At 64.4% G+C, this 62,626-nt stretch overlaps 2 protein-coding genes across 2 annotated transcripts; both read left to right on the top strand.

Annotated features, from left to right (window-relative positions):
* The first annotated feature begins 5,816 nt into the window (after positions 1-5,816).
* CTSD (cathepsin D) lies at positions 5,817-13,103 on the top strand. The gene is made up of 9 exons (XM_090292726.1): positions 5,817-5,895; positions 7,666-7,825; positions 9,425-9,548; positions 9,860-9,978; positions 11,057-11,283; positions 11,947-12,069; positions 12,345-12,489; positions 12,569-12,667; positions 12,745-13,103. Exons 1-9 carry the CDS (start codon positions 5,828-5,830, stop codon positions 12,910-12,912), a joined length of 1,233 nt encoding a protein of 410 aa, XP_090148852.1. The 5' UTR covers positions 5,817-5,827; the 3' UTR covers positions 12,913-13,103.
* A 1,911-nt stretch (positions 13,104-15,014) lies between these two features.
* IFITM10 (interferon induced transmembrane protein 10) lies at positions 15,015-29,173 on the top strand. Its single transcript, XM_090291684.1, has 4 exons — positions 15,015-15,143; positions 16,582-16,899; positions 17,738-18,190; positions 28,581-29,173. The coding sequence occupies exons 1-4, from the start codon at positions 15,015-15,017 to the stop codon at positions 28,728-28,730; spliced, it is 1,050 nt and encodes a 349-aa protein (XP_090147810.1). The 3' UTR covers positions 28,731-29,173.
* Positions 29,174-62,626: the final 33,453 nt, after the last annotated feature.

Here is a 62,626-nt window from a genome sequence, read left to right as displayed (position 1 = left end):
GGAGTGGCCAGTTCTGGTGGCCACGAGGTACCTTCAGCCGAGCCAGGTCCCTGCTCTTCACAGCGCCCAGAGTCCACACACCCTGGGCCAGCTGAGTCAGGCACCCCGACCCTGCCCCCCACCTGTGCCCATCACCCCTCCCCCTCCCCCCACCTGTGCCCGTCACCCCTCCCCCTGCCCCCACCTGTGCCCGTCACCCCTCCCCCTGCCCCCACCTGTGCCCGTCACCCCTCCCCCTGCCCTAACTGTGCCCATCACCCCTCCCCCTGCCCTAACTGTGCCTGTCACCCCTCCCCCTGCCCCCACCTGTGCCCGTCACCTCCCCCTGCCCCGTCCACCTGTGCCCGTCACCCCTCCCCCTGCCCCGTCCACCTGTGCCCGTCACCCCTCCCCCTGCCCCCACCTGTGCCTGTCACCCCTCCCCCTGCCCCCACCTGTGCCCGTCACCCCTCCCCCTGCCCCCCACCTGTGCCCGTCACCCCTCCCCCTGCCCTAACTGTGCCAGCCACTCACGTCGCCCACCCTCCCCCACAGCTCAGGCCCCTGTCCAAGGCAGCTGACCCAAAGCTAATTTCCTCAATGACCCCCTGCACAGCCCTTGCAGAACTAATAGCGTCTGGGTCTGCCGTGAGGGCCCCGGGGAGCTGCACCCCCACTTCCTCCTGAGGGCCTCCGAGTGGGGTGACTCAGGCCCCAGGGAGGGCTGAGAATGAGGACAGCCCAGCAGGCGTGACTCAGCACCTCAGCTGCTCCCCTGCCCACCTCCTGGGAGGACAGGACCGGGTCAGAAACCACTTCCTGCCTGGCACCCAGCGCAGCCCCCACCCCTGGCCTGCCCCAAAGCCCCGCCCCCTGGGCACCCTTCCTTCCCCTCCTTCCCCTGGGGACATTGGGAAACCTCAGGATCAGAGCTTGAGCAGAAGGGCGTGGGCAGCACACTGTCCGGCCCTCCTTCGCACTGGGGGGTGCTGGGGGGTCCGGGGGCCAGGGCACAGAAGAGACACCTGTCAGCTGGGACCCCATCCCTCTCCGCTCCGTCACCCAGGGGGCAGAGGCGGGGGGTGGGGGGGCCACAGCCCCGGCGGCACCCGTTCGCGGGCTTCGCTGTGGTGTGTGTTCCTCCCCTCGGCCACGTGGCCTCCCGTGTGAATTTGCCACAAAGGATAAGTCGCTCTACAGTCTTGGGGACGAAGCTTCTCCAGGCTTCGGGCGCCTTCCGGCGGGGCTGCTGTCAACCTTGCCACAAGCACATTCGGGCACGCAGCCGGGTGACCAGGGCCATTTCCACCACGCGTGCCCCTCCCGGAGGTGCCCAGCTCCTGTGCGCCAGCCCGCCTGCTCCCCGGCCAGACCCGCTGCCTCGGAGGTTCCCAGCAGGCGTGTGGGGCGTGACCAGTCCGGACCCGCACTTTCCCGAGGACCAAGGAAGAGAAACCCTCCGCCTGCCTATGTCGGCACACAGGCTTCCTTCTGCATGGAAGCGTCTGCCTAATCATTTGCCCGTTTTTGTTTTTTTGTTTTTTCTTTTTCTTTTGGGCTAGTTTTTATCGGTTTGTGGTTCTTTTTATGTTTCAGAAACTGCTTGCTTGTCAGATACACGCGATGACTGTTCTCTGCCTTGTGGTTTGCCTTTTCACCTCCCCCGCGTGTGTTCCCGAGGACCAGGAGCGATTAATACGGCAGCACAGTCTAACACATCACTTTTCCCCATGAGAGACCGGTGCTCCTCTCCCCCATTAACAGACTTCACTTTTTAGGACAGTTTTGCCCGTACAGAGAAGTTGGCAGATGAGACAGAGGTCCCTCGATCCTCTCTCTCTCCCCCCCTCCCTTACACACAAACACACACACAGTCTCCTGTGTGTGGCCCATTTGCTATCATCGATGAGCCACGGTGGATACATTGTTATTAACCAAAATGCTCACTGCGCCTTGAGTGGTATCTTCTGTGGGTTTTGGGAAATCTATAATGTCACTTGTCCGTCATTCCAGTCTCAGGCAGAGCAGTTTCCATTGCCCTAAAATCCTCGGGGCTCCCCCCGGTCACCCCGGCTCCGCCCACCCTGCAACCCCTGATCTCTTCACTGTCTGCTGAGCTTTCCCTTTCCCAGAGTGTCACAGAGCGGGACTCCCACGATGTGCGGCTTTTTCAGGGGAGCTCCTTTCCCCCGGTGATGTGCTCTTAAGTTTCTTCTGTGTCTTTTCACGATCTGGCGGCTCATTTCTCCTGGTCACTAAATAACTGGACTCTGTCTGGATGGGCCCCTGTATCCATCCATCACCTATTGGACCCAACCCACGTGTGGGTTTCGTGTGGATATGTTTCCAGCTCCTCTGGGTAAATACCGTGGAGCCCAGTGGCCAATCCTACGGCAGGAGGGTGCTCAGTTTTATAAGAAACCACTGAGCTGTCTTCCGAAGTGGCTGCCCTGGCCAAACTCCCAGCAGCCGTGGGTGAGCTCCTGCTGCTCCCCATCCTCCCAGGACCGGTGTCGTCACCGTGTTGGATTTCAGCCACTCTGATGGGCGTGTGGCAGTGTCTCACTGTTGCTTTAATGTGCACTTCCCAGATGACACAACTGCCTTTCACGTGCCTGTTCCCCTGAGCTCTTTGCGGGTGACAGGTCTGTTGAGATCCTTGCCCGTCTTTCTGTTGCGTTGTTCACGGCCTTACAGTTGAGTTTTCAAAACCCTTTGCACAATCCGACCCCAGTTCCCTACCAGGTGCGCGCTGGCCAGTGGGTGGCTCGTCTCTTCAGTCTCTGAACGGGGCCTTTCTTTTTGACGGTCACCCTGGTCTCTGCCTGCCTCCGGTTTAAACCACAAGCCCCCGCTGACTCCAGATCAGGAAGACGGTCTCCTTTGTCTTTTCTCCCCTCCAGGGCTCACCACGGGCAAGTCTTTCTCTCACCCACCTGGGACTGAGGTGCGCTGCGAGGGAAGACCAGACGCTGCCACCCAAATGCACCCTTGCTGAGGGCCCCACCCCACCGCTTAGCATGAGACTCCTCCGTCCCACCTCCCTCACCCTCTTGCTTGTCTGGGCTACTGGATCTTTCTACAGCCCTTCTCTTAAACTGGGGTGCCCTCCTCAAGGTCAAATGTCTAAACCCAGGGGTCAGCACTCCCTGGTGCGGCTTCCGTCACGGGGGTTCCCGGGGACCCTCTCTCCTGGTCCCTGGTCCCAGCAGCTCCTGCCCCATCTCCTGTGCGGTCCCTCCCCTGCCCCCCCCCCCACAACTCCTCAGGTTAGGAGGCCCCAGGGCCCCTTCTTGCCTCTGTCTCAGCCCTCACTCAGGTCTAGGATAATCCCTTAAATGCTGTTGAGGGTGAGGATGCTCAAGCTCCCGTCTCAGCTTGGATCTGTCCCCTCAACTCCCAACTCCAACCGCTGCTGTCACTCCAGGGCCGCTGTGCGTTCCCTGGGTGTTCTCACGGGGACACGTCCAAACCGGGATTCCAGCCTTGCTCCGGGGCCCCTCCTCTGCATGCATCATGGCCAATGATACACCGTCGTTCCGCCTAGTTTGGACAGACCCTTCGTGCGTGTGGACCCCCCATCGCACACCGTTTGTCCCAGCCATCAGCAAACCCTGATGGCCCTGCCTCAAAAACAGGTCCCAAGAGTGACTGTTCACTGGCTCATTGCCTGGCCAGCCCTGGCCACCCTCGCCTCCTAGCCCCGCTCCCATTCCCCCCAGCATCCAGCACCCAGTGACACTGCCCAGGCTCCTCCAGCTCATCCCTCTCAGGGACAAACCAGGGCCCTCCTCTCTGACCTCTGACCTCATCCCTTCCCCCTTCTGCCTGTGCCCTGCTCAGCTGACCGTCCCCCACCAGGCAGCCCCATCACATGAGGCTTCTCCGTTGCAACACCCTCCTTCCTGTCACTCTGTGCCCCTCCACTGCCCCGGGTTCCCTCTGCCTGAGTCCCTGTCTCCTTCCAGAAGTCTATGTGGTGTCACCCGGCCTGGACGTGAATGCCACGAGGGAGGGACTCCCTCCTGGGTGGGTCCCGTGATGTCCCAGCACCCAGGGCACGTGGTGGGTGCTGCACAATTAACTGTGGGAGCGGTGACCTGCCGGGCATCTGAGGAGGGGGCAGGAGGAATGGCTTCTCACCCCTCACCCCCAACTCCCTGGGCAGCCTCTCCCCACCTGGGCCATGGCTTCCCCCCGGACTCCCTAACCCTGGCCCGAACCCAGAGACCAGGAGCTGTGCCCTGGCCTCGCACCTGCCCAGCTGACTTGGGGGTCCTGTCCCCACCAGGCCTGCCTGTGGCCCAAGGGGCACCTCTTTCTGGCCCTGCCCCACATTTGGCAGGGCACAGGGCACAGGGGACAGGGGACAGGGTTCTCTGACCAATCATGCCACAAATAGCTCTGATGGGGTCGATGACTGGGAGCCGTTTGGCCTGGAAAGACCAGGGAGCCCCTAGGTGCCTGACTGAAGCCACAGGGGTACTTGGGGGTCACAGGGTCTGGGCCAGAGAGGCTGTGTGCTAAGAGGAGAGGGCCTCTTGCGGGTGCTGGACAGCAGAGGTCAGCCCAGCCTGGGCCCCAGCCCCTGAATCAAGTCCCAAGGTGCTGCCCACCACAGAGGGACCCCTGAGCTCGTGGGTCGGTACCTCTGGGACCCCGAGCACCCCTTTGTGCCCCCCCCACCTGACTGCTGAGCACCCACCACGTGCCAGGCAATGCTCTGGGTGCCGGGGACCCCGGGAACAACAGGGGAAGACGGTCCCGCTCCGCACTGTGGGAACCGGCAGGCAGCCTCCTCCCGGGGTGGGGCCTCCGCACCCTACGGCCCCCAGCCAGCCCCCCTTCTCAGCCGCTGCCCCAGGGGAGAGGTCAAGGATCTCAGCCTGCCGGGCACCAGCCCCCACGCCCTCCCCGCCCCTCCTGAAGGCCTCTGGGACAGTGGGCACTGTCTCGCACATTCCTCCACTGAATTTCTTTGTGGACGTGACCTTCTCCAAAATGACCTGTTCCAACTCTGTTCGTCCTTAAGGCTAAGGCCTGCCCCTCCTCTGGCTGGGCCGGGGGCCGAGGGACGCAGCTGGTGCTCTCCTCGGACAGTGAACTCAGCCCCAGACACCAAACGCCCAACGGGGCAGGAAGGGGAGACCGGGGGTCCTGGCCGCTGCGGGGCTGAGCGCTGGCGGCGGCGGGCCAGGGCCAGGCCAGGGGCTGCTCTGGGAGGTGGGAAGTGAGGAGCGGGGTGGGGGTGGGAATAAATCGGGGGGCGTGGGCACTCGGGGAGGGAGGCCGAAGGGCTGGAGCTTTCCGGTACCTGACGGTACCCGGAGACCCCGGGGCAAAGGAGGGCTGGGATGCACAAGGGCGCCCGGCGGAGGGCGCAGTGCGGGGAGGCGGAGCGGGGCGCCCTGGGAGGAGTGGGGGCTGCGGAGCCCCATCCATGCACACCCCGGGGCCTGGGGCTGGAAGGAGCCGTGACTCCGGGTCTCGCCCGGCTGCAGGCGTCCGGGCTCCAGGTCCCCGACCCTTCGGCTCAGGCCGGAGTGCCGCCTGTGTCTGCCCGGGGCCCGATCGCCCAGGCCGGGACCCGGCAGGTGCGGGCGCGGGGGCGCGTCCAGGCGCCGGCAGAGCCGGGAGAGCTCGCAGCAGGCAGGGGGCGTGGCCGGCGTGGCTCCGCCCAGGCCCCGCCCCGCGCACGCCGGCCGCGGCGCACGTGACCTGCCCGAGTGCAAACAAGACGGTCAGCTGACCCGGCCCCCGGCGCCGTCGTCCCGGCTATAAGCGCGCGACCTCTGGGTGCTCCGCTCTGACCCGGCCGCCCGGTGCCGAGCCTGCCGCCGCCGCCGCCATGCAGCCCCCCCGCCTGCTGCTGCTCCTGCTCGGCCTCCTGGCCGCGCCCGCCGCCGCGCTGATCAGGTGAGGGGCGCCGGAGCCCCGCGCCGCCAGCGACCTCCCCGCGTCCCCGCGCCGCCCGCCCGGCCTGGGACCCTGCGCAGCCTCGGCGCAGGGTTCGCCCAAGAACGCCCAGCCGGAGACCCCTGCCTCCATCCCCGTGGGGTAGGGGGCGCGGGGCTGTGACCGCGGGCCGCCCCGCCTCGCCGGGACAGGTGGGGCGGGCGCTGGCTCCGGGGGTCGCCGAGCCTGGGCAGCCGTTTCCCCGGGTGCGGCCCCACTGTGCCCTCTCTGAACTGGGCGGGCCCCTCCCCTGGCTCCCCTGTGGGGCCTTATCACAGGCCCCGGGCTGGGAGACTCGGCGCCCCCGGCCCCTCCGCCTGGGGGCCCGGATGCCCGAGGGACAGGCAGGGAGTTAGGCCGAGGAGAGGGTCGGGCGACCCGCTGAGGCCGGCTGGCCTCACGCCTGCGCCCCTGCACCAGGCGAGGCCACCGGCGGCCGGGCCTGGACGAGGGCTGTGCCCTGCTGTGCCAGACAGGCTGAGCAGCCCCCCACCGCCTGCTCCCGCCCTGCAGGGCCTCCTGCGGGCCCACCCTTCCCTGGCTCTGCCCCCACCCGCCCCTAGGGTCCCTTTGTGTCAGGCCTGGGCCCACCTCTGCTGCTGGCCTTTTGCCCGTGGGCAGGTGGGTGAGATCATAGGCTGGGGAGCTGGCCGGGGGCCCAGTGGGGCTGAGCCTTGCCCAAGGGCTGCTCTGCGTGGGCTGTGACCTGGGGTGAGTAGCCCCAACTGGAGCAGGCCTGATCCTGCCTCAGCCCCATGCACAGACCTCCCCCCACGGATGGAGAGTAGAGGGGAGTGAGCCTGCAGCTCCCTGGGCTGGGCTGGGCAGGGCAGGTCAGGGGGGCTGAGCCAGAGCCCCCAACACCACCCAGGCCCCGGAGACTGATGGCTGCTGCTCCCTTGATTCCTGGGGACATGTCCCTCCCCCACAGGCGGGACCTCAGGCTCTCCCAGCCTCGCAGCCCATAGAGGCTGGAGTCCCATCCTCCTGGCCCTCACCTAGAACTCCTGAATCCCCCCTAGCCCCTGCCCCAGGCCCGGAGCCTCCTCTTCCAGTGGTTCACCTGCTCAGGTGTGCCCTGCTGCCCCGCCTTCTGCACCAGGACGGCAGGGAGAAAGTTCAGACTAGGGAGCCAGGGACCCCCACACTCACTCTCCAGGGGGCCCCCGTGCTGGGGGTCCCAGCGGGGCACCATGGGGGCACATGTGGCAGCAGGCGGGCTGCAAGCACAGACGCCCCTCACAGGGACAGTCCTAGCCCTCGGGGTCTGTATCTTGGGGAAGACAGAGTGACAGGTCAGGTGATGGAAGGAGACAGGGCGTTGCGAAGGGCAACTGAGGATGGTCAAGGAGGTCTTCTCAGAGAGGGTGACGATGAAGTCATCTGATGCCCGGAGGTGGCCACCTGGGGAGGACAGGAAGGGGATGGGGACCAAAGGTCTATGTGGGGTCATGGCCGTAGGGCCAGGTAGATGGGGCTCGGAAGTCTTTGGGCAGGGATGACAGGTGGCCACTGACGCCTAATAGACGCCACCAGCCACTGGCACAGAAGAGACCAGAGTGGGGACTGAAGACGGGGGGGGAGTGGTCTTTGAAGCCCCTGGTGGCTGAGGAGGGGGAGGAGCAGACGCCCTCCGCCCCCAGCTGAGCTGCTTGGGTGTAGGAGCAGAGGGTCCAGGAGAGGGTAGAGGCGAGTCCCGCCCTCAGGAGCCCTGACCCCCTCTCTTGACAGAATCCCACTGCACAAGTTCACGTCCATCCGCCGGACCATGTCAGAGGCAGCGGGCCCTGTGGAGCACCTGATCGCCAAGGGCCCCATTTCAAAATACACCCAGGGGGAGCCCGCTCTGGTCGGAAGCCCCGTCCCTGAGATGCTCAAGAACTACATGGATGTGAGTGTGGGGGCAGGGCCCGGCTCACCACAAACACTGGGGTAGTGGGAGTCCCGGGGGACGGGCCAGCACTGTGGTGAACCGCTCTTGTTTCAGCTGCCGGCAGTTTTGAGTGGGCACCTGCACTCTGGGGGCGAGGCTTCTGGCCACGCCCCCTCTGGGCTCTCACCCCCTCTGGGCTCTCACCCCCTCTGGGCTCTCGCCCCCTCTGGGGGTCTGCGCTGCTGGCAAGGCCTTGGCACCTCCACGGCACCTACCCCTGGAGGCTACTGACTGGCTCAGGGCTGGGCTGGGCTCTCATTGAGACCAGGCTGTGGGGAGTGGGGACAGAGTCACCCGCTACAGATGAGGGGCCTGGGCCCAGGGCCACTGGCTGGGCGTGGAGGAGTGGGAACCAGATGCAGGCCTCCCTCTCCAGAGAGGGTGGGGCCCTGGGGTCGTGGAGATTGGGTATCTGGGCCTGCCTGCTGGGGTGTCAGTAACTGCCTTGGACCTTCTTGGGTGTCTGCCCATCCTACTGGGAGGCCTGGGGCCACCTGTGACCTGGCCCGATCCTTTGGAATAGAGGCTCCGAGGTGGAGAGTTCTGGAAGCCGCACAGCAAGCTGGGGCCAGGTCAGCCTACTCCCAACTGTGGGCACATCCGCTCTGGGCCCCTCCCCTGAGTCTTAGGGAGCCACCCTCTCGCTGCCTCCAGCCTCTGGCTCCCCTGGGGTTGGGACAGGTAGCCGTGCCTTCTGTCCTGGCTGGCTGGAGCCTCTCGGGCATGTGACCGGGCCGGTGGAGGCGCCGGCTGACCAGTACCCAATTGTCCTCCCTTCCCACACGCGCGCGCCTGCTGAGTCATTCTCCATCCCCCGACTCTGGATGCTTCTGCTGGGTCGTGACTCAGCAGCTGCTGGTGCCCCCTGGAGCCAAGTGGCCAGAGAGGTGCCCTAGAGGGACAGGTGCCAGACCCCTGTGGCAACCAGTGTCCCAGGCTTCTTCCCCAGGGACAGGGATGCCCAGGCAGGCAGGGCCCCGTTGACCCCACACTCAACAACGTCCATACTCTCTGACCTATGAGAAGGCTGAGGATGAGGCCTGCCTTGGAGTCTCAGAGGGATGCAGGCCCCCACGCACACTGCAGTACCCCAAGCTGCCCCTGCTCCCTGTGCGTCCAGATGGGGACCAAGGCCCAGGGCGGTGACGGCAGAGGTTGGGCTGTTGGGGACTGTGAGCTTGCAGGGTGCACCTTCTCCCTCAGCCACCAGAGCCCCTCTACCTGGGAGCCCTCCAGGCTTGGCCCCGAGGGGCAGGGACAGGGTGGGAACTGAGGCCCCAGATTAAGGTCTTGCCCCCCATCCTGGGAGACTCTCCTCTTCGGGGCCCCGGAGCCCTGACTGCAGACTCCCTTCCACCTGAGCCTCAGGTGGCCAGGAGAGCCTGTCCGGACTGGACCACTGGCTTCGTGTTTCAAGTGGGTGGGGGGGCAGGGTGTCTACTCTCACCCTGGTCAGGCAGGGGTGGGGCTGTACCCAGGGTCTGGGTGTCGCAGGGGGGTAGACAGCCTCACCACAGGTCTGGACCCTCCTGGGTTCCCTCCCTCCGGCCCCCCCAGGCGCAGTACTATGGGGAGATCGGCATTGGGACCCCCCCGCAGTGCTTCACGGTCGTCTTTGACACGGGCTCCTCCAACCTCTGGGTGCCCTCGATCCACTGCAAGCTGCTGGACTTCGCCTGCTGTGAGTCCCGGGGCCCTGGGGGGTGCACATGCTCCCCGAGGCGCTGGGACGTGGCTGTGGGCTGGCCTCGGGGGGGGGGAGGGCAGCCGCGGGCCTGCCTGGCACCTGGGCAGCGTGCCGCCCTGCGGTCCGGTGAGCCTGTCCACGCCAGCCGGTTTCTCACCAGCCCGGACTGGGGCGAGGACAGAGCATGCCCCGGGCCGGTCGCCCGCAGGGCGGATACCTAGGCTGGGGTGCGGGCTCCCTGTCCCGGCCCAGGGTGGGGCTGAGTGCCAGAGGCCGTGGCGGCCAGCTGACGGGCCCGCCCACAGGGATTCACCACAAGTACAACAGCGGCAAGTCCAGCACGTACGTGAAGAACGGCACGACCTTCGACATCCACTATGGCTCCGGCAGCCTGTCCGGGTACCTGAGCCAGGACACCGTGTCGGTGAGCTGGGCGCCTGTCCTGGTGGGGGTGCTCCCGCCGCGGTGACGGGGAGGGCGGGGGCCTGGCCGGCAGGCCCGGCAGACAGCCAGGAGGCCTGGGACGGGACGCTGGGGCGGGTGCTGCTGATAGGATGAGGGTCTCCACACCCAGGTGGCCACTGGGGCTCGGCCGCCAGGTGCGGCCTGGGACTGGGACCTGCTGAGGGATGACCGGGGGCCTCTGCCCGGGCCCCCAGCCGGTGGGCTGTGGGAGGCCAGTCCTGTGAGGGACGTCCCTGCCGCTGGGGAGGCGTGGGGGTCCCCGCGGGCAGCTGGCAGAGGGATATCTACGGAGGGCGCTGCAGTGGGTTGGGGGGCAAGAGAAGGGAGGGGGCTGTAGGGGCCCGGCCGGCAGAAACGAGTCTTCGGGGCGGGGTACAGGACGTGCTCCCCCCTCGAGGACTGTCCTGGGTGTAGAGCTGGCTCAGGGCCTGGCCTGGGAGTCCTGGGGGGACGAGGAGCCAAGAGAGATGGTCCCCTCCCAGCCCCAGCCCCTGGGGTCCCAGGCAGGCAGTCGCTGGCAGTCCGACCCTCGTCCCAGACATGGGGGGGCCTGCACCTGCGCACGAGGACCCATGGGCACCATTCATGGCGCTCTGTGGGCCGTGTCTGTGCTGGGTGCCCCCAGTTCTCTCCGGGTCTAGAGCAGGATGTGGCCCAACACACTCCCCTCCTCCAGTGTCACGCGCACGGAGCCGTTGTCCCCACATCCTGCTCTCCGCCTGCAGCCACAGCCGGGCTCGGGGAGGGGCCTCGTGGCCTTGACTCTGCTGGCGGGCCAGGTCGTGGGGTCCCGGCCTCCTGGGCCAGCCCAGGGCAGAAGCTGCCCAGCTGTGGGGAGGCACTTGGGGTGGAGAAGGAGCATTGCTGGGGCCTAGCTGGGTGCTCCCCTTCATCCCTGCTGAAGCAGGTCTGCCAGAGTGTAGGTCCCGGCCCCCAGCCCCTGGGGTCCTACGTGCCAGGTGATGGGCAGCGGCTGGGCTGGCACGGCCTTCCTGGGGCCCAGGGCTGGGCTCACTGGTCCCCCCCACGGCCCACAGGTGCCCTGTAATGCAGCGACGTCGGACCTGGGCCGCGTCAAGGTGGAGAAGCAGACCTTCGGGGAGGCCACCAAGCAGCCAGGCATCACCTTCATCGCGGCCAAGTTTGATGGCATCCTGGGCATGGCCTACCCCCGCATCTCGGTCAACAACGTGGTGCCTGTCTTCGATAACCTGATGGAGCAGAAGCTGGTGGACAAGAACATCTTCTCCTTCTACCTGAACAGGTGGGCGGGCCGGGCCCACGCCACCTCCGGTATAGCCTGGGGAGACGGGCTGGGCTACAGTCAGCGGTCCCGGTCCTGCCTGCAGGCCGTGGGCCCCCACCCCTGCCGTCGGGCTGGAGGCAGGTGCAGCGACCCCTAGAGGGGCCTCTGTCTCCCCAGGGGACATGCTCGGGCTGGGCATCCAGAGTCTTGGTCACTGGGTCTTGCTTCTGTGAGAACCAGAGCCAGCTGTGGTGATGGGCAGATGTGGCCCCTGAGTTGCTGACAGCCCAGGGGGTGCAAGGCCATGAGTCTAGAGCCAGGAACAAGCTGGCTCAACTCTCGGGGTTGCCTGGTGCACCTCCTCCTGGAAGTCCTCCTTGGTTCCACTCCTTGGGCTCCTAGCATTCTCTCCCTTGTGGCCACTGGCCTGACTCTGGTTGTCCTAGGCCAGTAGACCGGGAGGCACTGAGGCCCAGGCACAGTGTCTTGGCTGGACATGGGGCTTGGCCCACTACCCACACAGGGTGTGGAGTCTGAGCCCCTCTCATCTCTGTGGGCCCAGGAAGGCCACTGCTCTGGCAGGCCCTCTGACCTCCTGGCCCCAGCCTGTCCCTGTCCCAGCAGGTCCTCGGGCTGGGCCCTAGGCAGGCAGGGGCTGACTTGCCCACTCTTCTCCCCCAGGGACCCCAGCGCGCAGCCAGGGGGCGAGCTGATGCTGGGTGGCACCGACGCCAAGTACTATAAGGGCCCCCTCGCCTACCTGAACGTCACCCGCAAGGCCTACTGGCAGGTCCACATGGATCAGTGAGTGCTGGGCTGGGGCCCTCTGCCAGCCATGCGGCCCACAGCCCCTCGGGCTCTGGCTGGGGTTGGGAGGGGGTGGTGGCAGCGGGACGGGCCTGGACCCTGAGCCCCACGGTCCTGGGTGCCTCGTCACCTCCCGGTGCCCTCTCGGCTACACAGTGGCTGCGGGTCCCGGCACCTGAGTCCCCCCCCCGGCCAGTCCTGGCGAGAGGAAGGGGAAGTGTCCTGCAGGACACAGTGGGGGGCCTAGGGGCTCACAGCGCTCCCCCCCGCAGGGTGGCTGTGGGCAGTGGCCTGACCCTGTGCAAGGAGGGCTGTGAGGCCATCGTGGACACGGGCACCTCCCTCCTCGTGGGCCCCGTGGAGGAGGTCCGCGAGCTGCAGAAGGCCATTGGGGCCGTGCCACTCATCCAGGGAGAGGTGCGCGGGCCGGGCGGGCAGGCGGCGGGTGCAGGGGCCCCAGGCTGCTGTCCCCCGCTCACTGCCCCCTCTCCCTCAGTACATGATCCCCTGCGAGAAGGTGTCCAGCCTGCCCGAGGTCACCATGCAGCTGGGGGGCAAAGACTACAAGCTCAGCGCAGAGGACTACACACTCAAGGTGAGGGGTGGACCGGGGGGACGGAGGTGGGGGCCTGGGCGCTGGCCAGCCAGCCGGTGACACTCCGCTGGTCCCAGGTGTCCCAGGGCGGGAAGACCATCTGCCTCAGCGGCTTCATGGGCATGGACATCCCCCCCCCCGCGGGGCCACTCTGGATCCTGGGCGACGTCTTCATTGGCCGCTACTACACGGTGTTCGACCGCGACGAGAACCGCGTGGGCCTGGCTGAGGCCGCCAGGCTGTAGCTGCCTGCCCGCGGCAGGACAGGAGCGTCTGGGAGAGGACGTGCCGCCCACCTCCCCACCGGCCCCGCGCACACTCGCACTCCCACCCGCCCGCTCACGGCCTGACGGGTGCTGCCGCTCCGTGGTTTCTCCTTCCCTGGTTTCAATACGCCACCTGTCTGCCTGTGTGTCTGTCTGTCTGTCTGTCTGATGGAGGGTTGGGCCGGGCCTCCAGCGGGCTCAGGGTCCTTGCACACTCACCGGGAAGACCCAGCTCGGCCTGATGGCTGTTGGCTCTGCACCCCAGGCCCCCCAGCCTTGGGGCTGGCTGCCGCTCCGCCCCGGGCTGCCTTCTGGTTCGTCCTCCGCCCGGCCTGGGGCCCAGACCTGGGCACTGCGGCCCCGCCCACCCGTCTGTCTGTCTCGGGCCGGCCAGCTAGGGCCGGTGGAGGCCTGAGGACCACAGGAAGGAGCCAGCCTGGTGAGGCCTGTGGCTCTTCCTGGGTCTTGACCCCACCTGGGAGGGCATGGACTGGCCTGAGGTGGGGTGGGAGGGGAGGGCTGCTGGGAGGACCCCCCTCTGAGGCTGCCCCCCCTCTCAGTGGCCGGGAGCCAAAGTTGATATGGAAATAAAGTTGTTGGGGCCTCGTTCTCTGTGTTGCATGTTCTGTGCTTGGTGGGGAGGGTGGTTCTAAATCCCATGTGGGGAAGGAGCTGAGGGAGGCTGGCCTTGGGGGGCTTCAGGGGGGTGGGACCCTGGAGGTGCCCTGGGCCTGGGACCCTGGAGGCTTGAGCTGGCTGCCCTGCCTCAGGGAGCGGGGGCTGGCTGTCCCTCTGCCTGGAACAGTGACCAGCAGCCTGTGGACTGGGCGGAGGCTGCAGGGTCCCCACCCCCACACAGGCTCTGGTGAGGCACAGCACTCAGGTGGGTGCCGGGCAGTCCTGGAGGGCGTCCCTGCCCCCAGAGGAGACCCAGCAGCAGGGCCTGGGGTTCCCCAGGACCCGCACACCCTGCCTGTGGCTGGGAGGGGAGCTTCTGCCGGGCGGGCGGCGAGTGGGCAGCCTGCCTCCTGTCTGGCTTCCTTGCTACCAGTTCAGAGTTGGGGCCGCAGGGTTCAGGGACTGAGTCAGGACTCTTCAGGCCACCTTGTCCCCAGCACATGGCTCACGGCCTTGGCTGTGGGGGCAGGGGGGCAGGAGCCTTTTCCCAGGGCAGCTGTCCAGCCGGAGGTTCTGAGGGGTGGGGAGGACTGAGGCCCCTGGAGGGGGGCAGCACCCCCTCTGGGCTCAGCATGTGGGACCAGCTGCAGGGCTGTGTCACTAGCCCGGCCCCAGGGGGCTGGGGTGGTGGCACACGGAGCTGAGCCTTGGTGGCCACCCTCTCTGAAGGGCATTCCCCCGGGAAGGCGAGGAGGCTGGCGAGCGCATGCCCAGGGTTCTCTGCGCCTGAAACATGAGCGGGGCGGGCGGACTGCAGGGCCTGGCAGGGTTTCTGGGCGACAGTGTCATCCCAGCCGTGGTGCTGTGCCCTGAGAGGCCCAGGGGACAGCCCCTCCGCTCCCGGCCGGGCTGCCCGGCTGGCATGGCCCAGGGCCACGCGCCTGGAGGGCCGCAGCTGTCAGCTCGTGCGTGGGGCCTCTGGGCTTGGAGCCTCAGTCAGGGCTCCCCGAGGGCACCCATCCCTCCTCGGGGCACAGGGACAGGCACAGCCAGACCCCTTGACACTGGGTTACTGTGGCGCGCCCCTGGCCCCGTCCAGGCCACACGGTCATTGGTGCTCCTGGACAGAGCCCCGGGCCCTGCGGCCTGGCCTCAGCGGCAGCTCCCTGACCCCACCCTCAGCCTGAGTGTCTCTAGACTGTAGGTAATGACAGGGCGCAACTCACTGCGCACCTGCCCGATGCCTGCAGGAGCCCGGCGCAGCGCTGGCCGGGCCTGGGCTGCTCGGCACCAACCCAGCAGCCCAGGGGTGGGGGTGGGCGTGGGGGTGGCCTTTCCTGCCCCCCCCCCCATTTGGAGGACCCCCAGCCTCAGGCTGAGCTCGGGAACCAACCCAGGTCCAGCCCCTTCCCTCACCCACCCAGGGTGGCAGCGGGGGGCGGGGGCAGGGGCCTGACCCCACCATGACCTGCAGCCGGCCCCTGGGGGCCCCTTGTCTGCTGCCTGGGGACCTGGCAGGTGCCTGTGCAGACCAGGCCCGACTGCTGGCCCCTGCAGCCCCCCGGGAGGCAGCCCAGGCACAGCCTGTGCAGGTGCCTGTGCTGGGGGTGGGGGGGGAAGTACCTTGCTGGGACGCCCAGTTCAGAGGCCAGGAGACCCTGTTGGGGGTGGGGGGGCACCGAGGTCAGGCTCAGCCTCAGGAGAGGGGTCCCCAGACCCTTGGGAAGGGCGCAGTGGGTGTTAGGTGAAGGAGAATTGGGCTCTGGACGCCCAGCAGACCCCAACGTCCCTGTCGGAGGCCCTGGGCGAGGGATCCCAGGGGGCGTGACCAGCGGGGGCGGGGCTTGTGCTCGGGAAGCCCTCCCACTCGCAGGTTTTATCCACGAGGTTTAAGAATGACTGTGTGCCCTGGGTCCCTGCCCAGCACGGAAGAGGCTGTGCCAGGGGTGGAGGGAGGGAGGACTGGGCAGGTGGGACCTGTCCCGGGATAGGGGGCACGGAGACGTCCTGAAAGAGAAGGGGGTCGGGAGAGGACTGGGCAGAGGCAGGCAGGACTCTGGGGAGAGCGGGGGTCCCTGGGAAGGACCTAGACACAGAGCAGCGAGGGCCTCTGGGCTGACGGGGGCGTGGAGGGAGAGCACAGGAAGCCACCGTTGTGCTTCAGGGTGGCATGTGCGGGGTGTGAAGGGTCTGGGTTCCGTGGGGGCCTGGGGACAGGAAGAGGACCCAGCTCAGAGGGGTGCCTCCGTGGTCAGGGGGCAGGAGTGCTCCCCAGTGGGGCCACTGGGACTTCAGGCATGAGGGGTGGGCGGTCAGCTGGGGACAGGGAGAGGGAGAATAAGCGTGATGGGGTGGACGGAGACCCTGAGCTGTGACAGGCGAGTGACGTGTGGGGACCGAGCACCTGCGGGGCGGAGGCCCACAGAGGTGCAGGCTGGGGAAAGTGTCATGGGGCCCTGTGGGCAGAGGGACCAAACCGCGAGGGGTCACGGGCTCCGGGCTCCGAGACAGGACTTCGTGAGGGAACTGGGTTAGCAAGTGTGGGGTCCAGGGCGCCAGGACGGCGTGTGGGGTCAGATTTGGGGACGGGAGAAGCAGGAGCTCCCAAGGGCGGGCACAGGAAGACGGGGCGTGTGGGGGCCTCGGCAGAGGCTCAGCCGAAGCCTGTTCTTGGTGGGCTCAGGAGGCCAGTGCGGGGCGGGGGAGACAGGGCTGTGCAGGGGGGCACCCAAGGGGGGGCTTGGTGAAACCCACCCTGCCCAGAGAGGGACTGCAGTCGGGGGTGGCGGAGGGTCGGATTCAAGAAGGACATGGACCCGGCGAGGGGGCCCGATGGGTGGCAGGCGCGCGCGGGCCGGGAGGAAGGGGGTCTTCGGGGAGACAGCTGGGAGGGCCCCGGGAGGGGTCGAGTCGCACAGCGGTTGGGGCTCAGCAAGGGGGAGGGGGCAGGGGGCAGGCAGGGGTCCCGGGAGACGGGGTGGTGCACGCACGGCGTAGGGCTCTGTGGGGGCGCCATCCACAACCCCTGAGGGTCGGGCTTCCGGCCCGCGCCGTGGCCCCCACCCTGTCTGCGGGAGGAGGCGGGGAGGTGACCGCGCCCGCCTTGGCCGCGGTGAGTCAGGCTCTGGCTGCAGCCGCGCGGCCGGGCTGGCGCTGCGGAGCGAGCGCAGGCAGCGGGGAGTCAGCGCCGCCAGCCCCGCGCCCTCCCCGCCCCCCGCTCCACGCTCTCCCCGCACCGAGGCTGGGACATTGGGACGCGGAGCAGCCAGACACACAGCGGCCCGCGGGACGGCGGAAGGACGCGCCGACAGAGCGCCGGGGTCGGTCCCGCCGGCCCAGGAGTCGCCCGTAAGTGACTGCGCCCACCGTCCGGCATCTGCGGCGACTGGGGCTCGGCTGGGGACCGCGGGGCTTCGGCCGCAGACCCCTCAGGGTGGCGCGGGGCGCGGGCGCGGGCGCCTCGGTGCCTCCTTGGAGAAGTGTTCGTTTCGCACAGTGTCGTTGTGCGTCTGTTCGTGGCCCTGGGTGGGTGGCTCGCTGCGAGTGCGCGCGCCTGGGGTCCCGGCGCCGCTTTGGGCCGGGCTGGCTGCGGGGATGTCGTTGCGCGCGAGTTTGGAGCCTCCGCAGCCTCCGTGTGCTGCGTCCTTGTGTGTCCATACTGCATGTCACAGTGCGGAGCTGTTTACCTGGTGGCATCTCTGAGCGCACGGGGTGCGCCCCGGGGCTGGAGAGCCGGGTGGGGTGGTGGCTCTCTGGCCGATGTGTCAGCGCTATAGGGCTGCAGGTGTCCAGACAGCTCTGCCGGCTCTGCCAGAGCGCGGCTGGGGCACTGTCACTGTGGGCTTTGTGCCCTGTGTGTGCCGGGGGCCTGGGGTGCTGGCCTGCTCTGTTTAGTGCCGTGGCGCGTCAGTCGGGGCCTTGTTGGGTGCGTGGGGGGTGCTGCCCTTGTGTGTCAGTGGGTGAATGTTTGCGCGCAGATGGCGAAGCGATGAAAAGCCCCCAATGTTTGTGCCAAGGCTGCTGTGAAGGGCTGTGGCGTGCCAGCGACCGGGGGTGGCGGCGGAGGCAGGTGGCAAGCTGGCAGCTGGCCGCCTCCGTGGGGGTCTCCGTCTTCTTCGGGGCTGCAGGGGGGCTGCTGTGGGGAGCCAGGGTGGACCCAGCTCCTTCTCCTCTCACCTCCCTCCAGGCCCAGGGCCCCGGCCAGTGCCCAGCCCCGCTGGGAGCCCCGGCCGGCACCACGGACGGCGCGCAGGAAGCCCGCGTGCCCCTGGACGGGGCCTTCTGGATCCCCAGGCCCCCGGCAGGGTCGCCCAAGGGCTGCTTCGCCTGCGTGTCCAAGCCCCCGGCCCTGCAGGCGCCCGCGGGGCCCGCCCCCGAGCCCTCGGCCTCGCCCCCCATGGCGCCCACTCTGTTCCCCGTGGAGTCCAAGAGCAGCAAGACGGACAGCGTGCGGGCCACCGGCGCCCCCGCGGGCTGCAAGCACCTTGCGGAGAAGAAGACGATGACCAACCCCGCGACGGTCGTGGAGGTGTGCCCCGACACCAGCGAGGTGAACGACTACTATCTGTGGTCCATCTTCAACTTCGTCTACCTCAACTTCTGCTGCCTGGGCTTCATCGCTTTGGCCTACTCCCTCAAAGTGAGCGGCGGGGCTGGGGGGCGGGGGGCGGGGCCGGCGGACCCTCTCAGCGCCGCCCGCCCCCAGAAGCCCTGGTGTGGCAGGTGCGGCGGAGGGGCGGGGGCATGGAGGGAGCAGACCACAGGGAAGGGTGTGGAGCGCCCGGGACTGCCCTCCCTGTGCTGAGCTGGGCAGCCTCGGGTGTCTCGATGGGGCCCAGGGTCCTCAGGGCCAGGTTCTCTGCATCACTGGCTTCGTCGGTGGGGTGGGGACTCAGGGCTCAGGTCCTGTCCTCTCGGGGCTGGGGGGTGGGGACTAGACCTGGACGTGGCTGCCCCTGGGCACGTGGGGACGGCACTGTGTGCAGGGAAGAGGCCTTGGAGTCCCTCCCCCGCGGACAGGAGCCGGGTGAGGTCAAGGACGGCTGGCAACCTGGTCCAAGCCCCTCACCGGGGAATCTGATACCAGGCAGGCACTGGGGGCGGAAGGGCTGTGACCTCCAGGAGCCCCTCGCTGCCATGAGAGGAGCTGGCCAGGAGCAGAAGGACAGCACACAGGCAGCACGCCCTCCCCCTCCCAAGGGTGGGGGCTGCTCACTCACACCTGGGGTTGAGGGACTTGCATACGTGAGTGTGTAGGGACAGAGAGACCAGGGCCGCTGGAGCTACCAGCAGGAAGAGGGGTCTCTGCCCCACCCCCCACACCCCTGTCACTAAAGAAGGGCTTGGCTCACATCTAGTGAGCTCATTCCTCTTCCCAGATTTGGTGTCCAAGGTCAGGTGCATTGCATTGATGGCAGCTGCCCAGAGAGGCGGGGACAGCAGGGGGGAGGCACAGATCAGGGGCTGCAGGGCAAGGAGGTGCCAGGCCAGAGAGGCTGGGCAGGGTGGAGGGGCTCGGACATCACCCTCTGTGCACTTCTGAGCCCGCCTGCCCTTGCAGCCCACACCCTGGCCTCCGGGTGCATCTTCGGAGTCACCATCACTGACCGCCGTCCGTTCTGTGTTCAGACCTGTGAGTCTAGCCTTGGACTTTACCACCTGTGAGCGGTGCTGTGCGAGTGCGAGTGCGTGTGTGTGTGAATGCATGAACAAGTGCATGCACATACGTGTGTGCATGTGTGTGCGCACGGTGTGTAAGCATGGCTGTGTGTGTGCAGGTAGGTGTGAGTATGGCAGTGTGTGCATGTATGTGTTGTATGTGAGCGTGTGTGTATGTACACTGATGTGTGAGTGAGCCGGTGTGTGTGCGTGTGAGTGTAACTGCATGTATGTGAGCATTGTGCACTGTGGTGCAGGTGTGACTGTGCAAATGTACACCTGCACGCACAACTGTGTGAGTGCCCCATTTGAGAGTGTGCCTGTGTGTCTCGGTGTGTGCACGCATGTAGGGGGGGTGTGCGCTGAGTGCGTATGGGTGTATATGTGTGTAGCTGCACGTGTGGTGTGAATGAATGGTGTGCACGTGTGTATTTGTGTAGCTGCCTTTGTGGTGTGTGAGTGCATATAGGCGTGCATGCACATGTGTGTAGCTGCATGTGGTGTGCACATGCATGCGTGTAGTTGCATGTATGGTGTGTGTGGCTGCACGTGCACATGTGTGTTTGCGTCTGCAGAGGTGGCAAAGGGAAGGGTCCCTGGGAGCTGGGGGCAGAGACGCCCGGGCCAACCTCAGCCCCGCGCCCACGGCTGCCCTCCCGTCGTGCCCTGCCCTCATCCCATGGCCACGGCTCCGGCGGCGCGGGCTCCGTCCGGAAGCATTGCTTCCTCCCCTCGGCCGGCCGTGGGCAGCCAGCTGGCACGGGGCAGGCCCATCTGCTGCAGGCCGTAGGCAGGTAGGTCACGGACTTCTGAGTGGCGCCAGCTTTGTGCAGGGTGGGCAGTGGGCAGAGGGAGCTCCGACGCCTGCACTCGGCCGCTCCCCTGTGCTCCTCCAGGGCGGCAGCGACGGTGGAGAGGCTTAGGGCTAACCTGGGAGGGGCGTGCCGGGCTGGCTGCCGCCGCCCTGGGCAGAGGGGAGGGCAGGACTGGCCGGCTCCGGCTCTCACACCCGCGAGCTCACCCATCTGTCCGCCCAGCTGCACGGCCCCTGGCCCGCTGCACCTGCAGCCGTCGCAGCCAGCCAGGGCGCGTCCAAGGGCACCTGGCAGACGTGGGGCAGGAGGCCTTGGCTGATGTCCCAGCCTGGTCCCGTAAGAGCAGCACGCTCCCACGATAGCACGGCTTATTTTCGCCGAGCCCATCTCTTCACTGTCCACAAATCAAATCAGAAGCAAACAGCACGTAAGCACATGGGGGCTGGGCAGAGGCTGCCATTCAGTGGGTGTGAAGTAATAAGCGCATGTCCCTGCCTGCCCCCGTCTGCTTGTCCACCCTCCACGCCGCTCACGGCCCATCCACGCTCGCCGCCAGCACAGTTCACTGCAGGCTGGGGTCCAGGGACAGCAGAGCAGAACATGGGATCCCCACTCAGGCAGCCTTCGTGAGTGGTCACAGTGACCCCTGCCCCCATTGTCACTGGAGGAAGATCGGACTGCCTATCTTGGCATTCAAGGCCTCCGAGATCCTCTTCCGCCCCACCCGGCCTCGCACGTGCCCCGGCCCCAGCCATTCCGCGAGCACACCTCAGTGTCCCCACGCTGCCCCACCAGCCTGAGAGAGAGCCCGGGCCTTTCTTCTGCAAACGCTCCACTGGCTCCCTTTGGCCGAGCCCCGACCCCAGCCAAGGCTGCCCACCCTCCAGACCCATCGCTTCTCCTGCGGCCGCCTGCGTCTGGGCGGGGCTGACCGATGCCTGGGTCAAGGAATGCTGGGCAGGCGGGCGGATGGACAGGGGACAGGTGGCAGATGCAGTGAGTGCCCAGCGGTTCAGAAACAGGGCCCGGGCGTGAGGCAGGGGTCAGGGGCAGGTGCTTCCCGGAGGAGGCAGCGTTGTCTCTGAGCCCCGAAGGGTGGTGAGGGGACAGGTGCTCCAGGTGGAGAAAACGGAATCCACGATGCAAGGGGGGGCTCTGTGGGGAGAGCATGGGCGTCCTGGAAGGGCAGACGAAGCCGCGCGGGGAGGGTGGGGACCGCCGTGCAAGGGCTTGCGTTCTGTCACCCGGAGACGCAGGAGGGCGGGGGGTCCGGGCCCTCAAATCTGAAGCCGGCGTGGGGGAGGATGGGCGAAGGCTGGAGGCAGAGGAGCGGGGCCAGTGCGGTGGCCCAGGCACGAGAGCGTGTGGCCCCGCGCGGGGGTGGTGGCTGGGGAGGAGGGGCAGGTGTCACGAGGACAAGCAGCAGCTCAGTGTGGGCCCAGGGGGCTGTGAGGCTTCCCAGTGACAGCACGGTCAGAAGGGCCACATTGGGGGCAAGGAGGCTGGGTCAGGTTTTGTGCACACTTAGTTGCCCGTTCCCTCCATTCAGAAAACCAATGTCACCCGTCTGTCCGTCCATCTGCCCGTCTGTCCACCCACCCACTATCCGTGATCCATCACCCATCATCCAGTCGCCCTCCACCTCCTGTTGGTGCGCCCACCACCCACTGTCCACCCACCGTCCATTTGTGTTTTCACGTGTCTGTCCCGCTTCCTCCCCTTCGCCCTGACCCGCCCCGCCCCCCAGCCTAGGTACCGCTCCCCTGACCGTGTGTCTAAGCTCACTGCCTCGGCCCTTGCCCCGCTTTGCTTACCGGCCCCGCCTGCCAGCGCCCGCCAGCCGCCCTCCCGTCCGACACAGTCCACCTGCTCGCCCTCCGCGCCGCCGGCCACGCCTGCTCTGCGCTTCGCTCTGGCTAACGCCCACGTCCCCGTCACCCCCACCGCTGTTCACGCTCCTCCTGCCTCGTGGGCTCCCGTTGGCCCCTCAACCCCCGTAACCCATTCCCGTAAATGTCCACTCGGCTCCTCCTCTTCCCCTCCCTCCTCATCCATCCGTGTGTCCGACTACTCAGGCACCCCATCCACTCATCAGCATCTTTGTGTTCTCTCCTCTCTTATTTCCTTCCCTCCTTCCACTGCACATGCCGATTCATCTATTTACCCATTTGCCCGTCCATCTGCCCATCCGTACGTCCGTCTGTACGTCTGTCTGTCCATCCATCTGCCCATCCATCCGTCCGTCTGTCCGCCCATTCGTCCATCCATCCATCCATCCATCCGCCCATCCGTCCGTCCATCCACCCGCCCATCTGTCCGTCCGTCCATCTGTACATCCATCCGTCCGTCCGTCCATTCGTCCGCCCATCCGTCCGTCTGTCCGCCCATTCGTCCATCCATCCATCCATCTGCCCATCCGTCCGTCCATCCACCCGCCCATCTGTCCATCTGTCCATCCATCCATCCATCCGCCCATCCGTCCGTCCATCCACCCGCCCATCTGTCCGTCCGTCCATCTGTACATCCATCCGTCCGTCCGTCCATTCGTCCTCCCATCCGTCCGTCTGTCTGCCCATTCGTCCATCCATCCATCCATCTGCCCATCCGTCCGTCCATCCACCCACCCATCTGTCCGTCTGTCCATCTGTACATGCATCCGTCCATTCGTCCGCCCATCCGTTCGTCCATCCATCCATCAGTCCATCCACCCATCCATCCGTCCGTCCGTCCATCCATCCATCCATCTGTCCGTCCATTTATCCGCCCGCCTGCCCGTTTGTCCCTCCGTCCATCCATCCATCCGCCCATCCATCCATTCTCCCGTCTGTCTGTCCATCGATCCGCCCGCCTGTCCGTCCATCCCTCCGTCCCTCCCTCCATCTCCTCTCACTATATCCATGGACTCCACGCGTCCGTCCACCGACCTGCCGCACACTCACCCATTTCCACTCACGCAACGTCGGAACTCTGTCCTCTCTCTCCGCCTGCCCGCCCGCTTCCCTTCCCTCCTGCCCCCCCCCCCCGCCCCCTTCCTACTCAGTTCATACCGGAGTCCCGCCCATCAGCGCCCAAGCCCCTCACCCACACCCCACCCCGCCCACAGACCCGCTCACCTCCCCGCCCCTCGCGGGCCCTTTCACGGATCGCGCCCCCCTCCCCGGGCTCCCTGCTCCCGATGATCCCGTTCCAGTGATGCCCTCACCCAGCTGCCCGCCCACCCTCCCCATCCGTTCGCCCACCTCCCTCCCTCCTCTGGGGCACCTCTTCCGCTGGCGGACATGCCACACAGCCATGCACCCAAGGGTCCACGCGGCCCAAGCCCACAGCACGGGCCCGGGCCTGGGCCTTAGGTCAGGACCTACGTCGCTCTGCGCCTGATTTCCTCCTCGTGAAAGTGGGGGTGTCCCTGCCCACAGCGTTGTTGCGAGGACCGGCGAGTCAGCGCCAAATACCGCCATTAACACCACCGCTCACTGCTCATGCCTGCTCTGCTCCACTCCGTTGTTTTAAAGAATTTGCTTATTTATTTTCAGAGAGAGGACAGCAGGGGAGGAAGAGAGGGAGGGAAACGGTGATGTGAGAGAGAAGCATCGGTCAGTTGCCTCCCGCACGCCCCCCGCCAGGGGCCGAACTCGCAGCCAGGTCTGTGCCCCGACCGGGAACCGAACCGGCGACCTCGCGCTTTGTGGGACGGTGCCCAGCGCACGGAGCCCCACCGCTCAGGGCCGTCGTCCTCCGTCCTCACCTCCATGGCCCCTGCCCGCTCGCCTGCCCGCGGCTGGTTGTGCCTGGCTGCTCATTCGGCCGTCGGTGCGCGTGGCCGTCCGTGTCCTCTGGGCGTGCGTCCCTCCCAGCCCCGGGTCTCTCACCGTGTCCCCGCCTCTCCTCCTCCCTCCCTCGCTCTAGCCATTGATCCGCCCTAACCCACACGCCCTTCACCCCGTCTACGCCCCCCACCTCGCGCTTCAGGGGCCCTGCTCCGCCCGGTGTCCGCGCTCGGCCTCCTTCATCCCATCGCTGTGCCCCTCGGAGGCCACTACTAACGCGTCCAGCCCTCCGCCAGCGTCCACACCGCGCGCCGGTCGCGCCCTCATCCTCCGTGCCCCTTCCCCGCCCGCGGGCACGCCCCTGCCATCCCCGGCCTCTGTCAGCCCCCCCACCCGCACGCGGTGACCCCGCTCCTGCCCGCCGTTTCCTGTCCGGTCGGCCTGCAGAGCGACTGTGGGTCCGTGTAACCTCTTTCCTTCCGCCTGTGTCTCTGAACACGCCTCCAGCCACAGTCTGCGCCCCGTCCTTGCCGCCATGCGTGTCACCCCACTGTGACAGTCACGCCTGCGGCCCCTCTTGCCCTCCGGCCCGGCTCACACCTATGACCCACCTATGAGTCCCTGGGGAGCTGGCTCTTCAGTCACCTGGCCATCAGCCCCTTCAAACTCCCCAGGGCCCTCGCAGCCTCACTTAGTTAGTGTCCCCACGCAATAAATGATGACCCGACGCCTAGTGAGGCACCAGGTCCCACAGGCCCTGCCCGTGAGCAGCCACAGACAATGACGGGACTCACGGTCGCGCGTGGCAGGCCTGGCGTGAGCTGTGGGGCGAGATGGGGCAGGGTCGGGAGGTGGGGGGCTGTGCGCCGTAGGGAGGGCCGGGGAAGCCTCTGTGACGAGACGTTTCTGCACGAGCCTGAGTTACTGCCCGCAGCATCCGCAGCGCACACGGGCAGGTGGGTACCAGCGAAAGGGGGCAGGTGTCGTAAAGTCCGCGGCCAAGTCAGGGTCGGGGTCCAGCCATGAGGACTTGAAGGAAGGAAGAAATGTAACTGTTACTTACAACAAATATCATTTTATTACATAGGAAACTTGGTTAATTATCACAATTAATTAATACAATAGTTGAGCTGGATACAAAATCAACCTACAAAAAGTCAGTTGAATTTTCTTTTTTTTAAAGTATATTTTATTGATTATGTTGTTACGGTTGTCCCATTTTTTCCCTTTGCTCCCCTCTGTCTAGTACCCCCCTTCCCTCCAGCAATCCCACCCCCCTTAGTTCACATCCATGGGTCATGCATGTAAGTTCTTTGGCTTCACCCTTTCCTATGTTATTCTTACCTTCCCCCTGTCTATTTTGTACCAACTGATTATGCTTCTTAGTCCCTGCACCGTTTCCCCATTTCTCCCCCTCCCCCTCCCAGCTGATAACCCTCCAGATGATCCCCATATCTATGATTCTGTTCCTATCCTGGTTTGCTTAGTTGCATTTTGTTTTTATTTTTCAGATTCTGTTGTTGATAGTTGTGAGTTTGTTGTCATTTTAATGATCATAGTGTTGGTCTTTTTTTTCTTACGTCCCTTTGACATTTCATATAATAATGACTTGGTGATGGTGAACTCCTTTAGCTTCACCTTGTCTGGGAAGCACTTCATCTGCCCTTCCATTCTAAATGATAGCTTTGCTGGATAGAGTCATCTTGGTTGTAGGTCCTTGCTTTTCATCACATTGAATACTTCTTGCCAGTTCCTTCTTGCCTGCAAAGTTTCTTTTGAGAAATCAGCTGAGAGTCTTATAGGCACCCCTTTGTAGGTAACTCTCTGCTTTTCTCTTGCTGCTTTTAAGATTCTCTCTTTATCTTTCACCTTTGGCATTTTAATGATGATGTGTCTTGGTGTGGTCCTCTTTTGGCCCAACTTGTTTGGGACTCTCTCTGCTTCCTGGGTTTGTATATCTATTTTCTTTGCCAAATTTGGGAAGTTTTCCTTTGTTATTTCTTCACATTAGTTTTCAATTTCTTGCTCTTCCTCTTCTCCTTCTGGCACCCCTATGATTCGGATATTGGTACGTTTAAAGTTGTCCCAGAGGTTCCTAAGCCTCTCCTCATTTTTTTTCAATTCTTGCTTCCTCATTCTGCACTGGTTGACTGTTTTTTTTCTTCCTTATGTTCCAAATCATTGATATGAACCCTGGTTTCCCTCCCTTCACCATTGGTTTTGTGTGGATTTTCCTTTGTTTCACTTAGCATAGCCTTCACTTGTTCTCTAATGCGTTTGTCATACTCAAGCATATCTGTCAAGCCTGTGAGCATCTTTATCACCAGTGTTTTGAACTCTTCATCTGTTAGGTTGTCTGTCTCCTCATCTGTGAGGTTGGCTATCTCCTCGTCGCTTAGTTCTCCCACTGGAACCTGGATCTGTTCCCCCTTTTGGATCATACTTCTCTGTCTCCTCATCTTGACAGGCTCCTGTGTTTGTTTGCTTCTGTGTCTTAGGTAGAGCTGTCACACCTGTTACATTGTAAGGGGCGGAGCTTTGGTTATTCGTCAGTACAGGGCGACTCATTTCACCACATTGTGGTGCTGTGTGTGGGGGGGGAGGGATCTCAAAGGGAACAATGCCGGTTGCCCAGCACTCGCCCCTTTTCCAGGCACCTCTCCCACTTCCATATGGGACTGGGGCCCCTCTAGCTGTTGTCCTGGCCGTTGTTCCCAGAGTGGGTGGGTCTGCGGACCTTCTAGGACCGTGGGTCCCTTTAAACAAGCGGACTCTGCTGAGAGACCAGCTCATCCTCCTCCACCCCAACCCCTACTGGTCTGCACAGTCAGAAGCAATGAGGCCTGATTTTCCCCAGCGCTGGGACGGTGAGCTGCGCAGTCTGGTCTGGTGCTGGGAACGCTCTCCAGGTGTCCCAACCTAGTTTTAAAAACGTGGGACTGCGCTTTCTGCAGATCTGCCGCTGCCACCGCTGCTGCCACCACCACACCATGTCCTCTCCGCCCCTCCTACCTGTCTGGATGAGTATTTCTTCTTTATATCTTTGCTGGACTTTCATGCAGCTCAGTTCTCTGGAACTTCTGGTTGTCTCTAGTTTTGAGGTAGCTGTGTTCCTTCGTAGTTGTGGAGGGAGATGCAGCGTGTCTGTCTAGGCCTCCAGCTTGGCTGGAAGTCTGAATTTTCATACACTAAAAAAATCAGTTAGAAATGTAATTTTAGAAGTAATTACAACATAATTACTACCAAAACAAATAGACTCAGACAAAAATCTAAAAGAAGATAGAATAGCTCTTTCTGAAAAAAACGATAAAGCTTTATTTTAATTATAAAACTTTATTACTTTATTTTAACCAAATAAGACCTAAATAAGTCGGTGACTGCCACGTTCTCAGAAAGGAAGATAAAATCCAGTGAAGATGCCCAATCTCTCCAAAGTCACTAGAATAAAAGCCCCACCTGAGCGCTGCCCTCCCTCCTGCCGGCCCTGCCCTGATTCCTGGTCCGACCCCGCACCCACGGGGACCGCCCACCTGGCCACGCTCCCACTCACGCACCCACCTCGTCTGCCGTCCACCCACCCTTCCCTTCTGATCCCCCGTCTGTCCGTCCAACCTGCCCAGTGTCAGTGAGTCTGTCCACTCGCCCGCCTCCCTCCCTTCAGCCCCGCCCCTGCCTCGGTCCCTTTGCACATCCGCCAAGCCGCTCATGCAAAGACCTTCTCTCCCGGCTGCGCCGCACCCCTGTCCTGTCTGCTCCCCGCGCTCCTCGCTCCTCCAAGGCTTTGCTTTCTGCTTGCGGCTCAGGCCTGTGGGAGGAGAGGGCGCTGAGGGGGGCTCCTCTGTGCACCGCCTCCCCTCAACGTCCCTTCCCCGAGCCCTTGGGGACTGGCACTCGCCCCGTCGGTGCCTAGTGTCCGTTCTCAGGGAAGCCCGGCTCATTCCCATCAGCTGGGACCATCCGACAGGGGACACCCGTGCACTGCCCCGCCATCCAGCCCTGCGCCGCGCTCTGAGGCGTCTTCCTCTTTGTTTACGTCGCTGTTTCCCAGCTTCACTGAGGTGTAAGTGACACGCAGCAGCGTACAAGTTCAAGCTGTGAAATATGCAGGGTGGTTTCCATAATAAGCTTAGTGACTACCATCACGACGTCCCGTAATGATGAGGAAACTTCAAATCTACTCTCTTAGCAACTTTCAAGTATATGACAGTCTTGTTAACTAGGCGTTTTATTTTAGATTTTATTTATTTACTTTAGAGAGAGGGGAAGGGAGGGAGAAACAGAGGGAGAGAAACATTGATGTGCGGTTGCCTCTCGTGCCCTTAACTGGGGACCCGGCCTGCAACCCAGGCCTGTGCCCTGACTGGGAATCGAACTGGCGACCCTTTGGTTCACAGGCTGGTGCTCAGTCCACTGAGCCCCACCAGCCAGGGCACCAGGTGTCTTATTTTAAGTAATTTCAGGCTAAAAAGGTACAAAGAGTTCCTGTGTGCTTTTCACCCCAACGCCCCAATGCTAACATTTTACTGCACTCACCTTTCCTTTTTCTCCCTCTGTAAAAGCACCTTATTTATCTGATCGTCTGTTTGAGGGTGAGTTTGGCACGGGGTGCCCTTGCCCTCACCGCCTCAGGGGTTGCCCATGGCAAGGTCCCTGTCCTGCGGGAACACAGGCCGGTCATCGTGAATCGGAGCTGGCGTGGGCCCCCCGCTGTGCTGACCCTGCTCTCTGCCCCCCTCCCCAGCCCGCGGGCCCAGTTCACTCCTTGGCCCACCTCTCCTCTGTGCTGCAGGTCCGGGACAAGAAGCTTCTCAATGACCTGAACGGAGCAGTGGAAGACGCCAAGACAGCCCGGCTCTTCAACATCACCAGCTCCGCCCTGGCCGCCTCCTGCCTCATCCTAGTCTTCATCTTCCTGCGGTACCCGCTCACCGACTACTGAGGCGGCCGCTGCTGCGCAGACAGGGCGCCGGGACAAGTTCGCCGTCATGACCGACGCCACACCGGAGGCATGGTGGGCGCAGAGCCGGGTGTCTGTCCTGGGCCCGCCTGAAGCGACGAGGCCCTCAGAACCTCCCTGCACAGTGGGGGTACCCCACCCTGCCCCCCAGGCATCTGCCTGCTTCTGGGCCCTGGTTTCCTCCTGGGCCGCGGCACCCGGGCTGCCAGCAGCTGCACCCCCACCCTCCCGTGCCCCCACCCAGGCTCCTGGGTCCCTCCAACCTGACACCCAGCAAGAAGGGCTTCTGTGGGAGCTTCCCTGTGTGGGGGGCTGCCGGCTTCTGGGGACTCCCTCTCTCCTCCCCAACCCAGTCTCCTCCAAGCTGCGACCCTGCTCAGAGCTCCTGTATCTGTGAATTTTCAATAAAACCCCTGCCCAGCGTCCCCTGGCCCCGCTTTCTGCCTCCTGCCTGGGCGATTCGGAGGCTCCAGGACACGCCATTGTGACGCCGTCTGGTGGACGAGGACCCCAGGGCGCAGCCCTGGGACTGTCAAGGGAGGTTTGCTCCTGAACCCAGCAGGTCTGTCTGCTCTGCAAGGCAGGGACCAGGGGCCCTTCAGCAGAGGTGCCCCCTGGAGGGGAAGGAAAGGGGGCTCAGTGGGACCCTGGCTGCCAACGGGGCTGAGAGTCATAGCCGAGATGGGACTCCGGTCCGGCTCCCTGCCTATGGAATGGGACAGAGCCTCCTCGCCACGGCTCAGAGCTGCTGCAAAGATCAGCGGGAGGGAAACGAGGTCCCAGGTGCAGGCTGCCGGTCCGGGGTCAAGGTCGGCGCCCCCCGGGCTGGGTGTGGGGACCGAGATGCTCCACGGCGATGAACTCTGCTCCCTGCCCGGGGGACGCCTGTCTCTGAAGACAATCCTGGTGACTAAGACAGGAAGCACAGGGCTTCCGAGGCCACGCGGGGGGTTCAGCCCAGGGTCAGAGGTTAACCCAGCAGGAGCGGGGCGCGGGCGGGGGGACTCGTGTGCATGCAAAGCCCTGGCCGCCTGGGGAGTGCAGGGCATTCCATGCAGCTCACGTGCAGAGGGAAGGACTCTGTGTCCCATGTGGTGGGACAGAGCCCGAGGCCCAGGGACCTGTGTGCTCCTGGCTTTGGTGATGGACCAGGCGGGCAGGACCCTCAGGAGGAGTCAGGGCTGGAATGGGCTGGGCACAGACTGCGGGGCCGTGGCCACCAGGGGACACAGGGTGGTGGGCTTTATCATGCCTGGAGGAGGCAGGACAAGCCGCAGGGGTGGCTGGCTTGCTCCCTGTCCTTACGCCTCTGAGGCCGCAGCTGGCTGGCTGCCCAGACAGGTACCGGGGGGATCTGCGCCAGGAGGAGCGGCCCTGGGGGTCCTCCCGGAGCCGTGCCCACCTGCAGAGGGCACCCGACTCCTGTCAGGGAGATGGCGTCTGCCTTGCCGCCGGCAACATCACCCCGCACTGACAGATGTCCTTGTCCACTCCTGGCAGTGGGGGGACACAGCCGGACCCCAGCGCGCCAGCTTCCACTGTGTCTGGCACCGGCGAGGGCCGCGCCCCATGGGGAGTCAAGCCGGGGTCTGGTGCACCCTCAGCTGCCAGCCCTGACCACCCCCCCACGGTCACTGGGTCTCGCACAGGGCATGGCATGTGTCAGCCACCCCACAAATCCTCGTGGGAGTGAGCGGGCGCGTGGCCCTTGCTCCGTCTCCCATCCTCCCCGCCGGCCCGCAGCGACGACGGACGGGTGGGCGTGACGCCAAGCAAACTGGTCAGGTGAGTGACCGTGGTGAAGCCGATGGAGCCAGTGACAGTCGTGGAAGGGATGGGAGAGACGGGGACCGCTCCCTGGACCAACCAAGGGGTCCCTCCGTCCCCCACTAGGAGGGCCTGCCTGCTGCAGACCCCCAGCTCTCCGGGGCCCAGGTGCTGCTTCCTCAATGTCACTCACATGAACTGGACCCGGGCAGCCAGGAGACGGCAGGTCCCAGGGACGGCCGGAGCTGGACGCGGAGCCCCGGCCGCCTTGTGTCGGGGAGCGATGGCGGCCGAGGGAGAGGCGGGGTCAGCGCAGTAGCGTCAATGAAGGCCAGACTGCGCCCCGGCGGGTGCGGCTCAGTGGACTGAGAGCCGGCCTGCGAACCAAAGGGTCACCGTCCGATTCCCCGTCAGGGCGCAGGCCTGGGCTGCGGGCCAGGTCCCTGGTTGGGGGCGTGAGAGGCAGCCACACATGGATGTTTCTCTCCCTCTCTTTCTCCCTCCCTTCTGTTCTCTCAAAAATAAATAATCAAAATCTTTACAAACAATAATAAAAGTCGGACTCCACGGAACGGAACAGAGCACCGCGTGCACTGGGCTCACCAAGGAGCCAACGGGAAGCTCAGTGAGCGGCGGGCCCTGCAGGTCTGAGAACGCCCTGGACGGTAACTGATGACCGAGGGGACCAGAGCGGCCGCGCGGGGCCGAGCCCAGCAGCACTGCCACCCACAATCCAGGGGGGCGTCGCCAGCCCGGGGAGGGCCAGGAGGCAGAGGCTGAGCGGCCCTCCCTGTGAGGGTGGCGGGGGCAGGGTGCTCGGCCGGCAGCCGGGGGGCCACAGAAGGGCCTGGGAGGTAGGCTGCTCATAATGGGGGGAAGGGAAGAGCTCCCCCCCCAGGTGAGGACACAGCCAGAAGGTGGCTGTCCACAACCCAAGAGGAGTCCCCACCAAGCACCCCAGGAGCCAGCACGCTGACCTGGACCTCGGCCTCCAGCCTCCGGACCCCGACAGGGTGTCTGCAGTCCCCATCACAGTCCCCTGTGCAGAAAACCTGCGCCCTCCCCGGGGTCTCCTTCACGTCCACACGACTGCCGCGCGCAGAGCACTGCAACCCAGATGTGGGGGTTCCCACTGACAATTCGGGGACCCCAGCTGGTGTCCACAGTTAACTCAGTTCTGACGCTGTGGACCTGGAGGCATTGTGAGACCCCATGGGTGAGGGGCGCTGCCCCCAACACGGCCCCGCACCGGGGCCACCCTGGCCCCCCGGCTGCCGGTCAGAGTCCCGGCGACTCCTCCGCGGGTTTCGTCCACCAGCCGGGGCGGCTCACAGACGTCAGGCCAACGGTCTCCTCCCGCGTCCCAGTTTATGACACCAGACAGGACACGGGTGGACAGCCATCTCGGGGGGAGACTCATGGCGTGTGGGGACGGGCTCGGAGTCCCCACGTGCCCGGGCACCTCTCTGCCGCCATCACCGCCCTGGAAGTGTGCCGGCCCCCACCCGACCCAGTCCCTTTGGGATTTCATGGAGGCTCCATAAGTAAGTGTGACCCGTGACCACAACGTCGGCCCCACTGCCCTCCCTGGGCTGAAGGCCCGGAGGGGGTCGTCCGCCTTGGAACCGTCTTTGGAAAGGCTGTCCTGCGCTGCTCTGCGGTGTCGGCTCTCCGTCTGTCCAGACTCCCTGGCACGTGCAGACAGGTTCTAGGCTCTCTGTGGTCTGTTGGTCTGTCCCTGACCCGACACCACGTGCCCCTCGTCACTGTGGCTTCACGCGACGCCCCCGCGCCTACGCCGCTCCCTCACTGGTCTTCAAGAACGTCTTGACTATCCTAGTTTTCTCCCTTTTGATTGAATGTATTGGGGTGACGCTGGTTAACAAAGAAATACAAGCGCCAGGGGCACAGGTCCACAGCGTGTCACCTGCACACGGGGCTGTGCGTCCCCCACCCCAAGTCACATCTCCATCCACCACCGTGTACCGCCCCGCGGCCCCTCCCCCTCCCTCCCCCTGGCTGACCATCCTACTCTTGATACTCATTTAATTTAAGAATCAATTTGTCAAGTAGGAAAAAAAACCTACTGGGATTTTGATTAAACTTTGATTAAATGTGGACGTGTCAGGGCATAAGCTACGTCTTTGTAACGCTGGGTTTTCCAAATCTCTGAGCACGCCAGGTCCTTCCCCTTCAGCCCTCAAGTTCTCCCCAGAGCAACGTGTGGCTCTCTAGGAAAGGCCTCACACAGAATTTGTGGTTCATTTCAGGGTACCCGATGGTGATGCTATTGTCCGTGTGACAGTTTGACACACTTGCTTTCCCGAGGGCTTGTTGCTGACAGAACTGAGCGCAGTGTGACCTTTAAAGGGTGACCAGGTCTTGAACACCCTTCCGTGTTTTCACTGGGTGACTCTGTGACTTCTGGACGTCCTGCATGCACCGTCCCCGCGTGACCGGACGAGCGGCCACAGCGGGACCCGGCCCTTCTGCCGCGTGCCCTGCCGCGGGTCAGCCGGGTGCCCACGTGGTCCAGGACGTGAGTCGCTGTGTGACAGCCCCGTCTCAGAGGCGCACCTGCGGCCGCCACGCTGGGCGACATCCGCTCTGGGGTTTACTGGCGTAAGGAGCTCCCCGACTCCCCACAGCACACTGATGTTGGCCTTGTGGCTGGGGTGCCACCAATGCGCAACCCCGTCCGCTTTGTAGGGTCACAGACGACACGTGGCAGAGCAGCAGGGGCAGATCAGGGGGCAGACAGTTCCAACCACAAACCCTGGACAGGAGAGCCAGCAACCGGCAGCCGGTCCGGCCCCACCCCCATCATGGGGCTCCCCTCCAGCTCAGGGTGTCCCCGCAGCAACGGGGTCCCCGAGGGCATCCCCTCCACAGTCACCGCATGTCAACATCTGACCCAGAGGGCAGGCCTTGTAGCATTTTTAACACAGCGGAAGGTGTCTTCCTAGCTTCTCAGTGCATGTGAAGCTTCTCCAGACAGCTTGACATTGGCTGGAACGATGAAGGGCCAGCTCTTGGGGACAGTAATCCGGCTGGTGTCCCACGAAGTCTTGTCAGAGGAGTCTCAGCTCTTCCCTCCGGCCTCCCAAGAGTTTCTCCTTCATTGGGAAGATGCCTGCCTGCGTCCCTCCGGGGCACAGACACACGGGGAGACGCGGCCACCTGAGCTCTCTCCTCGGCCACAGGACAGTCCTTTGGTCTCCAGCTGCGGTGCGGCCGCCTGCGTGCTGTGGGCACGCGTGGCGACAGGCGTGGACCCGTGTGACTGAGTTGCCATTGAATGTTGCTGAACCACACTGCCGCCTCGCTCACCTCAGCGTGTGGCTTTCCTCCTTTACTCAGTTCCCGCCGTCGATGGCGTTACCGAGGCCACATAAAGGAACGTAAGACGTGACACTTTGTCGTTAGGTTCCGACAAAGACACTTCCTTTATTTACCTACATTGGTTTTTTCACTCACCCCACGGCGTTCACTCAGAGAACGTGACGTGGACTGGGACGGACCGGGGCGTGTTGTTTTGCGCACATGGATGCGGGGGAGGAGGGTGACAGGGCGCGACCCTGACCCCTCCGGCTGCTACATGTGTGTTTAAAGCCACACGTGCACACCCGCTGCCCTGCCCATCATTCCGCAGTGAGCGCCGGCGGTGGCGGCGGAGGCCAGCGGGACAGGCCGGCTGGACGGAGCTCTGGCAGGGACGGCAGCCCCGAGAGGCGGGGGGCTCCCCAGCCCTGCGCTCCACGTGGCCTCACGGGCACCCACACCGCAGAGGCAGCACCCACCGCTGCCCATGCCCCTCGGGATGGGCCGGAGGCTCAGGGCCACCTGCGGGGACACAGGTCATGGGGCGAGGTCCAGTCCCTGCGGAGCCACCCGGCCTGCCTGCCATGTGACCCAGGGCACCTCTCTGACCCTCAGTTTCTCCGACCGCTGTGAAGGTCGCTGTGATGGTGGCCGGGAAGGAAGGGTAAGCCGCTGGCCCTTCGCAGGCCTGGGAGAGCCCTGCAGTCCTGTGGCCGTCACCCTGCGCCCTCCACCGCCCGGCTCTCTGCGGAGGAGCTCGGCGAGGCCCAGGAAGCTGCCACGCGCAGTCCTTGGGCGCCCCCTGGTGCTGGTAAGGGCCCGAGTGAGGACGGTCTGGGGACGGGACCCGCTTTCCCAGGGCTCGGGTCAGAGATGGGGGACAGCCTGGAGCCAGCCTCGGGATCCCCCCGCGGCATCGTGGGGGCGTCGGGCCCAGAGCAGCCGGGACCCAGCCCCTCCCTGCCTGGAGCAGAGCCCAGTATTGAGGTCCCTTTCTGTGGCCTCCATCCCTCCATCCCTCTGTGTGGTCACCTTTCAGCTGAGCTTTCCAGGGGCGTGTGACGAGAGCAAGGACCTCACCTTGGTGACAGCCACGTCTCCCTCCTCACTCCCACGTACATGCCCCGGGGTCTCATGGCCGCCCCCACCGTCCGCACGTGGCTCGGGGCCTGGCTCCCTGGCGCTGGGCCTCGGGCCACAAGGAAGGAAGGCGCTCCCGCCCTGGCCGGCCTCAGGGTGGCCTCCCTGTCCCCTTCCCGGTCCCTGTGTTCTTCCAGGTCCCCAGCTTGAGCCTCTGTCCTTATCACTGGGGGGGGGGGGTCTGCATCCTGGGGAGACCGGTCCTCGCCACGGCTGTCACCACGTCACATGCTCACTGTTCCTCCTTCTGTCCACTCTGAACTGCCCATAGGATCAGGGGCCGTCCCCCATTAATGAGAAAATTCAGCGGGAAGACGCGGCTGGGCTCTTCGGTGCCACCGCCGGCCGGTGGAGAGGGTGCCCCCTGGTGGCAGCCCTGTGCACAGTGTGCACCCACCCAGACACCCTGGGACAGGGAGGGTGAGCGAGGGCCGCAGGGGTCCGCTGGGCCGCCTGGCAGCTCTCCTCTCCCGGGCAACTCAGGTGGGACAGGGCGGGGGCAGGGCGGGTTCCCGGCGGAGATACGACCCACCAAAGCGCCGTCCTTCCCAGCAGGGGCATCGGATGCTTGGTGGGCAGAATCGCGCAGCCTGAGCTGCGGCCCAGGCCTGCCACACGTGAACGGGGGCAGCGGTCACCGCTCAGGCCACAGCAACGCCCTGTGCAGCTCAGGACAGCAGGACCGGCCCCGCCTCGGTGCTCCCAGCCCCGGATGGACTTGCCTGAGGGCCTGGGGTGTCAAGAACTCTGGCTCCCATGTCCCCAGGGCTTTCCTTCTCATGCTGACCCCCACCCAGGGCCCCATGTGGGCCATTGTGGGCGGTGGTCCTGGGGCTGCGGGGGCCCAGCCCCCACCTATGAAGCGGGTCTGGGCTTGGCCGGGCGGTGCAGCGGTTCGGGCACCAGGCGACACCCTGGCACTGGCCTGGGCTGCATCGGTGCAGTCGCCGGGCACTTATGTGGCGCCGACTGTGTGTGGAGCTCAGGACAGAGGAGGAAGCGCCCTGCCCGGGGCTGTCCTAGGTCCCAGACCAGGCCCCTGCGCTGGCTTCGTCCTGGAGGCGGGAGGGCAATGTTGGGCTTGTCCCCGCATCTCCTCGCCATTACAGAGGTGACTCCTAACCCATGTCTGCCCATCGACACATGTCACACGCACAGCTGAGCAGCCCCGTCACCCTGGGGGTCAAACCCGGGAGCGCACGGCAGCACCATGGCACGCTGGGCCCACACCGCAGCCAGAGGTGGACTTGGAAGGCGCTTCCCGGGGAGAGAGTGGCTCCGGGCAAACAGGGAGGGACTCAGGGGACAGGCCAGTACTTGCTGAGCCCGGGACAGGGGACGCTGGGGCCACCTGCAGGGACCTCAGGGGTGCTGAGCGCTGTGGGCACCCACACAGAGGCCGCGGGGAGCCGCGGGAGGAGCCCCCTTTCAGAGCTAAAGGGGGTTTGCAGGAGGTCCAGTGGGAGCAAGCGACCTGCCACCCCAGACCCAGAAGGGGGCCACAGCCTCCCCCCGAAACAAAGCAGCCGCAACGGCCCCCAGCACCGCAGCCGCCTCCACCTCCTGCTGCACCTGGGCCTGGGCGGCGCCGCTTCCCGGAAAGGCCTCCCGCCAGCCGGGCCCCATGTTTCTATCACTTCTGATTTGCCAAACAGTTCTTCTGTATCATCCACATTTAGGGCCAGGGTAGCGACTGTCCTCACCAATGTTTCTGTTCTATGGGAAATAAACTTGTCAAATCCGTAAGATGCTCGGGTACACCTAAGAGATGGTGGGTTTATGAAAGGGCTCCGTGTGAAGAGCAGCGTAGGATCTGCAGACAGAGGGAGCTGACTTGCCCCCTGTAGACAGTGAGTTGGGGCCAGTTTGCAGCAGGCTGGGCTAGAACCCAAAGTTCCAGGGACGGACTTTTCTTTGTCCAGACTGGTGCTCAGTGGATCTTCAAGTTGCCTCACTCAAGCAGGGGCCTGGGAGACCCGCGGCAGAGGGGGCTCCATCGGGCGGAGGGCCTGGGCCGAGCCCCCACCACCACCCTGAGCAGGATTTTCATCGCACCACCGTCCTCGGGGTAAAGCCACGCGTCCCGGGCACCGCCGGCCGGTCACCCCCGGCCGTCAGTGAGCTGCTCCCTGTGGGCTCGAGTGAGCGGCTCCACCAGCAAAGTCACCCTGTGAGGAGGGCTCTCCCGCCGGGACCAGGAGACAGGGGGCAACGGCACCGTCTCCCCCACCACTCAGCCCGCGGGACCAAGGGCTCCGGTCCCCCGTCCATGGTTCAGGCAAGAAGAGACCCCGGGTTCCCGTCTCACCCGGGACAAGGACACGCTGCTGGTGTCCGTGACGCTGAGCACGTGCAAGAGGGGCTGTGCCCAAACCTCCCAGGTCACCGAGCAGACCGACAGGTTCAAAGTGTGGGAGACCCTGTTACCTACAGGACGAGGCGTGCCCCCCTCATTCCCAGGGGCTCCGCAGTTCTCAAACACCCACACCAGGTCAAACGGCACAGTGACCTGCCGCCCACGTGTCTGAGGGGGCTGACCCGCGTCACGACACAGAGGGACACGAGAGAAAAGCGCAGGACAGAAGGGCCGGGCCGCCATGGCCGCGGAGCGGCGACGTGACCGGGGCCCCGTGTGCCTGGGCGCGGCAGCTGAGCCGGGCGCGGCAGGAGCGTGGGAACGGCGCGGGGGCCCCCGGCGAGCGCGCCCGGAGCCCCCAGCTGTCCTTGAGCCTTGACATACGTTTCCTGCTGCCCTTTGTCACCGAGGCCCCACCAGACCGGTCACAGGAGGAACGCCGGGGAAGGTTCCCAGCGCTATCGCAGAGAAGGTGCGGCCTCCCTTGGAATGCGAGCGAGCCATCAAAGCCTGGCTGGGGGAAGATTGATGTCGTGGGAAACGCACAGGCAGCCTGCACGGCGGGGCCGTCGGGGGCTGTCAGCGGGGCGCGGGGCGGGGGCCGGTCCCGGGAGCCCACGGCCTTGTCCGCAGAGAACAGGATGCCAACGTTCCAGACCCAGCAGTTCCTTCTCAGAAGGAAGGCTGGGTGTCACCCAGCACCCCGGAAACGGCGGCCTACACCCCGCCGAGGCACAATATTAACCCTGGTGACGTCGTCACAGAGTCGACATGTAGGGCCCGCGGGAGCTGGTCATGAAGAGGCACCCACACACAAGCGGGCGCCCCAGCTCTGCGGTCCCAGCATGAGGTCGCGTCTTCCTGGTTTAACAGGGCTGCCGGGGCGCCTGCCACCTCCTCACGCTCGAGGGAGCAGAGGGGAGCGCAGAGGAGAGGACAGGGGGCTCCGGCCGCCAAGGTGTCTCTCAGAAGAAAGAGAGTTAGATGTGGTCACCGTGTGGCCCGGCACCCCCACTCCTGGGAAGAGCCCCGAAGAGTAGAAAGCAGAGGTTCAAACAGATGTTCGCACCCGTGTGTTCACAGCAAGAGGGAGGCGGGAGCACCCCAAGTGCCCGTCCAGAGAGGAAGGGACCCACGGAAGGGCCCCCCCACACACAGGGACATGATTCAGCCACAGAAGGAAGGACGGTCACACATCTGCTGCACCGGGAGGCCCTCGAGGGCCCTCACAGGTGGGCAGAGGCGGCGGAAGGAGGCGGCCTGCCTGCCGGGGTGTCGGGCACGAGCCGCCGGTCCCTTCTCCGTGGCCGGAGGGCAGGCTGCCTGCTGACCAGCGGGTCTCTCCCCGAGGCCCTTCACCAACATCGGTCACACGGGGTCAGGTGGGTTCAGGGCCCACCAGCTCTGTGGGGACGGGGGTGACGTGGGCCCGATAACGTGTGGAAGTCAGGGCACAGGGTCCCAAGGGTGTCATGTTTGCACATGTGGCTTTGGGGACTGGGCAGAGCAGGAGGAACCTGGGCGGGTCGGGGAGACTGGGGCCACCGCCCCCGGGACAGCCTGGGCAGCCCACGGTTCTGGTGGTCACGGTGGAGCAGGTCAGAGGGCAGGGTCACGGGGCAGGAGCCAGTTTAGCCTCCCTGCCAGGACCCGTCTGTGACCCCCACCACTCCTCCTGGGCGGGCGCTGGTCCCCCACTTGTTCCCCTGTCAGGGGGGCTTCTCAACGTCTGGACATCTCAGACCCTGGCGCCCGCTCCCAGCCTCTGCTTCCAGAACATGCCGGAGGGCTGCGGCGCCCGGGCCGCCAGTCCGCTTCGGGGCTGGAGAGGCACCCTGCCCTCCAGCTAAGGTGGCGTCCCCAGGCCAAAGGCCCCTTTGCCCCGCACTCAGGGTCCCAGGACCCTCCCTATCGGCCCCGCCAGCCCCGTTCAGGCTGAGGGTCCCCCGGGCAGAGATGGCCCGACCCGTGTGAAGCCCCGGGGGTCCCGGGGGACCGCGGAGCCCTGCACAGCATCATCGCCACATGAAAGGGGAGGCGGGGGACAGCGCGGTGTCCTGTAAACACGCTGTTTTCTCAACGTAAACCAGATTCCAGCCAGGACATCAGACCACGTCTGAGTCAGCGCCCGCTCCCTGGGGCCCGGGTCTGCGTGCCTGCTCTGGGACCTGTCAGGGTGACTGCTGACACATCTCACAGGCAGGAGAGATTGCGCACACATTCCTTCCCTAAATCTCCCAGATCTCTGCCCTTTCAGGTCTTCTCAAAAATGCAAACATTTGGTAACTAGATGACCATGTGAACGGGGCCCAGAATGTTTTCTCAACTGGAAAACGCCAGCTAAGGAAGTCCTTCCGAGTGTCCGCCCACCGCGGGCTGAGCTGGGAGCTTATCTCCTCGGGAGGAATGTGCTGAGGCCAGGGCCTTGGGGCGGGCGGCGCCCCGAGCTTTCTCTGGGAGCCTCGGAGCTCGGCCTGGGGGCGCCCGGCGCCCCTCACTGCTTGGCACCAGGATTGGGGGACCAGAGGCCCCGACCCTGAGTGCACCTGTGTGGCAGCACCAAGGACAGTGGCCTTGACTGCAATGTCAGGGACCAGTTTAGCCTCCCTGCCAGCTGGCTGGGTCCCCACGGCTGTCCCTCCTGGTGGCGTGGAGCTGACTGTGTGTCCGGGGGGCCGCTCCTTGTAGAAAGAGTCGGGACAGTTCTTCCCAGAAAACATTTGGGGGTTTCTGGGCTTGTTCCCTTGGCTACTCTCCCTCCTCGTTGCTGTGTGTCAACCTCATGTTTGTGATCAGGGCTCCGGCCACTGTGACTTTGCTGTTCGTCCCCTTTTCTCGTGGCCGGTTTCCCTTGCCGCTGGTTTACGTTTCCTGCGGTTTTGTTTGCAAGAAGGCCCAGGGTTCCTCTGTCTCCTCCCTCGCCCGGGGCCGCACACAGTGGGTGCACTCTGCGTAAAGAGCACACTGTGCTTCTGAAAGCAGACTTTCTCTTTGAAATAGTTCTAGGTTCCCAGGAAGCTGTCCAAGTAGTTTGGGGCTTTCCCACATTGCTTCCCCCAGTCAGGCGGGTGGTTACAACCGAGACCCGGCTCCACCCCGACACCGCTGGTTCGAGGTGGCCGACCTGCCTGCCCCGGACCCTCCCCCACGTCGCGCTTACCCGCAGCTAAATTGTCCTCTGTGGCTTTGAAAGTGGTATAGAAATGACATCATGTGGCATGGGACATCAGAGGGGCACTTTCCCCACTGAGCAACACGCCTGGGGACCCACCGGTCAGGCCCCTTGTGGTCTCTTTCTTTTTCTGGGTGGGGACACCCGGGGGTCCACGAACCACCGCAGGGAAGGGTACTTTATTGTTGACAGTTCCTTTGTGGCAAGGAAAGCTGTGTGCCCCCCACATGTGTTTTCTTCTATGACCATAAGTTCCCCTCCTGGGGGGTCCGTCCCAGGGCTGCCCTTGCCGGGCCGGCGGGGATGCGTGTAATTTTAAGAAACTCAAACTCTTTTCCAAAGAGGACGGCATTGCCCACTCATGGCAGCTGGGCCGGCACCAGCCAGGGGCACGACCGTCAGCTTCTAGCACAGCTGCTCTTGGGGGGTGGGCGGGGGTCTCACTGTGGCCTGATCCGCATTGCCCTGTGGCTGGTCATGCTGGGCATCTGCTGGGACAGCGCCCCCAGCTGTGCCCACGTTGCTGCGTCTCTGCTGTGGAGCTTTGCGAGTTCGTTGGCACGCGGTTCGCAAAGCCCGTCTCCTGGCCTGGGCATCGCTTTGCGGGGGCTGCCTCAGGGCCAGAGACTGTGATTCTGATGACGCCTTGACTTACTCACCGACTTTTAAAAACTGAGTGGGTCATGGTTTTAATGTTATGCTGGAGACATCCTGAAGATTTTGTCCTGTTTTCTTTGAAAAGTTGTATCTTTTATGTTCAAATTTGTGATCCGATTTAAGTTAAATTTTTTACAAGGGGGTGTGGGGGTCGGTCAGGGGCATGTAACTGCTCCAGCCCCGCTTGCCAAAGGGGCCACCCTCCCCCCAGCCACCTGTGCCGGCGCCTTGGCAAGGTCACGTCCCTTCTGCCCCCGCACCCGTGTGTCTGCCCCTCCCCAGTGCCACGACCTCAGCCACCGCCCTTTGTGAGTCTGAACCCCGAAAGGGCTGGTTCTTCCGCCTTGGAGCCTCTGCAGCCACGTCGGCCTGGTCTACAGTTTCCCCCGGGTGCCCTGGCAGGAATTCCGTGAGATCCGTGGCGACCCGTTTGGGAGAAATAAACTAGGACGCAAAAGCGACTGGCGTGATCCCCCACGTTCATGCGCTCAGACAGAGGCAGTGCCCCGCACCGCCCCTAGCCCTGGGACCCCGAAACCACAGGCCCCTGCTCCGCCGGCCGGCCCCTGCGGCTGGTCTCCTCCTTACTGAGCTGTGCCCCCAGCTGGGACAGCGCTGTGTTCAGGGGCCTGGGCATTAGAAGTAGTTTCCCTTCAGCTGTGACCCTCCAGCTTCACGGGGACTTTCCCTGGGGCTGTTTCATGTGCAGAGAGCGGGTATCTGAGACGTCCGGCTGCCACTTCTGGGTTTCGGGGGCCGGGCCCGGGCCCTGAGGCCACAGCAGAGACGCCACACTTTTATTTTCCTGTTTGGCTCTTGATCGTCCTTGACTTTATTTTCGTGTCGGAGCGAACGTCACTGCTGCTCCAGATGAACGTGCAGGCGGGGGGGCAGTCTCTCCCTTTCCTGTTGACTGCAGACGCCTCACGTCCATCTGTCCGTCCGTCCAAGAGCCCCGGTGGCGGGGTGCCAGGCATGCCTGGGTCCCCCATTGTCCCCGAGCTCTAATCTGCAGCTGGGAGTTTGCTGTTTGAGTTACTGCGCTGCTATCTGCCCGGGAAATCTGAACTCCTGCCTTCACGTTTCGCTTTCAAAAATGTAACGGCTCCTCTGCACACTGGCCCTGGCCAGAGCTCCGGCGAGAGCTCGGGAGGGTGACACGGCCCTGGGCTGCGTTTTAGCCGGAGAGGCATCGCGCGCGAGGCTCGCCTCGGCCCGGCGGGCGACGCGATGTTTTCCTCTGGGCAGTTCACTCTTGCTTTGGGGGCAGTGAGCTCAGCAGCCTGTTTTTTTTAACTAAATTTCCCTCATTTATTTCAGCTGTTCTCCCAGGAGTTTCCTGTAGAGTCTGTGATTTTAAATTCTCAGTGGGACAGGCGGTCCCGGGCGGCTGCCACGCACAGAAGGCCCGTGGGGCGTGACTGGGCCCCGCGCTCCTGCTGGTTCCGTGGCCCCCCCCCCCGGCTTTCTCACGCCCTTTCCCCTCCTTCCACGGCATCCCCCGCCATGGCGTCCCCTCAGACGCCGGGCGGCTGTGCCCTTGTGCCGCCCTGCGGAGACACTTCAGAACTTAAGGACGTTGCTGGCTTCTCAAGTTCCTCCTCTTCTCCCACCAACGCACGCTGCGCTTGAACCTACAGGACGTGGCGCCTGTTACAGCGCCTCCTGCCGGGGTCACAGCCTCCGACGTGTGAGGGGTTGGGGACACGGGACACCCCGCCTGCTGCCGGCTCCCTGGAACGGCCCCCCTTGGTTCAGTGCCTGGAACAGGGCAGACGCTCCATGAATAGTTGCTGTCTAGGTGGGTGCTTGGTGCGGGGGCGGGGCCCGCTGAGCTGGGGAGAAGGGCCCCCACCCAGCCCCACACTTTCCTTACAGTGGGTCCCCCCATGGGCACTGCCATGACAGGGAGAGGTCCCCAACCCATCATGCTGAGTGACAAAGTCGGGCCCCAAAGACACCTGAGCTGTGTGCGCGGAGGAGCAACCCCGGCAGGAGGTGCTGCCTGGAGGCGGACCTGGGCGTTGGGGGACGGGCCGCTGCTGTGAGGGGCTTGGGCTGTCACCAGAGCAGGGAAGGGGCCGTGCTCCCAAGGCCCAGCCAGACACCCGCCCTGACGGGGCCCCGGGGCTGCGGCCCAGGAGCAGCAGTTCCGGCTGTGAGGGCAGACGGCACCACTCAGTCTTGTCTGCGGCTTGGGCACAGGGTCTGATGTGACTCGGGGGGCCGAGTGACCTCCGGTGTGAACGGGGCTGGGGGACAGCCCTGGCCGCACGGAGCCTCCCACTCAGCCCTTGCCCGCTGCGTCCCGCCCTTCTCCCCAGGGTCCCCTCAGGAGGGGACAGGGCCTGTCAAGGCCAGCAAGGACGTGGCAGGGACAGAACAAACACCAGCTTGAACCAGGCAGGGCTTGAGCGTGGGCCCCAAGGTTGCACAGCCCCAAGGAGGGGGAGGAGGAGGCCTTGATCCCCTTGGCTCCGGGTGGGGCCTGTTGCTGCCTCGGGGCCCCAGGAGAGCAAGCCCAGGCTTAGCTGGGAGCAGACAAACAGGCCTTATCAGGAAAGGGCCTCTGCAGGCTACAGTCCCTGCGTTCTCAGCAAACAGGCACTGGGGCTCCCAGGGAGGGGCTCTCCCACGGCCCGTGGACCCGCCGTCGCGGGTGACCCCCACCATGGGAGATGTCCTTACCCCACAAGGCCCCCCTCCCAACCCCCGCTCTCTGTGGCTTTCCTGACACCCTAGATGTGAGAACCAAACTGGGAGTGGGTTCATTCTCTTCCTTCGGAGGGAGCACAGTGCACCCCGTTTCTGATCCAACCACATGTCCTCACGTCGGTCACCTGTGGGCTTCGGGCACGTCGAGGTCCCAGCATGTCAGCCGTGTGCGCGGCCGGAACCCCACCAACCCAGCAACAATGCCCTCAAAACCAACAGGCAGAAGCTGGGGTACATGACACAGCCCCCTCGTAGCCAGGGTACCACAGCCGTCCCCTCTGCAGCTTCTCAGACGGGCCAGGACACCCGCAGGGACGGGACCCCGTCTCGGTCACCTCTGTCCCCTCAGCTGGTAGGCAGCAGAGGCCCACATTCCAGACGCATGAGCAGGGGCTGACTAGGCTTCCCGGAGCCCTGGGCCGGTGAGGCAGCGTGGCCGCCGGGCAAAGGGGCCGTTTTCTAGCTCCCTCTGGGCCGGTGACTAGGCCGACGCCAGAGGCTGGCACCCAGGCTGTGCAGGACCCCAGAGACTTCAGGGAGAGGACCTGGGTCAGGGCTGGGCCAACTCCTGCCCAGGCCCCATGGGCCACAAGGCGGCATGGTCACCTCTCGGCTCTGTTGTCTCTAAATGGAGGGGTGACTGGGCCCCAGGGAAGCAGCCTCTGTGGGCACTGGGAGGTGAACCCCCCATGATTTGGACGTCTCACCAAGTGTTACCCTTCCCGTTTTCATGCAGCCCTTGACCTAAAAAACTGGTTCTCAGCAGGAGCTACAGAGAAGTGGGGGGGGAGCACAGTGTCCCCAGCCAAGCCCTGAAGGTCAGGGTCATGCGGGCAGGGGGGACAGGAGCGGGTGGTCGGGGCTGGCCCCAGGCACTGAGGGAGGGCCCCTGAGTTAGCAAAGGCTGACCTGATGCCTCTGACCTGAGACACTCCGGGCCAGACCACCGACGGCACCGGGTCCTGAGCTGGGGCGGTGGGGAGGGGACCCCTGGCCGGAAAGTGGGCCAAGGCTAGGATACCGGTGTGGGGGTGGGCCCCCCGCACAACGCTCAGCAACAGGCCTCTGTGGGGACCCAGCCAGCTGGCAGGGAGGCTAAACTGGTCCCTGACATTGCAGTCAAGGCCACTGTCCTTGGTGCTGCCACACAGGTGCACTCAGAGTCGGGGCCTCTGGTCCCCCAATCCTGGTGCCAAGCAGTGAGGGGTGCCGGGCGCCCCCAGGCCGAGCTCCGAGGCTCCCAGAGAAAGCTCGGGGCGCCGCCCGCCCCAAGGCCCTGGCCTCAGCACATTCCTCCCGAGGAGATAAGCTCCCAGCTCAGCCCGCGGTGGGCGGACACTCGGAAGGACTTCCTTAGCTGGCGTTTTCCAGTTGAGAAAACATTCTGGGCCCCGTTCACATGGTCATCTAGTTACCAAATGTTTGCATTTTTGAGAAGACCTGAAAGGGCAGAGATCCGGGGGATTTAGGGAAGGAATGTGTGCGCAATCTCTCCTGCCTGTGAGATGTGTCAGCAGTCACCCTGACAGGTCCCAGAGCAGGCACGCAGACCCGGGCCCCAGGGAGCGGGCGCTGACTCAGACGTGGTCTGATGTCCTGGCTGGAATCTGGTTTACGTTGAGAAAACAGCGTGTTTACAGGACACCGCGCTGTCCCCCGCCTCCCCTTTCATGTGGCGATGATGCTGTGCAGGGCTCCGCGGTCCCCCGGGACCCCCGGGGCTTCACACGGGTCGGGCCATCTCTGCCCGGGGGACCCTCAGCCTGAACGGGGCTGGCGGGGCCGATAGGGAGGGTCCTGGGACCCTGAGTGCGGGGCAAAGGGGCCTTTGGCCTGGGGACGCCACCTTAGCTGGAGGGCAGGGTGCCTCTCCAGCCCCGAACCGGACTGGCGGCCCGGGCGCCGCAGCCCTCCGGCATGTTCTGGAAGCAGAGGCTGGGAGCGGGCGCCAGGGTCTGAGATGTCCAGACGTTGAGAAGCCCCCCTGACAGGGGAACAAGTGGGGGACCAGCGCCCGCCCAGGAGGAGTGGTGGGGGTCACAGACGGGTCCTGGCAGGGAGGCTAAACTGGCTCCTGCCCCGTGTCCCTGCCCTCTGACCTGCTCCACCGTGACCACCAGAACCGTGGGCTGCCCAGGCTGTCCCGGGGGCGGTGGCCCCAGTCTCCCTGACCCGCCCAGGTTCCTCCTGCTCTGCCCAGTCCCCAAAGCCACATGTGCAAACATGACACCCTTGGGTCTCTGTGCCCTGACTTCCACACGTTATCGGGCCCACGTCACCCCCGTCCCCACAGAGCTGGTGGGCCCTGAACCCACCTGACCCCGTGTGACCGATGTTGGTGAAGGGCCTCGGGGAGAGACCCGCTGGTCAGCAGGCAGCCTGCCCTCCGGCCACGGAGAAGGGACCGGCGGCTCGTGCCCGACACCCCGGCAGGCAGGCCGCCTCCTTCCGCCGCCTCTGCCCACCTGTGAGGGCCCTCGAGGGCCTCCCGGTGCAGCAGATGTGTGACCGTCCTTCCTTCTGTGGCTGAATCATGTCCCCGTGTGTGGGGGGCCCTTCCATGGGTCCCTTCCTCTGTGGACGGGCACTCGGGGTGCTCCCGCCTCCCTCTTGCTGTGAACACACGGGTGCGAACATCTGTTTGAACCTCTGCTTTCTACTCTTCGGGGCTCTTCCCAGGAGTGGGGGTGCCGGGCCACACGGTGACCACGTCTAACTCTCTTTCTTCTGAGAGACACCTTGGCGGCCGGAGCCCCCTGTCCTCTCCTCTGCGCTCCCCTCTGCTCCCTCGAGCGTGAGGAGGTGGCAGGCGCCCCGGCAGCCCTGTTAAACCAGGAAGACGCGACCTCATGCTGGGACCGCAGAGCTGGGGTGCCCGCTTGTGTGTGGGTGCCTCTTTATGACCAGCTCCCGCGGGCCCTACATGTCGACTCTGTGACAACGTCACCAGGGTTAATATTGTGCCTCGGCGGGGTGTAGGCCGCCGTTTCCGGGGTGCTGGGTGACACCCAGCCTTCCTTCTGAGAAGGAACTGCTGGGTCTGGAACGTTGGCATCCTGTTCTCTGCGGACAAGGCCGTGGGCTCCCGGGACCGGCCCCCGCCCCGCGCCCCGCTGACAGCCCCCGACGGCCCCGCCGTGCAGGCTGCCTGTGCGTTTCCCACGACATCAATCTTCCCCCAGCCAGGCTTTGATGGCTTGCTCGCATTCCAAGGGAGGCCGCACCTTCTCTGCGATAGCGCTGGGAACCTTCCCCGGCGTTCCTCCTGTGACCGGTCTGGTGGGGCCTCGGTGACAAAGGGCAGCAGGAAACGTATGTCAAGGCTCAAGGACAGCTGGGGGCTCCGGGCGCGCTCGCCGGGGGCCCCCGCGCCGTTCCCACGCCTCTGCCGCGCCCGGCTCAGCTGCCGCGCCCAGGCACACGGGGCCCCGGTCACGTCGCCGCTCCGCGGCCATGGCGGCCCGGCCCTTCTGTCCTGCGCTTTTCTCTCGTGTCCCTCTGTGTCGTGACGCGGGTCAGCCCCCTCAGACACGTGGGCGGCAGGTCACTGTGCCGTTTGACCTGGTGTGGGTGTTTGAGAACTGCGGAGCCCCTGGGAATGCGGGGGGCACGCCTCGTCCTGTAGGTAACAGGGTCTCCCACACTTTGAACCTGTCGGTCTGCTCGGTGACCTGGGAGGTTTGGGCACAGCCCCTCTTGCACGTGCTCAGCGTCACGGACACCAGCAGCGTGTCCTTGTCCCGGGTGAGACGGGAACCCGGGGTCTCTTCTTGCCTGAACCGTGGACGGGGTCCGGAGCCCTTGGTCCCGCGGGCTGAGTGGTGGGGGAGACGGTGCCGTTGCCCCCTGTCTCCTGGTCCCGGCGGGAGAGCCCTCCTCACAGGGTGACTTTGCTGGTGGAGCCGCTCACTCGAGCCCACAGGGAGCAGCTCACTGACGGCCGGGGGGGACCAGCCGGCGGTGCCCGGGACGCGTGGCTTTACCCCGAGGACGGTGGGGGGATGAAAATCCTGCTCAGGGTGGTGGTGGGGGCTCGGCCCAGGCCCTCCGCCCGATGGAGCCCCCTCTGCCGCGGGTCTCCCAGGCCCCTGCTTGAATGAGGCAACTTGAAGATCCACTGAGCACCAGTCTGGACGAAGAAAAGCCCATCCCTGGAACTCTGGGTTCTAGCCCAGCCTGCTGCAAACTGGCCCCAACTCACTGTCTACAGGGGCAAGTCAGCTCCCTCTGTCTGCAGATCCTACGCTGCTCTTCACACGGAGCCCTTTCATAAACCCACCATCTCTTAGGTGTACCCGAGCATCTTACGGATTTGACACGTTTATTTCCCATAGAACAGAAACATTGGTGAGGACAGTCGCTACCCTGGCCCTAAATGTGGATGATACAGAAGAACTGTTTGGCAAATCAGAAGTGATAGAAACGTGGGGCCCGGCTGCGCGGGTGAAGGCGCCCGCGTGTCTCCCTGCAGCCGGGGCGCCCAGCCCTTCGGGGCTCGGTGGGCCACCAGCCGCCAAGGCTGTGCGGCCGCAGGGTCTGCTCCTTGTTGGCGGGCGGCTGGCCACGCCTCGGCTGTGACGGTACCCCCTTCTGGCCGCTCTGTGCACGGGAGCAGCGCCCGGTGCTGGCGCTTACGCCCGTCCCTGCGATGTGCCCTGGTTGGTGACCCACGGCCGCGTGGGGCCCAGCTGGCGGAAGGCCTTTCCGGGAAGCGGCGCGACCCGGGCCCAGGTGCAGCGGGAGGACCGGCTGTGCTGAGTGTGCTTCTCTGCATCCGCGACCCTGTGACAGGCTGGCTGCTCGCCCATAGGTCAGTGGGAACTGCCACCCGGACAGCTCTTGGCACTCAGCACCTTCCCAACCACAAAAGGCCACTTTCCCGGCTCCTGCCTCCATGCCCACAAGCTCCCACTCACCCCCACCCGCCAGGGCTGCCCCCCACCCCCCACCCCTGTGCGTCTCCCTGTCCGGGGGCCTCTGCGCTCACTCAGGCCATCTCGCCACCCCCTCCTCCTCCTCGCCTTTCCCTCCCCCTCCCCTGTCCTCGCCCTTTCTCGTCTAGCTCTGCCTGTCTCCCTGTCTCCTGCGTATGACATCTCTATGCGAGGCATTTTAAATGGAACCCTCGGCCATACTGCTGTCACCGAGCACATACTGGACAAGTCTCAGCTGCCTTACAGGCTCCTGCAGGTCGGCTCATCCCAGCAGGAACTGAGGGACCCCCACCATCCCCACTGCGGGAGCTCGTGCCTCCGTCCCCCAGGGAAGACGCCGAGGGACCCTGTCCCACTCGCCAGCAGGCCCCGTCACGGCCACTCTGAAACCACCTCCAGCTGGTTTGTGCCTCAGCATCCCGGCCCCCTGTGCCCTGTGCCAGCTGCCACCACTCATCATGTGTGATGCCTTTGTTCTTATACCCGTGCCAGGTCCTCCATCCTGTGTCCCTCAGCACAGAGAAAGGACAGAGGTCTCCAGTACACACACCCATCCCTGCCCCTGCCCTCACGGAGACTCGGCCACTCCCCATGGTGCTCCGAGTAAAAGCTAAAGCCTCCGCAGGTCTGGACTGGCTGGTGCCAGGTGGCCTTCTGCGGGAGACCGCGGGAGCCCACGCACGTGAGTGTGGGTGGCAGCTCTCGGGGACATCACGCCCCAGGGACACCTCTGCCTGGGTCTCTCCACCCTTTCTCAGGCGTCCTTATCAAGTCAAGGACGTGCTTGTTACAGTTCTGGCCGTTGGGCCTAGACCTTCTCTGTCCCCTTTCTTTCTGGCTGGCCCATGCGTTGGCCAATGTGTCATCGGTCATGTCAGGGGAGGCTCTGTGACAGGGGCTTTGTGTAGTGGCCTGTCCGGCCGGCCCCCGTGAGCAAGCAGCGTTGTCAGCAGACAGGACAGGGCTGTGTCCGGCGGGCGCACGTCCACCCCCCGACAGCGTTGCTTTGTTTCCCAGACCCCCTGCCGAGGGCAAAGACCAGCAGCGGCCCCAGTTCCGCCACGTTGCACAGGGCTTTGTTCCTTTTCCACTTCCTTCATTCAGGTTTTATCTCCGTCAACCGCTTCTACAGATTGCTCTAAACTCAACAGGGGGGTCTCGATCCGCCTGCTATTTTCCACCCAGTCAGGTTTCCTTTCATTTCACTCTCTCACCACGGTCTGGTCACTGTCACCAGGCACACGGCACACGGCACACAGATGGACCGTGAACTCTGGCCCCTCCGCCCCAGGAGGCCGGCCCTGGATGGCCGCTCAGCACATTCCTGGCGAAGCCTCCCAGCCCCCGGGGGCTGAGCGGGGCGGGCCGGACGCAGGTATCTGTCTTACTTTCAAACAGGAATGTTTTCATGTCACTGTGGTCATGGGGCTCATTCTTTCCAGAACTGCACTCTGTTCCAGAATGCACTCCCCCCGTCGTTAATTACACTCAGCAATTGCCCGCCGGGGTAAACCCTGTCCCTCCCAGGCCCTTTGCTCCATGTTCTCTCCTGTCTCCATGGCACCCTCTGGGCTGACGCGTCCCGGCGGGGACGAAGACCCAGCCTGGGCATGCGGAGCTAAAGGGTGTCTGCAATCCCAGTCAAAGGGATGAGAACAGAAAGGCTGGTAGAAAAATGGGCAGAGGGTGCAAGGAGGGAATTCGGGGATCAGGAGACACTGGGGGAAGGACACCCGGGCCTGTCGGGCAAACACCGAGCAAACCGCAGAGGAGGCCCCCACCCCCAGCGCTGGGAGCAGGGCCCAACAGAGGGGGCGACCCATGGGCCTGCAGCCTGCGTAAGGGGAGTGAGTCTCGGGGACCGGTCAGCACATGCCCCTCCCACTGTGGACCCACACCCCAGCCTCTGTCCCTGCTGCCTGGGCACCCTCACAACCCATAATGGTGGTGACAAGGGGACCCCCCACACACACTGAGTCCTCCTTTCAGCAACAGCACTTTGGGGTCTCATGTCGTAGAGCGATGCTCCCGTGGCCTTGGGAAAATAATGCTTTCCCTGAGCCAGCAGTTTCTGTCTGTCTGACGTGGGTTTGTCACGGCCTGCGGGGCCTTATCAAGGAGGAAGCACGGAGCGGCCGAGGGCGCAGGAGCTGATGAGTCATGGATTCCAAGCTCGGGCCACCGGGCGGGGGGTCACGTCCACCCCGCAGTGCCCCCGCTCCCCGGACTGGCGGTGAGAAGCCCATGGGGAGCCGTGCCCCCGTTCTGAGCCCCAAGGTGACCCCCCATGGCCTCACACCCTACAGTTCTGACAGCACAGTGTCCCCACTCCGGGTCAGGAATGACGGACAGCCGCCCCTGTCCCAGGCAGCCCTGCCCCTCGGTGGCCGGTGCCATCTCTGCGCATCGGCCAGTCCGCGTGAGCACGGGCAATGCAGGGTCCCGGCTCTGCCGCTGGCCTGCGGGGGCACCACTGCGTCACACCACAGGGCACCGCGCTGGCACCATCCTGCTGCCACCTGCTCACTCGTGTCACATGCTGGTGGCACTGAGGACACAACTGGGGCGTCTCCTCCAAGCAGAGGCTGGGGGACTCAGCTCCTTTCTCCAGGTGACGTGCCCACTGAAGTCATTCCCTTCCGTTCACACAGGACAGAGGGGACAGAGAGTGGGGCAGGGACCGAGGGAGGAACAGAGAGAGGGGTGGCAGCCACACACAGGGCACACAGAGCAGGAGGCGGGGGGGAACCCTCGGGAGGTGACCGCTGTGAGCTGGGCCGGCGCAGCGTCCCTGTAAAGCAGAGCAGCTCCGTGGGGCAAACCCTGCTTGTCTGGGTCACTTGTAAAACAACTGAGGGCATCAGAATTTGAGCCGGAGCCGGTGGCCTGTGTACAGAGTGGGGAAGCCACCGGGCGCCACCCAGAGGTGGCTGGGCTCACGTCAGGTACAGTCACAAGGAGAGTCTGGCCCATGCCCCTTAGCAGGTCGGAGCCCAGGGAAGGTCCCCAGGGGGGCAGCGGGGGCACGTGGCTGTGCTCAGACACCAAACCCTCGCCTGGCCGCCCGGGGCCCGGAGGCTGTGGGACTCACAGCGCCCGGAGTCCTGGCGGCCCAGGGGAGGCCACACGCCAGAGCGCTGCCATGTGGCAGGCACAGAGCGGGGTCCCTTCACCTGGTTTTTGGGCATTAACTTCTCTCCCAACCTCACGGGCAGGGACCGAAGACCTGAACTTGTTTGACGCTCCGGTAGGACTGGGATGTCCGAGTCCCAGCTGTGTGACGCAGGACCCCACCTCCCAGCCTTCGGCTTCCAGGACACTTGACTCAAGACACAGCAGGTAGACAAGCAGATAGATGAGGGGCTGTCCCTTGCTCTGGGGACACCTCTCCCAGATGCTGGCCAGGGGTGCAGGCGGGGAGTCCCATGTCTGATCCTGTTCTGAACGACCCAGCCACACCCGCCCACCATTGTACCCACTGCCAGGCCGGTCCCAACGCAGCACCCAGGGCCGCCCATCGGTGCACAGGGGTCAAGCCCAAGATGCTGGCCACTTGCTGACCATCTGTACCTCCCGGTAGGTGGAGCAGGGGACAGTGAGACATACTGAACCCACAGCTGCAGGCATGCATGGCCTTGGGGGGCAGGCAGGGTCTGGGGTCCAGGGGTACAGTTTCTCAGAGGGGGCTGCCAGGTCCTGCACATAGAGTGTGAACGATGACCCCACAGGAAGATCTGGGTCCCAGTCCCCCAGCTCTAAGGGGCTTCCAGACCCAGGCCCAGGAACGCCTTGCTGCCGAGGCGACGCCCCAGCATCCTGTCCCCCGTGCTCCCTGCCCCGGCCCCCCGCAGCTGTCTCTGCTGGGCGGGGCAAGGACCCAGAGTCCCAAAGACGGGCACCTGCTCTGCCCCCATGGGCCCTCGTGGGGTGGCCCCTGCACAGGCCCCTCTGGTCCTCTTCCCGGGGAGAGGGCCCCTTCCAGGGCCGCCGGTGCCCCATTTCTCAGGCAACACTGCCACCTGGTGGCAGTCTGCCGACCAGTCCACGCGTCTCATGGGAAAGAATATTCCAGAACACAAGACCCGAGACAAAACGGTTGTTTTTTATCCCTCCACCAAAGTCAGGCACCTACCTTGGCCTCAACCGCAAAGACTTAAAGTCCCTAAACGCACTGTCCCCCGAGCAGCTGGCTGTGCCCAGCACGAGCCACCTCGCTGCCAGCGGGGAGGCAGACCTGCAGACACACGGGAAGGACAGCTCTGCACAGCGGGTCTGCGGAATGTCGCGGAGAGCAGCAGCCAGAGGTGATGGGGCTGCGCTCACGCCGTCCCGCTGGCCACGTCAGGGACATCACGCCCCGAGGCCAGGGAAGGTCAGAACGGCCCTTGTTCCTGCTCAGGGGCCATCAGTTCCGCTTTCTGGACACCAGCGTGGGTCTCCGCTCACAGGACAGGGGGTCCCACAGGACGGTCAGCTCAGCAGGGGGCCCAGGCCCGCCTTCTCACGGAGGCAGAGGGCCCTCCCTGGCACGTCGCAGGCCGGGGACGGTTATTCTGCAAGGCCCAGGGTCAGCTGGGAGCAGGCCACGTTGCCTCCGCAGTCTGGGGAGCCCACACCCCAAGGGGCTTCACGGAGGGCGCTCAGAGCGGTGGCAACGGCCTGGGTGCTCTTTCTGAGCCCGCAGAGGAAGCCAGCGTGTGGGGCGCACGGAAGAGACCCGCTCTGGACATGCCTGTGAAGGAGCCGGAGCCTGGGCTGGGCCTGCGGGAGATGCTCCGGGGAGCGCATCCCCGGCCAGGAGCTTCGGGGGCAAGCGCTCCGATCCTGTCCAGTGTCCATCCCAGGGCGGATGACCCTGACGGTGGCACCGCGGTCCAGGCTGCCCGGATGCCCGCAGAGGAGTGCTCCTGCGCCACAGCCACTGCCCGCCCTGAGCGGCCGGCCTGCCCCCCCGTCAGACCCGCGGGCCCGCCTGGCAGCCCCGCCCCTCGGGCAGGCGTCTGTGCGGCCGCAGAGCCGCTGACGTGGTGAAGACAGATCCCGACTTTCGAGGAGGAGGCAGCGGGCGTTCAGCAGCGTCGCGCTTGCCTGTTCTGAGGGCGGGTGCCCTGGGCCAGCTCGGCCGGGTCCGTCCGTGCCCGTGTGGCCAAACATGGCCCAGGCGTTGCCGAGCTGGTGCTTTTCAGATGCGAGGAACGCTGAGGACAGCGGACCCGCTGCACGGCATGGGGGGCCTTGTCTAGGCCGGCGGCGGCCCGAGGAGACAGACTGGGGGTCCCCGAGGAGGGAGGCAGCCTCGGGCCCGCGGCACAGAGACCCTGCCCTGTGGGTGTCGGACGTGCCCCCACAACCTCAAGAGCTAACTTCCCAAAATGAATGGTTCTGTTTCTCCAGAGCACTCTAATGAATACCCGTGTGCACCCAGAAGCGACAGTAGAACGTCACCTGGGGCTGCAGCACAGGGGCCAGAGGGGGCCTGGGGCCGGGAGGGGCGCTCTCTCCACCCCTGCCCGCCTTGGGCCCCACGACAGCTGGAAGGAGTGCGGCCTGGGAAGCTCTCCTCACCACGGGCTGGGCCAGGCACCCCGCTGCGGACCCCGGTCCCCCGCCCCCCAGCCTGCCGGGGGCAAACCTGGAGCCAGTGGCGGCTCTAGAATTCTTCACCGTTAGGACGTGGTGATGTTTCGGAACTATGCCTCGTCCGCTGGACACAGGAGAGGGACCGCCCGCTGCTTCTCATGACAGGACGCCCTGAGACGGCCCGGAGTGGCCTGTTCACACTGAGCCCCAGCCCTGGGAACGGAGGGCCGACCACGGCAGTGACAGGCTCTGAGCTTGTGTGTTTGCTACACACACGCTTCACACCGACAGGACACTTCCATCGCCACCCGAGGCTCTGCTGCGGGCTGGATGCCGGAGCCTGTGCGTCCCGCCAGCGAGACCTGTCGGTGAGCAGCGGCTCCCTCCGGGCCCTCTAGCCCGGCGGTCCTCGCCTGTCCCCGGAACCTGGGGCTGGGAGAGTCCTAGCGCTTCGCCCATCGTGGCCCACCCTACCTGGAGCAGAGAGGAAGGCTCAGCCCAGGGGACACGGCTCCAGCCCAGGGGAAGCATGGCTTCTGTCCTTTCCCACCTGGACTGGCAGGCGCCCGTAGGCTGGCGAGGGGCGCAGACAAGGACAGGGAAAGAGTGCCCAGTCAGGGGGACAGGAAGCAGGGCACTGATGGGTGAGGGCACAGCAGCCCCTGTGGGCGTCCCTGGCAGGCAGAACACACATGGCCCCTGCCTCCCCGTGGTGCGGCTGTGCACCAAGGCCGCTGCCTCACGGCCGGGTCTGGTCCACAGTGAAATGCCAGAGGCTGGGGCCACATAAGACCTGCCATCACGGGAGCAGGCGGGTCCCCTGCACACCTGGCAGCTGGGGTCCCCATCCCAGCCTGTGAGTTTGCTGGGGGACGCTGGCACAGCCCCAGTCCCCAAAGCTGCACCATCGCAACGCAGCAGAGGCACCGAGGGCTGCGGGACCTCCGTGCGCGCGAGGCCTGCACCCCTCCCACCCGCGCCCCGCGCGGACCCTCGTGGCCCCTCCCGTGCTGTCCCGCCGCCGCCGCGGGTCTCAGTCGCCGGCGCCCCCTGGCGGCCAGGCGGCCGCCCTGCAGACGCCGGTGGCAGTTCCGCCCCGTGCGCGCCGGCCGCCGGCACCGGGCAGAGCGATCGGAGCCACGGAGTCGCTGCCCTCGGGGCTCGGCCTGCTGCGGGGGCGAGAGGAAGGGGCCAGAGACCCAGGACCGCGGGCAGACGTCCCGGGACGCCGGCGGGCGCAGCGTTGGCGTCTACGGAGAAGAAGGGGCGAGCGGCCCGCACCTGTGCCCGGAGCTGGGGCCAGGCTTCCCCTGGGCACCGACGGAGGGGGGCGCGGAAAACGCCCGCGCTGGTCACAGCTTTGCCCCAAAGACGAACCGCAGGTGCATCCGTTGCAAGCTCTCCTTTGCCCGCCATATATATATATATATGTAAAAAGTGTGAACAACCAGAGAAAACCAGAGAATGTGTCTAGCACCTTTCAAACAGGGACACAGTGCCCACCTGCCAGACCACTGATGGTCCTGCTGTCTGCTCAGGATTCACTGACGCCCCTCCTCAGCCCGGAGGGGGACTTGGGAAGGGGCAGACCTGGCGTCTGATTGGAGAAGAGCTTTAGAGTCCGAGGGGGTCCACCAGGAGGCAGAGGCATCTTGAGTGTGGAGCCCGATTTGCCATCCCCGTGGGACGACACCCCACCGCAATCAGCCGCAGCACCGTCCCTGGAGCGCTGACTGCAGCTGGCCTGCCTGACGTCCTCACACAGCGACTCTCTCCCTCCCTTGGGGGGCTGGGGAACATCTGTGGGGTCTCCTGCAGCCGCCTGTCCCTGTCCATCCCCATATCCTGGACCTGCGCCCCAAAGCTGTCACCAGCCTGCGGGCATCTCGGGATGGCAGTGTCCAAGCGGGTGCCGGAGCTCAGGGTGCTGAGGCAGCCGGGGGCACCAGACGTCCCCTGGGGGAGCCTGGGACTGCTGGGAGTCCTCCCCGGAGGTGTGGCCTCTAGAACAGGAGCTAATTTCCATAGCAAACCCCTTTAAATTTGTGGTACTAAGCTGTATGTGCTTCCGGGGGCCACGGTGACCAAGCACCACAGACCAGGCAGCTTAAACGGCAGAGGTTTACTGTCTCCTCGTCCTGCAGACTGACGTCCAGGATCAAGGTGCTGGCAGGGCCGGAGGGCGAGTCTGGCCCAGGCCCGCCCCCAGCTTCTGGGGGTTCCGCGATCTGCGGGCTCCCTGGGCTATAGACCCACCACCCCGTCTCTGCCTCCATGTTCACGTGGCGTTCGCCCTGTGTGGGTGTCTGGTGCTCAGGTCCCCTTCCTACAGGGACACAGTCACATTGAAACAGGGCCCGCCCTGCCACTGGCTCCGGTGTGACTCATCTTAATTAGTGACTATACTTCAGCGAAGACCCCGTTTTTCAAATCAGGTCACATCACGAGTGCCAGGAGAGAGACTTCCATACAGGACTTTCGGGGAGACACAGTTCAACCCCAAACGCTGCTTTGGTCACTTAATCAGGATGCAGAGAAGCCACGTCCCTATTGCTGGCCTTTCTGAGACGCCCTGTGGCCCTCAGGACAGACCCCCAGCTCCGCAGCCTTGCACCTCAGCTTCCAAGCTCCAGGCGTCTCTGGGGCATCTTTCCTGCCCGCAGTGCCCCGGACCCTCAGGGTCCCAGACTCCCCGGCCTTCACGTCCCTCCTGCAGGATGGCCCCGCCCACGGCCACCGCCCCCCATCTTGGCCTCACCCCCAGATATCGAGCCTGGCTTTATTCTGCTCTCTGTCCTCAGGGTGTGACCCCAGCAGAAAACCAGAGACGTGAGTTTTCCGGCACAGATGACACGGGCAAGAACTATGCTTCCGGTCAGTTTATTCGAAGGACCCAGGGTGAAGTCTGGATACACAGAGCAGCCTGAGGGGTTCAGACTCCTGAGCCAGGGGCAGCTCTGGGGTCCAAGGGTGGGAGCTGCACCACAACCCCTGTGGGCCAGTGTGGGTGTCAGGTGAGGTGGGGGACAGGAGGGGCAGTTGGGGGAAGAGGTGGGTGGTGAGCCCCAGGCGTTCTAGCGGGGTGGGAGGTCCTCTCCATCCTGGTGGTAAGTCCCTGGAGATGACCACATCAGCGAGTGACGTCATGGAGCCCAGACACAGGACGGGGTGCCTGAGCCCTGTGCCCACATGGGCCACCTGAGGCCAAGGTCAGAGCCTCAGATCTTGCACTGGCAGCACACGGGGGCGCAGCAGCTGGTCGGGCAGCACACGGGGGCGCAGCAGCTGGTCGGGCAGCAAACGGGGGTGCAGCAGCTGGTCTGGCAGCAGCTGGGTTTGCAGGAGCTAGACGGGCAGCAAACAGGGGTGCAGCAGGTGGTCGGGCAGGAAACGGGGGTGCAGCAGGTGGTCGGGCAGCAAACGGGGGTGCAGCAGGTGGTCGGGCAGGAGCAGGGTTTGCAGCAGCTGGTCTGGCAGCAAATGGGGGTGCAGCAGCTGGTCTGGCAGCAGCAGGGTTTGCAACAGCTGGTCTGGCAGCAGCAGACGGGCACACAGCAGCTGGAGCCGCAGCCCCCCTTGCAGCCCCCACACGAGCCGCAGCCGCCCTTGCAGCCCCCACACGAGCCGCAGCCGCCCTTGCAGCCCCCACACGAGCCGCAGCCCCCCTTGCAGCCCCCACACGAGCCGCAGCCGCCCTTGCAGCCCCCACACGAGCCGCAGCCCCCCTTGCAGCCCCCGCACGAGCCGCAGCCCCCCTTGCAGCCCCCGCACGAGCCGCAGCCCCCGCGGCCGGAGCAGGCACAGGCCGGCACGCAGCAGCACACGGGCTCGCAGCAGCTGGGGCCGCAGCCCCCGGGACAGCCCCCGCAGCTCATGGTTCTGGCGGTTGAGGGCGGAGCAGGTCAGAGGAGCAGGTGGAGAGGGAGGTGGTTGGTGCGGGGCTCCCGGGCCGGGGCCTTTATGTACCTGCCGGGGCAGGGGAGACGCAGGCCGGCACACGGTCACTTCCTGGTTCCTGCGTGTGCCATATTTAGGACCTCTTCCACCTTGTTTTCCTGGTTTGAGGTCCACGTGCCATTACCTGCTCTTGGTTGCTCATCAGGACCCAGTCCTTTTGCTGATATCATGCTCAGACTTGAGGGGGCCCCGTCCCCCACCCAAGGGTGCGTCGCATTATTAACTGCAGAGTTTCATTTGATTTTAAGAGATGATGTATTTTAGCTGTGGAAAGGGTACAGATAATATGTCAAATAAACATGTACCAAACCTCCCCATTATGAAAAACTACAAAGACAGATGAAGCCCTTCACACACCCATCCGTGTTCCCCGCCACCCCGTGCTGTAGGCACGTTTCTGAGTTGGAGTTCATCAGTCCTGCGAGATCTGGACATTCTTACGAACTATATATTATCTTGAAACGCACATATTTTGCAGGGTTTGAACTGCATGGAATTGGGAGGATGCTTTCTTTCTCCTTCTGAAAATGGCTTTTGAAGAAATCAGGGCTGGAGATTTTTGTCGGTCCTGGTGCTTGGGTGGGTCCATTTTCTCTAATGGCTGAAGGTGCAACCACTAGAGTATCCGTTTACCTGCTGGGGGACATTTTGTTGCCGGTTTTTGCTATTTCAACCTGTTCTGGTTCTTGGAAGCCCCTGGGGCACCTGCCGGGGGGAGGGGGGGCTCACAGCTGGGTCCTGGGATCCACTGAGCCCTGAGCGGGCATTGCCAGCCCATCCCCCAGAGCCGCCGTCCCAGCTGGCGTCCCAGCCCGCGCCTGCCACCGTCACCATCACCGGGAACACCTGCCGGTCTGGGGAGGCGGGGCTGCTCTGTTCGGCCTCGCTGCTCCCGGTTCCTCGTGAGCCTGCGAGTCTTTTCATGCTTCTTTGTTGCCAGAATCCTCTGTTCGTTCACCCTCCCTTCACATCCTTTGCCCACGTAGCAAAGCTGGGCTGCGTATTGTTTTCTTGAGTTCTGAGGTTCTTTCAATTTTCCGGACTCTAATCAGGAACAGGCACTGCCACTGTCGTTCTTCAGTCCGTGGGGGTCGCCCTCTGTGCTTCCCGCCCACCTGCCGCCATTTCTCGTGTACCAGCCTTTAAAATTTGGGTGTCGCAAAACGTGTTCACCTTTTTTCTTTAGAGTTCATATTTTTGTTTTTTTATTTGGAAACTCCTTCCCTTCCTCAAGACCCTTCATCAGATATAATTCCCTCTATGTTTGTTTGTTTTTTTGAAAATTGAAAGCTGGGAGTTATAAAGTAATTAAATTTTGGGTATTTTTTTTGAAGTAGAGATTCCACTTACTTAAAACTCTTTTCCAAGTGAATAGCAGGCCTGCCTGGTATGGCCGAGTCCTGGTGGTCTGCAGCGTGTGGTCCCGCCCCATTCCAGGCCCGCCCTCTGCCCGGGGACCCTCCAGGACCCAGTTCAAACATCCGGCTCCCTACGAGACTGAGTTGACCATGACCCTGGCCATGACCCCTCCCCCCCGCCCCGTCTCTTCTGTCCCCGTGGAGTGAGTCACCTTGTCAGCAGGGTTATTGTGCCCGCACTGAGTTGATAGATTTGGTGACGGGAGACCTGGCGGCGCAGAGATTTGATCCTTCTCATCCACGGACGCCACGTGATTCTCCGCTCACGCAGAAGGCCTGGAAGCGCCGTGGCCTCAAGATTGAATGCCTTTTCCTCCGTAGGGTCTCGCACGTGCTGGCCTCGCTGGGCTGCGCCTCCCCTGGGGGGTGGACGGGGCTCCTATGCCCGCCCCTGTCGGAGGCTGGGTTCCGAAGCACCCGGCGGCCAGCCCTGCGTCCGGTTCCGCTTCCATTGTGGGGGCTGTTTCTCGTGACTGGGGAGGAGCCGCTTTGCAAACGCCCGTTTTGGGGGTTCCTGTCCCTGGCCAGCGGGCCGGATCCTGCGCCTTGACTGATTTAGAAGCGACCAACCCTGTACATTTCACACACAATGTTTTCAAACCAAACATGGTCTGAGTGCAAGGACAGCTTTTTGGGGCCAGGAACCGGGGAGACAGAGACGGCAGCCTGCTCGCCCCTCCCGCCTCACGGGCGCGTCAGCACCTCGGCCGTGTGTCTTTCCCTTCCCTCTGGCTCATGGTTTGTTGGCGCAGCGACATGTGCCTCCACACCCACGCGCGGCGTCCGGGGAGCCCCGGCGAGCTCTGTGAGCAGCCGCTGCCCCCTGCGCACACCACGCCGCCCCTGGGCCCCGGGCCAGTCCCGGAGCTCCCCGAGTGAGAAGCTAGAGCCGCTCCGGCGGGCGGCTGAGCGCGGGGCAGGCGGGCGAGCAGGGGCCGGGCTGGGTGCGGCGGCCGGAGCTGCGGCCCGAGCCTGGGCTGTGCGCTCGGCGCTCCCGGAACAGCCCGAGGACCCTCACAGCCCACCAGGAGGTCCGCGGTGGCCGGAGGAGGTGTTAGCGGGGCAGGCACGTGGAGCTGGGGCTCAGACCTGGTGGGGCCACGAGCAGAGGTCTGGAGTCTTCAGAAAGGGGAGGAAGGGAAGGACGTGGAGGGCGCTCGGCCCCTCGTCGGGCCTGGACCGGGGCTTGGGCTTGGCGACCCAGCGCGCCCTGGTCCTGAAGGCAGCTCTGGTCCCCGTGGGGCTGGGAGGGCAGAGGACGTGTTCTGTGTTAGTGGCTTAGAAAGGAGAGACACAGAAGACCCCGTCCCCTGGTCACACCGGGCAGCGGAGGCTTCCCGCAAACACAGCCCTCGCGGAGCCACTTAGAAATTGCCGGATGGCCGGCAGCAGGGCTGCAGCTCCTGTGCGACCCGGACGGGGCGGAGAAAATCGCCGCGTTCTTCCAGAGAACCTGACCATTTGCCTGGAAAACCTCCAAGTCAACGGGTCACTGTGCACAGGTTCAAGGGTTCCAGCTCAGCCAACAGCAACGGGGCCTTCGTCGTCACCACGGATAATTAGAAAATCTGGTGGAAAATAACGCATCATTTAAAATAGCAACAAAAGCTACATGTACTTAATCTATACGGAATGCCTGCGACCTCTATGAGGAAAATGGAAAAATCTTAAAAAAAAAAAAAAAAAGCCCAAAGAAGATGTGGATGAGTGGAGTCATGTACCCCGTTCGTGGGTGCAAAGACCTAACCTTAGAAAGGGTTAGCACTCCCTGTATTCATCCATAGGTTCAGCGCCGTTCCGGTGGAGATCCCAGGAGGGTCTGATTGGGGAATTGTCCCCACAGAGCTAAGGCTCACGTGGAAAGCCCACGAGTGACTGAGCTGATGACGAGCTATCGGCCAAAGTGGGACGTGGCCAGATATAAGGCGTGACGCGTCCCAGTTATTCAGAGTGTGCTGTTGGCACGGGGCTGGGTAAGTAGAGGAAAGGATGGGACAGGAGCCCAGGAGAGAACCGAGGGTTTTCGAACTGTGATTTCTAATACACCGAACAGGGAAGAGGGCCCACTGGACACGGGAAATTCAGATTGGGCGCCTGCCTCACCCCCGTAGGACCCGGATGGATTTAAGACCTGACAGCACGTGTTCCGGTGGGAGGGAAAATATGGAAAGAGGAGAAGACCGAGCCGGAGGTCATGTTTATTATTTTAAGGGTAGGGAAGGAACTCTTAAATCCAACCCAGAGCACAAGTCATGGTAAGAAGAATGCCGGATTTCAGCACATCAAACCCACGGAATTAAGGGTTCCTCGGTTGAGGGAGGCCACCGCGGAGCAGCATGCAGGGTGGCGGGATACCCGAGAGAAGGTGTCGCCACATTTATCGCCACCGAAGGGCTGACGTGTGGGTTACACTAGAAAGTGCTGCAAGTGAAGTGGGGGAGGGGGGGTGCGCGTGTGGAGGAGCCGGGAGCCCAAAGGGGACACGGTCAGGGGTCAGGGAATAGGACCGGGACACCCATGAGTGGCCACGAGGACACTGAGAGGGCGTCACCCTTATTTTAAACCCGAGTAAAAGCAAATGAAAGGAAAACAGCCCTTTACAGCTGCAGAGAGGGTACGTCTGGTGGCTCTGCCGAGGAGCAAGCTGGTGGCCTGGAGTATCACATACACGTGTGCCCGATGACACGGCCCCTCGCCTCCCCGGGGACGCACCCCAGGGAAACACACACACAGATCCAAGGAAGAGGGACGTAAGCCGTGTGCTGCGTGGGGCAGCACAGAGCTCCCTGCAGGGCGGGGCATCCCTGCGGAGACTGTCACACTCTGTGTAGTGGCCTTTTCCTGTGGCAAGGCGGGCACCT

This window comes from Furipterus horrens, unplaced genomic scaffold (genome assembly GCF_987537825.1).
Source record: "Furipterus horrens unplaced genomic scaffold, mFurHor1.1.pri manual_scaffold_2, whole genome shotgun sequence".
NCBI classification, from domain to species: Eukaryota; Metazoa; Chordata; class Mammalia; order Chiroptera; family Furipteridae; genus Furipterus; species Furipterus horrens.
This window is presented reverse-complemented; position numbering and strand designations above follow the sequence as displayed.

Excerpts from the sequence above, each read along its gene's own strand:
- CTSD (XM_090292726.1), top strand. The coding sequence starts at position 5,828 with ATGCAGCCCCCCCGCCTGCTGCTGCTCCTGCTCGGCCTCCTGGCCGCG. Across the intron at positions 7,826-9,424 it reads TGCTCAAGAACTACATGGAT|GCGCAGTACTATGGGGAGAT; the intron begins GTGAGTGTGGGG and ends CGGCCCCCCCAG. Across the intron at positions 12,070-12,344 it reads TGGCAGGTCCACATGGATCA|GGTGGCTGTGGGCAGTGGCC; the intron begins GTGAGTGCTGGG and ends TCCCCCCCGCAG.
- IFITM10 (XM_090291684.1), top strand. The coding sequence starts at position 15,015 with ATGACCTGCAGCCGGCCCCTGGGGGCCCCTTGTCTGCTGCCTGGGGAC. Across the intron at positions 15,144-16,581 it reads CCCAGGCACAGCCTGTGCAG|GGTCGGGCTTCCGGCCCGCG; the intron begins GTGCCTGTGCTG and ends ACAACCCCTGAG. Across the intron at positions 18,191-28,580 it reads CTTTGGCCTACTCCCTCAAA|GTCCGGGACAAGAAGCTTCT; the intron begins GTGAGCGGCGGG and ends TCTGTGCTGCAG.